Source organism: Eretmochelys imbricata, chromosome 8, assembly GCF_965152235.1.
Source record: "Eretmochelys imbricata isolate rEreImb1 chromosome 8, rEreImb1.hap1, whole genome shotgun sequence".
Classification (NCBI taxonomy): Eukaryota; Metazoa; Chordata; order Testudines; family Cheloniidae; genus Eretmochelys; species Eretmochelys imbricata.
In genome coordinates, this window is record NC_135579.1 from 1,407,524 (window position 1) to 1,475,215 (window position 67,692).

Sequence of the window (67,692 nt, forward strand, 5' to 3'; positions counted from 1 at the left end):
TTCCAGTCGGGCCCTGCTGGGGCCACAGGTAGAACGAATACATGACATTGTTTTTAATTGTTCACTTTATTAATATAACTTCATAAGCAAAGTTTTAAGAATGAAACAACATTCATTCATAAAACCGGTTGCCCCAAGAACTGGCTAATTGAGTTTCACTTTCAATCCAATTGCTGCTTAAACCACTGAAACTTGCACGGCCTCAACACTGTAACTTCTGCTCCCTGTTTGCCGTTCTTTACACCTGTCCATTTTAAAATGCTCACTCCATTTTGCTAAACCCGGCTGTAATCTGATGAGTGTAGTTTCGATGTGGGAATGAGGGATGGATGGATGATAGAATCAACCTCCAGCCCCAGCCTGTCCTGATGAAATAAAGTGTAAACACCCAAGGGCTGAAGATGCAGACAGCAGCCCTGACAAAGCAAGAGGAGCCCACCCTCAAAAGAAAAGGACAAAAGTACAATTGAAGAAACATCAGAGCCAGGTCCCAGGCGGAAAGTCACGTCTGCAGTTGAGGGAGGATCAGTCACACCAGACCGAGAGGCAGCCTGACACAGCAAGACCTGGAGACTCTGGATTCAAACTGAAGCCTACGAAAAGGATGGGGGAGATGGAAGATTTTGGAGAGTAACATTCTGCTGCCAACATGGAAGGGCCTCAGTGCGCGCCCCACAGAGCCCCAGCCCTCCCTTGTACCTGACTTTCCTGGCCAGTGAGCCGCCATGAGCTACGTTCAGGACTGGTAACTATACAGCAGCTTTCAGAGTAGCAGCCGTGTTAGTCTGTATTCGCAAAAAGAAAAGGAGTACTTGTGGCACCTTAGAGACTAACCAATTTATTTGAGCATAAGCTTTCGTGAGCTACAGCTCACTTCATCAGATACATACCGTGGAAACTGCAGCAGACTTTATATATACACAGAGACCATGAAACAATACCTCCTCCCACCCCACTGTCCTGCTGGTAATAGCTTATCTAAAGTAATCATCAGGTTAGGCCATTTCCAGCACAAATCCAGGTTTTCTCACCCTCTGCCCCCCCACACAAATTCACTCTCCTGCTGGTGATAGCCCATCCAAAGTGACAACTCTTTACACAATGTGCATGATAATGAAGTTAGGCCATTTCCTGCACAAATCCAGGTTCTCTCACTCCCTCACCCCCCTCCAAAAACCCACCCCCATACTCACACAGACTCACTCTCCTGCTGGTAATAGCTCGTCCAAACTGACCACTCTCCAAGTTTAAAACCAAGTTAAACCAGAACATCTGGGGGGGGGGGGGGGATAGGAAAAAACAAGAGGAAATAGGCTGCAGCTGCAGAACATTTGGGGGGGGGTGCGGGGGGGTGTACACACAGGTATTAGATATTAGTTATTGGTCATAAATCCAATTGTGGTATAATAAACGTGACGTCTTGTCTTGTCCCCTGAAACGATCCTGTGTGGTTTTGTCTGCATAACACACAGGGTCCGTTAACCAATCCCCCAGCTCCTGGCTCCCACACCCCCTTCACACCTACCCACAGATCTGTGGGGCACTGCCAGGGCTGGCACCAACCTTCCTCCAGCGGCTCTTGCCCAGCTCCCTTCCAGGAGGGCTGGCTGCTTCCCTGACTCTCCAGCCCACCATGCCCCAGAGCGGCTCCAGCTGCCCCACTCAGCTCTTTCCTGGCCACAGCTGGGCGGGATTTCTCCCCAGGCATGGCCCACCCACCAGAGTCCACAGCAGTTAGCTGATTCCCAGGCCTGAGTTAACCCCTCACACCTTGGGGAGCTGGGGGCAGGGCGGGGCAGGGGGGCTGGGTCCCAGAACTCAGGGTCCCACTTCCCAGCAATTCAGGGGCGCTGGTGCTGCTGGGCTTGTTTGCAGACCTGCCCGCACTGGGCAGAGGGAGTGGGACCAGATGACCCCCAAAGCCAGCCTCTCTCCTCAGGCCCTTGGAGCTCGCAGGCCGTGGGGCATGGCAGGGGGCGGAGGGACCTGCCAGGCAGATAGTCAGCGAGGAAAGGGGTGCCTCTACGAGCATGGGGCTGGTCTGGCAGCATCTCCTCGGCCTCTGGCACCCTGGGCTCTGCAGCAGCATGGGGGCGGGGATGCGGGTGGAGGCTTGGGGCAGGGTTGTGTGCATGGAGGTGAGGGTGGGGGCCAAGCTGTGCGTGAGAAGGGGGGGGTCTTTGCTTTAATTGGAAATGCAGAGAGCTCAGTAGGCCGGAGGTGTCTGTGCAGGGGGTCGGCTGTGAGGGGCAGTTTTGGGGGCACGGTGGGCCCGTGTGGTGAGCCGTTGGCATCTGAGGCAAGCCCAGTTAGAGCGTGGCTGGGGCAGGGGCCGGGTGCCATGCAGGGTGCCCTGGGCTAGTAGCCACGTGGCTAGTGAGCCGGGCTGGGAGCGGCTGGGCACAGGCAGCGGGGTGGGCACTGGGACTGATCTCAGCTCCGGTCTTTGGGAGGGGGGGATTCGAATCGGGGGGGGCGGGGCTTTCGGGAGCAGCCGGTTTATTTCGTCACCTGTTCACCAGGTGCCACAGCTGATACATTGATTGCTCTAGGCACAGCACCCAGCCATTTTCACTCCCAGCCCCGGGGAGGACCCCCCAACTCTTCCATTTCTAGGGCCCCAGGCCCATCCTGCCACCTGCTTTTTGCAGCCCTGCAGCCACCTCTGTGGGGGAGCAGAGCAGCCACATCCCAGCACAGCGGCCCTGCCCAAGCCCCAAGCCCCAGCTGAGCCCCCTGCAGGGCAGGTCCCCAGCCCGGGTGCCGAACTGAACGCCCGAGCCCTGCGGAACGGGCCGGAGTCCTGTCACCGAACACGTGGGCCCCTGGGTCTCTTCTCATCTCAAACACAGACCCCCAGCGGCACAACAGCCTGGCGCCTCCCCGGGGTCTGCGCTGCACCCTGCCCCAGCAGCCCCCGCCCACGCTGGTCCTGCGGGCGCAGTGCTGCCCGTCGCCCGGCCCAGCCGAGCGAGGCAGCGTCTGGCTGGTGGCGCGTGCCGAGCATGGCAGCGTGGGGGGACCTGTCCTTTATTCTAAGCCTCAGCCCATCAATCACAGCGGCAGAGGGAGAACAAACAGCATGTGACGGCTGCGGGGGGCTGGCAGCCAGCCAGCCAGCGCCGGGGGGGCAGCGGGGCTGGGGGAGGGGCTGGGGAGCTCTTGGCTGGGCTCCAGCCCTGCCAGCGTGGCGGCCAAGGTGACCCTGGCGGAGCGGACGGCTGCACAGTGGCGAGAGACAGATGGCAGTGCAGGCTGCAGCTGAGACAACGTGGCCAGGTGCCCCACGGGCAGGCGGGGGCCCCAGGGCCGGGCCTGGCGTTGCGGGCAGAGCTGGGATCAGGCCCTCACAGGGCTGGGCACATTCCCCAGAGCCAGCCCAGCATGGGCTGCTGCAGAGCCGGAGAGGGCAGCGCGACCTGCCAGCCAGCAGCGCCCGTCCCTTCCGGAGCCTTCACCCACCTTGTCATGCCCAGCCCCAGTCCAGCAGCCTCCCCCGGAGCCCAGCCCGCCCCATGGGCAGCCCGACTCCCGCTCGGAAAAGGGGGATGGGGCACTGGGCAGGAGGGACTCAGCAAGGGGTAAGACAGTGAGTCGGTGGCAGTCACTAGTAGAACCCAGGCCCCTGGCCTCTGCCCGCCCGCTCACCCCATGCCCATCCCTGCCCATGTGCCAGGAGACTGGCTCCCGTCATCCCCAGGGTGCTTGGTCCCCATTGCTGAGCGTGCGAGGATGCATGTGAGCGTGCGAGGTGCCAGCTCCCCAGAGCGCTTGCTGCCAGGTGCTCTGGACTCATTTGTGCCGTTGGCACTGGGCCGTGCCCGCCCTCCAGAGCCGGCAGCACGTGCTGTCTCGGCTCCCACTCCACACATGGTCCCGTCTGCTGCTCCCTCTTCAGCGTTCGTGCCGAGCTGCCGCCAGGGAAGGGCGCCAAGGCCAGGCTGGGGGCTGGGACATGGGGTTGCTGCCCACAACCAGAGGCGCCCAGGACTGACTGGGCCGTGTAGACAGGGCGAGGGTGGGCACGGTGCTCCACCCCACTGAGCTGCCAGCCCAGCCCAATATGCTCCCATTCAGAGGAGCTGGCAGCATCCCGGGGCGGCTAGTGCCTGGGTGGGACTGGCAGGGCCCGTCGGACACCCCAGGGCCGGCCAGGCCCCCACTGGGGTCCAGCTGCCCAGACTGTGCCGGGGTGGCCCAGAGCAGGTCTCCAGGGAAGCCGGGCGTGCGGGCAAGCCTGGGTCATTGCCCAGCGTCTCCTCTCCCGCCCAGCTGGTTACGGCGGGCAGGGGAAACGGTTGCTCCGGGCTCCTGGGGGTCACTGGAGGCCCTAAGCAGTAGGGGGAGTCCCCTGCTCAGCCCACTGGCTCCCCTCCCAGCGCCGGGTCAGCCCCTGGATCTCAGCCAGCAGCCACGTGGGCTGGAGCTGGCGGGTCCCACTGCACCTGGGGTGGGGGGGAAATCAAGCCCCCCATCTTCAGCCCAGCATTTTGGGACCCCCCTAGGCACTGGCCAGTCTCCAGGCCCTGGGGTGGGTCCTTGCCTGGGGGGTGCCGCAGGAGCCTGCTCTGCCTCCAGCTCCCTGCCCAGGGCTCCCTGCCCCCCCCTCTGGGGGCAGCTGCCGGGGCACCCGGGGGGGCCGCGGGAGACCCTGGAGCTGGGGCACGGCCCGGGGCGCACCAAGGCAGCCGGGCACGGACAAAAGCTGGTCAGGGGCGCCCTCGTGTGGTGAGAAGCCGTCACTGCAGCAGTGTGCATCGCCCCCCCCACCCCCCGCGCTGTCCCACAGGGTCAGAAGGGACCCTAGGGGTCAGCTGCCGACCCCTGCCACGCTGCAGGATTCGTACTTGACCCCGTCGCCCCTTGTCCTGCCCCCGGTGGCAAAAGGGAGCAACTTTCCCCATCTTTCCTACTGCAGCCTTTCCCGTGTCTGAAGCCTGCCATCCTATCCCCCCAGCTCCCCTTTTCCAAACTCAGGGACCCGGGCCCTGCCGCCTTTGCTCAGATGGCTGCATTCCAGCCCTTTGATCATCTCGGTCGCTCGCCTCGGGATCCTTTCTAGTTTCTCCACATCCTTTCTAGATAGTGGTGACCAAAACTGGACACAGGCCTCCGGCTGCGGCCTGACCAGCGCCAAGTAGAGCGCGGCTATCGCCTCCCGTGACTTGCATGGGGGCCTCTGTTAATGCAACCTACAACTGCATTTGACTTTTCCACAGGGCAGGATGCACCATCTGCTGGGAACCCTTCCCTTCCCCTGGCCCGGCTCGGCCCAGCCCTCCACCCAGCCCAGCCTGCCCTGCCCCCAGCCTGGCCCAGCCCAGCGAGCCCTAGTGAGGAAGAAGGCGACAGCCAGCGTGGGGTGGGGGGGCAGTTTATTGGGGCAGCAGCCGCCCTGGCTCAGGACATTCCTGACGGTCGCTCCGCAGTGTATTGCGAGAAGCCCGGTTAGCAGCAGAGCGCAGTGGGGATGGGCCCGGGCGACCCCGGGCAGCCAGTCACTGTCTTACAGCCCAGCCATGGGGGCTGGACAGAGGCCTGGGTGGCCCCATCGCCAGGCACACAGCCTGGCCCCTGGGGCCCAGCCCAGCCCGGGGCGGGGGGGGGCAGCACCCAGCAGGCTGCCTAGGCAAAGCAGAGACAATACCCAAGAAAAGAGCGACCCCCTAAGGCCCACCTGCACCCAGGGCCGTGTCCTGCCCCCAGCCATTCTCCTGCCAGCACTTGCCAGGCCCCAGGCTCTGCGTGGGTCACATGCCCCCACCCCACAGAGCAGCAGGCCCATGGCGGGGGCTGGAGGTCGGGGGGGGTGCTGTGGCCACAGAGACTCTGAGACCCCCCAGCCCAAGAGAAAGGGAGCCTGCCCTCCAAGTGAGGAAGGTTACTATGGTAACAGCTGTGGGGGAGCAGGGGGCACCCACTCTGCACGTCCCTTCGCCCCCCAAGCATGCCAAGCCCACGAGGCCCCGAACCAGCCCCATGGGGTAGGGGGAGGTGTTGCTCCTACTCAGCCCCATGGCACACTGCACTCTTGTCACACGGTGTGGTGCTGGCTAGCTTCTCCTGCCCCTCTGGCCAGGACCCCCAGACCCAGCCTGGGCAGCACCCAAGGGAGCCAGCTGCAGGGCTCGGGGCCTGCTGTGGACCTACCGTGATGCCTGGTGGCCGTGGCTGGAATCACAGCTGCCTCGGGGCCGAGCACCCACAGCCCTGCGCGGGGCATGGATGGGAGGGGGGTGGGGGGTGACGGTGCAGGCGGCATCACGGCCCTGACTGCCCCTTGGTGCCAGTGTCACCAAATTCACCTTCACGGCCTCGCCGGTGCTCGCCGGGCTCTGCGCCAGACAGACCCGAAGAGCTGAGGGGGAGCGCAGAAGAGAGGTGCAGCCCCCCACCGAGCCCAGCCCCAGGCCTCCCGCAGACCACACAGCTGGGCTGAACCCAGGTGTCCGGGAGCCCCACTGCCTCCACAAGGGGAGCTCAGACACCAGGGAGCTCAGGGGTCCCAGCCCTGCCGGGGGTCTCTGCACCCCAACGAGCCAGCTGGGGCAGAGCACGGGACCCGACATGGCCCCTCTCGGCCGGCGGGGGTGCCAGCTGGGCGCAGGGGCCTGGCACGGGGGGTCCCAGCCGGGTGCCAGCTGGGCGTGGGGGTGCCGACAGGCAGCACCTGGAGCAGTGCGGCGCCCACGAAGACCCCAGCCACCGCGATCAGATCGTCCCGCAGCCGCCCTCACACCGCCCTGCGCTGCCCCTGGTGTGGATGAAGCCTTGGTGCTCCGGCTCCTGTGCCATGGGGTGGGGGGGTCACGGCCGGGGCAGCCGCCTGGGCGAGTGAGGGGGGGCCAGAGGAAACAGCTTCCCCTGATACTGACCTGCCTCCCCAGCCCAGGGCCCCAGACACCCCTCCCCTCCAGATGCCCAAACCCCCAGGCCCCCCAGCCCAGCCCAGCCCTCCCCCCAGCACCTACTCCCTGACGCCCCCCAAGCACTGCTCAGCGCTCACCAGTTTCAGCTGGACGCCGTAGCCGCACTGTGTGGGGGGGACGTCCTCCTGTGGGGAGCAGCCATGTGACAGGGTCAGAGCTCCCAGACCTCGCCCAGCCGTCCCCACAGCAGGGAACCTTTGGGAGGTGCACATTGCCCCCCAGCTTAGCTGTGCCCCACCCTCAGCCCCTGCTCTCTGGGGGCTGCACACCTGGAGGTGACTGAGCCCCATGCATTGCAATGGCCACCCGGGGCAGGATGGTCATTCTGGTTTCTGGAGCCACCCCCTGAGGGGTCACAGCCCTCCCCACCCCTTACCGCAGGGTCCTGAAGGCAGCAGGAGAACGGCACCCCACAGTGCTCCCTGCTGGGGTTCGGGTCCATCCAGATGAAGTAGATATGGAGGTTCCAGTTGTTGGGTCCATGGGCCCCACAGCAAGACCACTAAGGAGGGGGAGGGGCCCCAGTTAAAGCAGGACAGGGAGCCCCACTGCCTGGCCCAGTGCCTGCCCCCGCCCCCACTGCCCCGTGCAGCATACACACAGCCTGGGTAGGAGAACCCGCCTGAGAAGGGCTGGGGAGGAGACCTGGGGGAGCTGCCCCCAACAGACCCTCTCCCCAGAGTCCCTCTGGCATGGGGCATGGGGCAATCCTGGAGCCATGTCTGGAAATGGCCCAGCAGGCTGCAGCCCATAGTCTCAGAGGACAGGCAGGGGCCTCATGAGGTCTCCAGTCCTGTCCCCTGCACTCCTGGCAGGACTAAGTATTATCTAGACCATCCCTGGCAGGCGTTTGTCCAACCTGCTCTTAAACATCCCCAGTGATGGAGATTCCACCACCTCCCTGGGCAATTTATTCCAGAACTTAACCACTGTGATGCAGCAGGGAGTGGGGCAGATTGACCTGGGGATGTTGCAGGGGAGTTTCATTGGGGAGGGGAGCCTTCCCTTGAGGGAAGATACCTGAGCCAGGAGGGGGGTTGGGGCCAGGTGACACCTGCCCAGGAAACTGGACAAAAGCGGGAGGAGGAGCTGGGGGGAGGCTGGGGGAGATGACTGGAGGGGTTTCCAGTTTTGGGGAGTTGGCTGGGGAAGAGGAGGGAGCCCCAAGGCTGGGGTCTAATCTCCCTGCCCCCCAGAAGGGCCTGACTAAGGGATCCTGTTTATGCCTGCAAGCTCTGGGTTGGATTGTGTTCCTGTCGTCTCTAATAAACCTTCTGTTCTACTGGCTGGCTGAGAGTCACAGTGAATCACAGGAAGTGGGGGTGCAGGGCCCTGACTCCCCCTCACACTGTGACAACCACCCTGATAGGAAGTTTTTCCTAATCTCCAACCTAAACCACCCTTGCTGCAATTGAAGCCCATTGCTTCTTGTCCTGTCCTCAGAGGTTAAGGAGAACAATTCTTCTCCCTCCTCCTTTTAACAAACTTTTATGTACTTGAAAACTGTTATCACACCCCCTCTCAGTCTTCTCTTCTCCAGACTAAACAAACCCAGTGTTTTCAATCTTCCCTCATAGGTCCTGTTTTCTAGATCTTTCATCATTTCTGTTGCTCTTCTCTGGACTTTCTCCAATTTGTCCGCATCTTTTCTGAAATGTGGCACCTGGAACTGGACACAATACTCCAGCTGAGGCCTAATCAGCACAGAGTAGAAGGGAAGAATTACTTCTCCTATCTCACTTACAACACTCCTGCTAACACATCCCAGAATAATGTTTGCATTTTTTGCAACCATGTTACACTGTTGACTCATATTTAGCTTGTGATCTACTATGACCCCCAGATCCCTGTCCACAGGACTCCTTCCTCGGCAGTCATTTCCCATTGTGTGTGTGCAACGGATTGTTCCTTCCTCAGTGGAGTACTTTGCATTTGTCCTTATTGAATTTACTATTTACTTCAGACCATTTCTCCAGTTTGTCCAGATGATTTTGAATTTTAATCCTGTCCTCCAAAGCACTTGCAACCCCTCCCAGCTTGGTATCATCCGCAAACTTTAGAAGTGTTCTGTCTCTGCCATTATCTAAATCGCTGATTGAACAGAACCAGACCCAGAACTGATCCCTGCGGGACCCCACTCGTTATGCCCTTCCAGCATGACTGTGAACCACGGATAACTACTCTCTGGGAATGGTTTTTCAACCACCTTATAGTAGCTCCATCTAGGTTGTATTTCCCTAGTTTGTTTATGAGAAGGTCATGCAAGACAGTATCAAAAGCCTTACTCAAGTCAAGATTGTCATGGAGTCCCCGGGCGATGCTCTGGGACTGCTCCCCATGAAGCCAGGCAGGACTCTGGGGAAGTCTCCTCTCTGGGGGCAGCCTGTCTTCAGGACACACAGCTCCCCCGGCTTCTACCTTCCTGGGTCTGGCCTCGGAGCATTCAGCCTCCTCTGCCCCTCCGTGCGCTTCACACAGCGAGTCTGCCCAGGTGGGGTCCTGGGGGGCGCCAGAGGGTCCTGCCCCCCAACTCCGCAGTCAGACGTGACTCTCAGCCAGCCAGTAAAACAGAAGGTTTATTAGATGACAGGAATATGGTCTAACACAGAGCTTGTAGGTGCAGAGAACAGGACCCCTCAGCTGGGTCCATTCTGGGGGGCCGTGAGCCAGACAACCATGTCTGCACTTCACTCCATGTCCCCAGCCAGACCTAAACTGAAACTCTCTACATCCCATCCCCCTCTGGGCTTTGTCCCTTTCCCGGGGCCAGGAGGTCACCGGATTCCTTTGTTCTCCAACCCTTTAGATCTCACCTTGCAGGGGGGAAGGGCCCAGGCCATCAGTAGCCAGGAAACAGGGTGTTGGCCATTGTCTGTGTCCAGACCCCTGCACACACCTGCCCTCTAGGGCTCTGCCATTATCATACACCCTTATCCCACCCCCTAGAGACTTAAGAACTGCATAGGGGAAACTGAGGCACCCCTACACTATTCAGAGGAAACATTAAGAACAGTCCCACTTCGTCACAAAGATCGACCACGTCTACCACTTCCCCCCATCCAAAAGACCTGTTACCCTGTCAAAGAAAGCTATCAGGTTGGTTTGACATGATTTGTTCTTGACAAATCCAAGCTTACTGTTACTTATCACCTTAGTATATTCTAGATTTTTGCAAACTGATTGCTTGATTATTTGCTCCATTATTTTTCTGGGCACGGAAGTTAAGCTGACTGGTCTGTAATTCCCCGGGTTGTCCTTATTTCCCTTTTTTCCCCGAGCATGTTTGCCCTCACCTCCTCTGAACACGGCACCCCAGCCCAAGGAATCGCAGCTGACTGCCAGCACCCAGGGAGGAGGGTGTCCTCCCTGTCACCCACTGTCACCCCTAGGTCCTTTTCTGCCGAACTGCTGCCGAGCCATTCGGTCCCTAGTCTGTAGCAGTACATGGGATTCTTCCAGCCTAAGTGCAGAACTCTGCACTTGTCCTTGTTGAACCTCATCAGATTTCTTTTGGCCCAATCCTCCAATTTGTCTAGCTCACTCTGGACCCTGTCCCTACCCTCCAGCATATCCACCTCTCCCCGCAGTTTAGTGTCGTCGTGAACTTGCTGAGGGTGCAATCCACGCTGTCCTCCAGCTCATTGATGCAGATGTTGAACAAACCCCTGATCCCCGTGAGAACGAGGCGGACCCGGAAAGTAGCGGCTCTTCCCTGCACGTGAGAAAGGAGCTGAGCCCCAGGGGCCCAGCAGGGAGAAGACGAGTTTCAGGGGGGTTAGCCCTGAGCCTAGACAGGCCCCGGGACGTGCTGGGACACCAGCCTAGGGAGCTGCACGGTCAGGTTTTGGGCATCGCACGAGCCCGTCAGCAGCATCTCGTGTGCAGGCGAAGCGGATTTCCTGGGCAACGCCCGGCACAGTAGCCCCTGTATCCCAGCCTGCCCCTGGCGGGCAGTGCATCCATGGGCATGGGGCGAACGGCTGGGCCGAGGGGTCTCTCCCAGGAAGTTACTGAAACGCCCGACCCGCAGTGTCCCTTCAGCAGCATTGGCATGAGCCCCAGGTCCAGGCTGTCCCAGCCCTCCCTTCAACCCAGAGAGGGGATTCCAGGCCAGGCCCTTTCCAGCTCCGCGCCCAGGGAAGGGGTTCTGCTCAGTCTGCAGCTGGCCAGGTGCCCCCACGGGAGCTCCCCAGGGCAGGGCACGTGTCTCACGTGGCACTAAGTGCGTCCCTAGTACGTCCCCAGGGACAATACAGAGCTGAGTGGGGCCCTCCAGGACCAAAGCCAAGCAAAGTGCTGCCAGGCGGGTGCATTTCCTGGGCTGATCGGCAGAGGGTCAATCTTAACCCTGCCCGCAACGCAGAGGAAATTCCCTTCCAAGCAGCAAACGGCCTGACCTCCGCTCTCTGTGGCCTGGGGCCCCCTGCCCAGCACCCAGCAAGAGGGGTCACATGGCCCAGGTAAGTGCAGAGACCCAGTCCCAGGGGAGCCCAGCCTGCTGCCCCTCTGGAGGGGAGGGGAGGGGAGGTAATGACTCGGAGATTAACCCCTGGTTGCAAAGTCCCAGGAACTCTGCCACCTTCCTCACTGGAGTTTGGCTGCCTGCTGCTTCCAGCCACGGGTTCCTGTCCCGCCATCCTCCACTCGCTCAGAGCCCCGAGGACCCGGCCGTGTCTCCCGGGGATGCTCCCTGCCAGCCTGCGCTCTGTCGCTCACTCATCCATGGGTATTTTCCAGCCCTAATATTTTGTGGCTCCTCTCTGCTCCCTCTCCCATCTTTCAACAGCCTTTTTAGACCGTGGCCAACAGAGCTGGAGGCAGGGCTGGCCTTACCACGAGGCAAACTGAGGCAGCCACCTGAGGTGCCTGGGGAGGGCACTAGGACCCAGAGTTTCAAAGTTTTGGCCCAAGCAAGGGGGCATCATTTGAGCTCCCCGCCTCAGGTGCCAAAATGAGGTGGGCTGGCCCTGGCTTGATGCAGTGTCCAGCATCCATCTCAGTCAGGCCACAGCCAGAGGGAGAATGGCTTCCCTACACTGTTACTCATCCAAGGATCACACAGGATCCCCCAGGACCACATCACAGGACACAGGCCAGTGCCCTGTTCTCACAGGCAGCTAAGTCAGACATCGGTTACATCTACACGGTTACCTGGTGTGGCAAAGTGGGAATTTTTTGTAATATGTTTATGAATCTGATATGTGCCTCAGTTTCCCCCACTACTGTGCATAGAATATCATAGCGTATCAGGGTTGGAAGAGACCCCAGGAGGTTCTAGTCCAACCCCCTGCTCAAAGCAGGACCAACCCCCAATTAAATCATCCCAGCCAGGGCTCTGTCAAGCCTGACCTTAAAAACCTCTAAGGAAGGAGATTCCACCACCTCCCTAGGTAACGCATTCCAATGTTTCACCACCCTCCTAGGGAAAAAGTTTTTCCTAATATCCAACCTAGACCTCTCCCACTGCAACTTGAGACCATTGCTCCTCGTTCTGTCATCTGCTACCACTGAGAACTGTCTAGAGCCATCCTCTTTGGAACCCCCTTTCAGATAGTTGAAAGCAGCTATCAAATCCCCCCTCATTCTTCTCTTCTGCAGACTAAACAAGCCCAGTTCCCTCAGCCTCTCCTCATAAGTCATGTGTTCCAGTCCCCTAATCATTTCCGTTGCCCTCTGCTGGACCTCTGCACGGCTGGGGGGGCAGGCGGGGGGGGGGGGGGGGGAAGAGGATTAAGGCTGCTCTCAGGGCAGCCTGAGAGAGACACAGTGTGTTTGTGTCACCCCCTCGTCTGGGTGGAATGAACGGTCATTAAGGAACTGGTTGAAATGGACCCAGGTCAACAAAGGGTCCGGAGAGACAATTAAATGGTGACCCCAGTTCGAGAACAAAGGGCTGGGAGGAGATGGGGGGCGGGGGGCAGCTCTGGAAGAAGCTTGGGGCTCTCAGCTGGGAACAGACGAGGGCAGGAAATCAGCAAGAGCCCAGAACTGGCTTGTTCCAGGTTGGATGGTGAATTGCAGCTTGACCAGCTGGGCCCTGCTTGGACCTTCCTGGCTCTGGGCTAATCTCAGAGCTGGTGCTGCGGCCAGCTGCCTGGTCAGCCCTCTTCTGTGACAGCGCTGGGTGAGGGTCGCTGCGAAGACGGGGCCAGGGCATTAACCCGCGGAGGGGACACGGCTGCACCAGGGTCTGTCTCAGCTAGACCCACTGGGCAGAGCTCACAGGCGAAGCAGGAGGGCTCAGTCAAGGAGGCTGTGGGGGCCTATCCCCAGGCAGGAGTGGGAGCCCAGGGGGTCTGGCTCACTGCAGGGGCTCGTCCAGGAGTATGTTCCCAAGTGGGGCCATTGCATCGCTCTGTGGATCCGTGACAACTCTACCAATCTCACTTTTCTGAGCGCATGAGAGACCAGTCAGCCCCACTGCCATACAGGGTTAGAATCATAGAATATCAGGGTTGGAAGGGACCTCAGGAGGTCATCTAGTCCAACCCCCTGCTCAAAGCAGGGCCAATCCCCAATTAAATCATCCCAGCCAGGGCTTTGTCACCTGCTCAGAGCCTCAGTTTCCCCAGCCGCCCCGGGACAGGGGCATGTGAGGGTTTGAGATGCAGGGGGCAGGGCAGGGCAGCACAGCAGGTGGGACAGAGGAATTGCCAGCCGGCTTCAGGCACCGCTAGCCCCATCTCCCAGTGCAGCAGATGCTGCAGGGGAAGGTGGATGAAGCCTGTGAGGGGCACAGGGGGATAATCTGCCCCCCCACAGGAGGTCTCCTACCCCAGAGCCCCCCTTTCTAGACCAGCCCCAGCTGCTCTTCTCCTCCTCCCAGCTCGCCTAGAGTCCCTCCAGCCGGACCCACAGCCCCTTTTATCCCAGGCTTAAGCTTCCCCCATCTTTGCGGCTGCTCCTCACTCCTGACCCGCAGTCCCTCGGCTATCTTCGCCGGAGACCTCTCCATCGGCTGAGCAGTGCAGGGACCCTGCCTCTGCTGCCCCGTGGAGACGGGGAGCTCGTGTTGCTCTGTAGGGAGCCGTCCCTCCCTGCAGCGGCTGCGAAGTGCTGAGGAAAATCCTCGGGGAAGGTCTTTGAAACACCGCTTACCGTGTTCTGCTGCCAGAGATGCCCAGGCCAGGCGGCACCAGCCAACCAGCTGCAGCCAAGGCCAGGAGCAAAGACCGAGCAGACGGGAGGCTAGGGCACTCGTTTTCAATGAAGCCAGAAGCCGTGGGGGGGCCAGAAGCCTCAAGGCAGGGCCAGCGCTGACCCTGCTGCTGAGCCTGGCCCTGGCAGGAACAGCAGCTCAGGCCAGGCCTCTCGGAGCCCCCCGACAGGGAAAGTGGAGACGGGACGGCTCCCCAGGCAGCTGGCTGGGCATTGACCCCCCCACGCCCTGTGCACTGGCCCATCAGCCGCAGGCTGGCTGGCTGAGCAGGGCCAGCACCACAGCCCCAAGAATCCGGAGCAGCATCTCACCTCCTCCGTCGGGACGCTGCTCCCCATGGGCCCACGCAGGGGGGCTGCGCTAGGCAGCCAGCGTGACGAAGTGGGACTGTTCTTAATGTTTCCTCTGAATAGTGAGGGGATGCCTCAGTTTCCCCTAGGCAGTTCTTAAGTATCTAGGGGGTGGGATAAGGGTGTGTGATCGTTGCAGAGCCCTAGAGGGCAGGTGGGTGCAGGGGTCTGGACACAGACAATGGCCGACACCCTGTTTCCTGGCCACTGATGGCCTGGGCCCTTCCCCCCTGCAAGGTGAGAGCTAAAGGAACAAAGGAATCCGGTGACCTCCTGGCCCCGGAAAGGGACGTGCGGGGGCGGGGGGGGAGTTTCAGTTTGGGGCTGGGTGGTGGAACGCAGGGAACCCCAGGGCTAGGGTCTAAGCTCCCTGCTCACCCAGAAGGACTTGACTGAGGGGTCCTGGGTGTACCCACAAGCTCTGTTTTGGACTGTGTTCCTGTTGTCCAATAAACCTTTGTTTTATCGGCTGGTGGAGAGTCACGTCTGACTGTGGAGTCAAGGGGCAGGACCCTCTGGCTTCCCCAGGACCCCGCCTGGGCGGACTCGCTGTGGAAAGCGCACGGAGGGGCAGAGGAGGCTGAATGCTCCGAGGTCAGACCCGGGAAGGTGGAAGCCGGGGGAGCTGTGTGTCCTGCAGACAGGCTGCTCCCAGGGAGGAGACTTCCCCAGAGTCCTGCCTGGCTTCCTGGGGAGCAGTTCCCGAGCATCGCGCAGGGACCTCCTGACAGCCAGTACTCCAGAGCCTGGGGCAGGGGTCCAAAGGGGGGCTCTCTCCTTTGCCTGCTGGGCCCCTCGAGTCACTGTACCCTCCACCCCACCGGTGCTCAGGCAGCCCCCATCTCAGCAGCCCAGCAGGACTCTGCTTTCCAGGAGGGCAGGACCAGGGGCCTGGAGGGATCCCCCCATGCTGGCCCCACCTCGGCCCTGCCCCAGCAGGCCAATGCCCACCCAACCCCTGCCAGGCATCAAGGCCTCTCTCCAGGGCATGGGGTGGGGGCAGCAGCTCTGCATCTGGGCTCCTCCCCAGCAGCCCACCCAGCTGCCGGGTCAGCACTGCCCAGAGGCAGCAGAGGACAGGCTGCCTGGGCTCAGCTGGGCCCGTCCAGAGCCAAGCCAGGTGCCCCCAAAGCAGAGCCTGGAGTGGAGCTGGGTGCTCTGCAACCCCCCGCCCCCCACCCAGCACCCAGGGAAGCCCAGCAGCAGGCACCCCACGGGAACCACCAGGGTGAGGCTGGGCACGGCATGGAGAAGGTGGCCCTGTTGCTATGTCCCCTCCCATGGCCTGAAGGAGCAGGAGCCTGGCGGGACTCCAGTCCCCGTCATGCAGCGTGGGGCCGCCCCCCCCCCCATTCCTGCTGCAGCAGGAGCTGAGAGAGAGAGGAGAGCCCTGTGGGGCAGCTCCCCCTGTGCCAGGCTGCTCAGCAGCAGGTCGTGGGCACTGCTCTCCCCAGGGCCAGCACTGGTGCCCAGCCCCCTGGGCAGGGGACAGAAGTGGGCAGGGCTGCAGCAGGGGGTACTGGCTGGTAGCAGCAAGGGGACTGGACCCTAGGCACCGCTGGGGGGCACATCCACTCTCCATGTCAGGTGGGCACAGCCTCCCCTCTGGGCACCTGCACCAGTGGGCACCTGCTCAGGTGTCTTCAGTGTTGGAGCTCACTTGCACCCTCCCCTCCATGCTCCCAAAGCCTCCTCTGCTGGAGCTGGCCCAGGCCTGCCCTGGCCTGCACGGCTGGGTGCTGGCGGGTGGGGTCGCGAGGCCCAGCAGTGAGCCCCCCGACCCCGCAGGCAGACACAGAGTCAGTGGTTGGATGCAGCACTTGCATTGTGGGAATTTACATCTCGCTTCCCACCGCAGGCAGAGCCCTCCCCCATCCCGTGCCAGCCCAGCCTGCCAGGGGAAGGCGCCCGCCTCAACCTCCCCCCGGGTGGGGTGCGGCCGGCAGTCCCAGGAGCCCAGCCTGGCACTCACACCACAAACTTGTTCTTGGTGAGGGAGCCGCTCTTGGTGGCCGTGTCCGCGTGGGCCTGGTACCCGATCACCACCTTGTGGGACAGCCCCAGGCGCTCCTTGTACACCCGCCTGGGGAGAGAGCACGCTCTTGGGTTCCGCCCTGCCCACCCCCACGCCCCCTGGGAATCCCGGCTGCAGGGCCCCCCCTCAGCCCCGGGAGCCACAGGGCCGGGTCCCAGCTTGGGGAGCCAGAGGTACGAACGCAGAACAGCACCCCCGCCCCACCTGCCCAGCGCCAGCAGGGAGCTCCCAGCGGCCTCCAGGCTGATCCCAGCTCGGCGCCAGGCCTGCAGAGTCCCATGCCCGGCCCGTGGTTCTGGGGGCCGTGGCCTGCCTAGCAAGGGGCATTTGGGGAGCACTGTGCCCAGCCCTCCCCTCCCCCCCGACAGAGCCATCGGAGCCACCTTACCCAATGTGGGTGACCCCGTCCCGGTTCTCTGCCTCTCGGGTCCAGATTGCGATCTTGTCCCCCTTGGCCCGGATGTTGATGACGGCCCCACAGATGTCCTCGCTGTAGGGGCCGAACGTCTCGCCGATCAGGCACAGCAGCTGTGCACGGGGGGAGTCCCCTGGGTCACCATGGGTCTGCGGCACCTGCTCCCCGGGGGGTGGGGGGGGGGGCAGGCCAGCACCCATCCCCCAGGCCGGGCAGCGCGACACCCTTGAGGAGCTGTTACTCTGCCCCATGGCAAGGAGGAAGCTGCTGGCTCAAACCGGCAGCCCCCTAGGCCCCCCATGGGAGAAGCCGGGTGCACTGGATCCGAGAGGCCCCTGAAGGGCTGAATGTGGGGAGCTGCCAAGGATTCCTGCCCCACCGGGGGAAGCTGTGGCTGGTATCCAACCCTCCACCCCCCGGTGCAGAGGGGTCCCCTCGCTGGGACTTGTCCGAGGGACAGCAGAGCCCTGGGGCCCAGCCCCAGGGTTAGGGCAGAGAGGGGGGCCTAGAACCCACCCAGCCCAGCTGCGGGACGGGGGCACAAGGGGTGCGAGGCTGCAGGGCTGCGACTCGCTCTCACCGTCTCCAGCCAGAAGCGGTCCAGCTCCGTGTGTCTCTGCTGCTTGGCCAGCGTGATGAGCCAGCGCCCACCCCGCTTGTTCCGGTTGTCTTCCCACATGGGCTCGATCCCATCCTGGGCCAGGGAGGTGCCGAGTCAAGGGGCGCAGGCAGCCGCCAGCCTTCCCCAAAATCACCCCCAGCCTTCCTGACAGCCTCTCCCACACCCTGAGCCCCTCCCCGCGGGGTCACGCTGCCCCGCCCCAGAGGGGACGAGACCAGCCCCTCAGCTTGCCTCACCCCCCGCGGGCAGCCGGGCGAGATCCCTCGGACTGGGCAGGGCCAAGCGCCCGCCGGAGCCCTGGCGCACAGACAGACCCAGCGAGCTCCCACCCCCGGGGGCCAGCTGGCTCTTTGGCACCCCTGGGTGCCCCTGGCCGCGAGGATGGGCACTGTGGGAGGGAAGGGGGGGGAGGGCAGAGGCCTACCTTGAAGAGGGAGTAGTCGCAGCCTGACGTGAGCTTGCTGGCCAGCTGGATGTGGCTGTACAGCCTGCGGAGACGAGCCGGTGCGGAGACGAGCGGGTTAGTGGCTGGACAGAAGAACCTGGTGCAGCAGCCCCGCAAAGCCCCTAGGACCCCCGCCCCGCACAACACCACCTGGGGCCCAGAGGGGTGAACACCCTCCCCCCGTGGGTCAGAGACACTGAACCCCAACCTCCTCTGCTGAGCCCCGGGCACAGACGGGAGCGAAGTTCCCACGAGGACACCAGGGGAGAGGCCAGGGCTGGGGGCATGAGCCCGTCAGTGCCAGCCCCGACCCCTGCGCCAGCTGCTTCATTCCCATGCCCGCAGTCTGACCCTCCTGCCCATGAGGGCCTCACACAGGGGGCGGTCGCCCCACTCAGACAGGGGAGCCCCCAAGATCCCTCTGCAGAAGTTGAAGCAACCCCGCCCCAGCAGCAGGGACCCGAGGGGGACTCACGCCCAGAAATCCTCCGCGGTGCTGAACTTGGTGACCAGACGCAGGTTCGCCTGCCACGTCTTGCTCTTGTCATTCTTGAAGAACCAGAGAGCCCACCTGGAGGGAGGGGCAGGGCCGGTTAGAGCCACACGCAGCAGAGAGCGGACATCGGTCGGACACCCCCGTGCCGGCCAGCCCGCCCCGCCACACACCCCTGTGCCCACCCGGCCCCCCACGCGGCCAGCCCGCCACGCACCCCTGTGCCCACCCGGCCCCCCGTGCTGGTCAGCCAGCCCCCGCCACACACCCCTGTGCCCACCCGGCCCCCCATGCTGGTCAGCCAGCCCCTGCCATGCACCCCTGTGCCCACCCAGCCCCCCATGCGGCCAGCCTGCCACGCACCCCTGTGCCCACCCAGACCCCCCCCACAGCCACCCCTGCCACACTAACTCTGGCCACCCAGCCAGGCAGCCCTCTGCCACCCCCCTCACTGTACCAGCCCCCCCCAAGCCAATATAACCAAACCCAAGTCGCCCCCCTTCACTGACAGGTCTGTCCCCGGCCCCACCCCCACCACAAGGGCCCAGCTTGGCTGGCTGCTCTGACTGATCACCAGGGGTGGGGTCGGGGAGGAATTTCCCCAGGTCAGACTGGCAGTGACACCCCCCCCCCCCCGGGCTCCTCCCTCTGCAGTACTGGGTGCGGGTCACTCACCAGGATTATCTGGGGGGGGGGGTCGTCTCCCACTTAACCCTCTCCCTGCCATTGCAGGGCTCAGTCCCTGGTGCCCTGCCCCTCGTCCGTCCCTGTCCCGCCTGCTGCGGTCTGGGAGATTGGTCTCCTGTCGGTTGTTGGGGGCAGGGGAGTGCTGGGGGCCAGTGACACAGGGGTCAGATGGGATGATCAGACTCCGTGACCCCTCTGAAGTCCAGAACCCCACATGGCCTTTCCTCTAAGCTGGGGGTGTCCGAGAGGGGCTTCCACCTGGCAATCAGAGCCACCTCTACCCCCCGCTCTGCGGCTACAGGCAAGCACCAGAGGCTCACAGCCCCTCCGTGGGGCAGGGCACCCCCGGGGCCCCTCACCAGCCTAGCCCCAGCATGGGCGTTTCACCGCAGCACCCAGGGGAGCAGCAGCACAGAGCAGCTGGAGGAGGGAGCCATGTGGGGTGGGGGACAGCAGGCAGGAATTCAGGGGAGTGCCAGGGACTAGGGGAGCCCCCCCCCCGCCCAGGCCGGGCGATACCTGTTCTGCAGGGGGTGCTTGTCCCAGATCTCAGCAGCGAGCGCCTCCCTCTGGGCCTTTCGCCGTCTCTGATCCTCTCGCCGGTGCAGCGCGCCCCCCTGCACAGACTGGCGTAAGGCTCAGGGCAGGGCACACGGGCATGGCAGACTCTGGAGGGCAGGGACGGCTTCGAGGGGACCCCAAAGGGTGGGCAAGTGGAGCCCCGTGAGTAACCAAGCCAGCCGCACCCCAGCTCCAGCCCCACAAGCGCTGGGTGCCCCATGCCCAGAGACTAACCACATGGTTGCCAGGGCCCCAGGTGCCCTGAGACAGGGACTCCCTGGCGTCCCCAGGGCAGGAGCCAGGCTCCAGGCCTTCAGCACCCAGAGCGGTTCTGCAGCCTCCCAGGGCACGGCAGCACCGCAGGGCAAAGGGCCTGGCACATGAGCAGAGGTCGCTGCTTGCTGTCCTCTCCACAGCCTCAGCCCCACAGCTAGCACAGCACCTCCCTCCACTGCACTGCCCCCCAGCTCTGCCGCTGCAGGGCTGGGACATGCCCCCAGGCAGAGCCTGCCCAGGGCTGGTGTGTCAAGCCAGTCCCCCCTCTCCTCCAGCCACACCGGTGCCATCACCCTGCCCGCAGCCATCTGAGGCGTGCACGTGCCAAGACCCTTTAACCCAGGGCCTGGCACAGCCCTGGGCAGAGCACATGGCAGGGAGCAGCCTGCCCAGGCCCCCAGGGAGTTGGCAGAGTCACGCCTCCCAGCACCAGGGCAGGAACGTGTGGGCTAGTGTCAGGGGAACACCAGCCCACCCCAGATCCAGGCCCCCTCCAGCCAGGCCTCTCCCTGCCACCCCCACAACAGGGCACATTAAACAGGCTGCTAGGGGTCTCCCTGGAACATTGCAGGGCCAGGGCTCTGGCTCCACACAAGTGCCATGGGGGGCTGGCACCTCAGGCTGGAGAGGGAGCTCCAGACGGGGCTCAGAGCAGCCAGGCAGCCATGGTGCAACTCACCATCTCAGCTGCAGCCATCTTCCCAGAGTAGGACCCACCCCCTGCAGAGCTCCTTTTATCTGGAACCCAGACTCTTAAAGGCCCAGCTGCCTGGGGGGCAGGGGCAGCCAGCCCTCCCCACGGTCTCACCCCTGCCCGGCCCGCTTTCTCAGCGGGCAGGGACTTTGTGCCCCCTGGGAGCGTCACAGGGAGATGAAGCAGAATCTGCTGGCAGAGGGGGGAAATCCCAAGGCCAGGGCCACAGGGCAGGAGGTGTCGTGAGGGCTGGGGCAGCCCAGATGCTGTGGCGATGGGTGCTCTGCCAATGGCAGAGAGAGAGAGACCTTGTCTTCCCCCGGCTGGGGGCTGCCAGTGCATCCTGTCCTGCAAGGGAGCCTTCCCCACCCTACGCCGGGCCAAGGAGACGGTCTCCAGGTTTGGCCCCCTGGGATTATTGTAATCACCTTGCAACGCTGACCTCTGACCACAGCCGTGGGAGGTCTGGGCTGTCAGAGGCTCCCAGGGCCCTGGCTGCAGTTCATGGCCACCCACCAGGAGGTAGCGGGGTCTCTCCTACCCCCAGGGCTGTGCAGTGTGGGACCCTGGTTCTGATTTCCCAAGCATCGCTCCAGCCCCAAGCAGAATGAACGTGGGGGGCAGGGATCCTGGCTGCTTTGGATCATTGGATAAAGGGCCTGGGTTGAGCAGAAGGACAGGCTGCCCCGGCCCAGGTGCCAACTGCATCTGGGGGTGCGGGCACCAGGGGCCACTTGCTCCCCCGAGCTGCCCTGTCTGAGTCACACCCGGGAACCGCGGGGAGCTGCACAAGGGCCAAGCCTGTGGGTTATCCCTGCCTCTCCTGCAGCCCCCTTTCCCTGCCTGGCCCAGCCCTGCCCCCCTGCGCTCCCTGCACCCCCCCCAGCCCTGCCCCCCTGCGCTCCCTGCACACCCCCAGCCCTGCCCCACTGCGCTCCCTGCACCCCCGCAGCGCAGCCGTTCCACCTCCCCCCAGCCACATGTTGTGTGTGGAGTGGGGGAGCCCCTCCCTCCGGCGCTGTGGGAGCCCCCGCCCCCGCAAGAGCCAGGCCGGGGACCGGCCTGCGGGTCCCCGCTCATCCGGGCAGCGAGGAGGGGCGGCGCGGCGCAGCGCAATATTCAGCAGGGCGAAGCGCTCCATGGCAGAGCCGCGCTGAGCCCAGCGCCATCGCCGATTGCAGGTGAGCCCGGCGGGCCGCTCATCGCGGGGGGCAGGGACCCCCCTGGCCCCGGCCGGCACCTGCCCCCGTCCCCCGGGAGCCGCCTGGCTTGTGCCCCTGCTGCGGAGCTGCCCCCCCGCCCCGCGGTTCTTTGCATCCTTCCTGCGTTTCAAGGACACGGAGCCGGGCGGGGGGCGGCGGGCCATGGAGCGGGGAGCCGAGATCTGGGGCGCTACGCTCGGAACCGGGCCGGGGGGGGTCGGTCCGGCCCCCCCCCGAGCGGCCCCAGGCGGGGTGCGCCCGGGAGGAGCCGCTCCCTGCGCCGCGGGGTGGGGGTACAGCTGTGCCCGGGTTGCCATGGCACGGGGGGGTTGTGGGCACCGCGGGCAGCGGTCCGGCTCCCGGAGCCATCTTGCGGGTCTCTCTCCGTGCAGAGCCGCCGCCATGGACGCGTTCATGAAGGGCTTGTCCAAGGCCAAGGAGGGGGTGGTGGCTGCGGCGGAGAAGACCAAGCAGGGGGTGGCGGAGGCTGCGGAGAAGACCAAGGAGGGGGTGCTGTACATGGGTAAGGCTGCGGGGGGCGCTGTGCGCGGGTAAGGGTGGGGGGGGCTGTGCGCGGGTAAGGCTGCGGGGGGTGCTGTACATGGGTAAGGCTGCGGGGGGCGCTGTGCGCGGGTAAGGGGGGGGCGCTGTGCGTGGGTAAGGGTGTGGGGGGGCTGTGCGCGGGTAAGGGTGTGGGGGGCTGTACATGGGTAAGGGTGGGGGGGGGCGCTGTGCGCGGGTAAGGGTGGGGGGGGTGCTGTACATGGGTAAGGGTGTGGGGGGGCTGTGTGCGGGTAAGGGTGTGGGGGGTGCTGTACATGGGTAAGGCTGCGGGGGGCGCTGTGCGCGGGTAAGGGTGGGGGGGGTGCTGTACATGGCTAAGGCTGCGGGGGGCGCTGTGTGCGGGTAAGGGTGGGGGGGCGCTGTGCGCAGGTAAGGCTGCAGGGGGCGCTGTACATGGCTAAGGCTGCGGGGGGCGCTGTGCGCGGGTGTGGGGGGTGCTGTACATGGGTAAGGCTGCGGGGGGCGCTGTACATGGGTAAGGCTGCGGGGGGCACTGTGTGCGGGTAAGGGTGGGGGGGCTGTGTGCGGGTAAGGCTGCGGGGGGCGCTGTGCGCAGGTAAGGGTGGGGGGGCTGTGTGCGGGTAAGGCTGCGGGGGGCGCTGTGCGCGGGTAAGGCTGCGGGGGGCGCTGTACATGGGTAAGGCTGCGGGGGGCGCTGTGCGCAGGTAAGGGTGTGGGGGGCTGTGTGCGGGTAAGGCTGCGGGGGGCGCTGTGCGCAGGTAAGGGTGGGGGGGCTGTGTGCGGGTAAGGCTGCGGGGGGCGCTGTGCGCGGGTAAGGGTGGGGGGGGTGCTGTACATGGGTAAGGCTGCGGGGGGCGCTGTGCGCAGGTAAGGGTGTGGGGGGCTGTGTGCGGGTAAGGCTGCGGGGGGCGCTGTGCGCAGGTAAGGGTGGGGGGGGTGCTGTACATGGGTAAGGCTGCAGGGGGCGCTGTACATGGGTAAGGGTGTGGGGGGCGCTGTGCGCGGGTAAGGCTGCGGGGGGCACTGTGCGCGGATAAGGGTGTGGGGGGGTGCTGTACATGGGTAAGGCTGCGGGGCGCTGTGCGCGGGTAAGGGTGGGGGGGCTGTGCGCGGGTAAGGCTGCGGGGGGCGCTGTGCGCAGGTAAGGGTGGGGGGGGTGCTGTACATGGGTAAGGCTGCGGGGGGCGCTGTACATGGGTAAGGGTGGGGGGGTGCTGTACATGGGTAAGGCTGCGGGGGGCGCTGTGTGCGGGTAAGGGTGGGGGGGCGCTGTGCGCGGGTAAGGCTGCGGGGGGCGCTGTGCGCGGGTAAGGGTGGGGGGGCTGTACATGGGTAAGGCTGCGGGGGGCACTGTGCGCGGGTAAGGGTGGGGGGCGCTGTGTGCGGGTAAGGGTGGGGGGGCTGTGCGCGGGTAAGGCTGCGGGGGGCGCTGTGCGCGGGTAAGGCTGCGGGGGGCACTGTGCGCGGGTAAGGGTGGGGGGCGCTGTGTGCGGGTAAGGGTGGGGGGGCTGTGCGCGGGTAAGGCTGCGGGGGGCGCTGTGCGCGGGTAAGGGTGGGGGGCGCTGTACATGGGTAAGGCTGCGGGGGGCGCTGTGCGCGGGTAAGGGTGTGGGGGGGTGCTGTACATGGGTAAGGCTGCGGGGGGCGCTGTGTGCGGGTAAGGGTGGGGGGGCTGTGTGCGGGTAAGGCTGCGGGGGGCGCTGTGCGCGGGTAAGGGTGGGGGGGCTGTACATGGGTAAGGCTGCGGGGGGCGCTGTACATGGGTAAGGCTGCGGGGGGCGCTGTGCGCGGGTAAGGGTGTGGGGGGGGCTGTGCGCGGGTAAGGCTGCGGGGGGCGCTGTACATGGGTAAGGCTGCGGGGGGCGCTGTACATGGGTAAGGGTGGGGGGGTGCTGTACATGGGTAAGGCTGCGGGGGGCGCTGTGTGCGGGTAAGGGTGGGGGGGCGCTGTGCGCGGGTAAGGCTGCGGGGGGCGCTGTGCGCGGGTAAGGGTGGGGGGGCTGTACATGGGTAAGGCTGCGGGGGGCACTGTGCGCGGGTAAGGGTGGGGGGCGCTGTGTGCGGGTAAGGGTGGGGGGGCTGTGCGCGGGTAAGGCTGCGGGGGGCGCTGTGCGCGGGTAAGGGTGGGGGGGCTGTGCGCGGGTAAGGCTGCGGGGGGCACTGTGCGCGGGTAAGGGTGGGGGGCGCTGTGTGCGGGTAAGGGTGGGGGGGCTGTGCGCGGGTAAGGCTGCGGGGGGCGCTGTGCGCGGGTAAGGGTGGGGGGCGCTGTACATGGGTAAGGCTGCGGGGGGCGCTGTGCGCGGGTAAGGGTGTGGGGGGGTGCTGTACATGGGTAAGGCTGCGGGGGGCGCTGTGTGCGGGTAAGGGTGGGGGGGCTGTGTGCGGGTAAGGCTGCGGGGGGCGCTGTGCGCGGGTAAGGGTGGGGGGGCTGTACATGGGTAAGGCTGCGGGGGGCGCTGTACATGGGTAAGGCTGCGGGGGGCGCTGTGCGCGGGTAAGGGTGTGGGGGGGGCTGTGCGCGGGTAAGGCTGCGGGGGGCGCTGTACATGGGTAAGGCTGCGGGGGGCGCTGTGCGTGGGTAAGGCTGCGGGGGGCGCTGTACATGGGTAAGGCTGCGGGGGGCGCTGTGCGCAGGTAAGGGTGGGGGGGGCTGTGTGCAGGTAAGGGTGGGGGGGCTGTGTGCGGGTAAGGCTGCGGGGGGCGCTGTGCGCGGGTAAGGGTGGGGGGGCTGTGCGCGGGTAAGGGTGGGGGGGGTGCTGTACATGGGTAAGGCTGCGGGGGGCGCTGTGCGCGGGTAAGGCTGCGGGGGGCGCTGTGCGCGGGTAAGGGTGGGGGGGCTGTACATGGGTAAGGCTGCGGGGGGCGCTGTGCGCGGGTAAGGCTGTGGGGGGCGCTGTGCGCGGGTAAGGGTGGGGGGGGCGCTGTACATGGGTAAGGCTGCGGGGGGCGCTGTGCGCGGGTAAGGGTGGGGGGGTGCTGTACATGGGTAAGGCTGCGGGGGGCGCTGTGCGCGGGTAAGGCTGCGGGGGGCGCTGTGCGCGGGTAAGGCTGCGGGGGGCGCTGTGCACGGGTAAGTGTGGGGGGGCTGTGCGCGGGTAAGGGTGGGGGGGCTGTACATGGGTAAGGCTGCGGGGGGCGCTGTACATGGGTAAGGCTGCGGGGGGCGCTGTGCGCAGGTAAGGGTGGGCGGGCTGTGTGCGGGTAAGGGTGTGGGGGGGTGCTGTACATGGGTAAGGCTGCGGGGGGCGCTGTGCGCAGGTAAGGGTGGGCGGGCTGTGCGCGGGTAAGGGTGTGGGGGCTTGGCAGAGCCAGGGCTGGGCACCACCCCAGCTGTGGGTGCGCAGAGCCCAGTGGAGGGGTGCAGGCTGGCAGCAGCCTGGGGCAATGGATGGGGCAGGTAGGTGAGGCTCTGCCCACAGCTCCGGGGCAGGGGCAGGCCCAGTGCCTGCATCCAGCCCTGGGGGTGCCGGGGGCTCCCCGCCCTGCCAGCCGCTGGGAGCAGCAGGCCAGGCGGAGCCCAGGCACTGGAGCTGGGCGGGGGAGGTTCAGCCCTTGGGCAAAGAACAGGATGCCAGAGCCGGGGGGCCCCAGGCCCAGGAACGTCACCCACCGCTGCCCCCATCTCCAAGGGCGGCCCATGGAGCCTGCCGGTCCCCCAGTGAAATGCCAGGCCCAGGTCTCGGCCACGTGTGTGCCTGGAGCTCCCCCCGCTGAGACAGGGGCAGCTGCCAGGTGCTCTGGGCAGCTCAGCGGTTGATGGGCCTGGGGCCCTGGGGGGCACTGGCAGGGGGGCTTGCTGGCGCCCAGGCCATAGGCAGGAGGTGCGCTCTGTCTTGGCTGGCTGGTGCCCGCATCCCCCCTGCAAAGCTCAGGCCGCTCAGACTGGCACAGAGCCAAGAGCCCCCTGTGCCCAGGGCCCCACAGAGCTCCTCAGTACCCGCATTCGCTGCCCTGGCCTGTCCCCGCCGGCCGGGAAGCAGCAGCTCCCCATGTGCTGAGGATCGGGCCGTGACGGGGTGCCTGGGGCCTGCTGCTCCTTGCCTGCCCCAGCTCCGGACCTGGCCCCGTTGCTGTGGATTGGCCGGCCCAGGCTGTACGGGGGAAGCTCTCCGTTAGGGCCCTGGGGCTCGTGGGGGATGAGGGCCAGGAAAGCTGCTTGGTGGACACGCGGACTGAACGGCCGAGGGGCAGGGGACTCCAACTCCCACGCCCTAGATCCTCCCGCGGTTAGTGAACGACCCTGCGGGGGGCGCTGGGGGGGTGCTCCCAGCTACTGCGGTCTGAGCCTCTCCCTGCAGGGGGCGCTGTGGGGAGCGGGGCAGCCGTGCTGGGTGCGGCTCCAGTCCTGGCCTGGCCCAGAGGGAGGCGCTGCTGTTAAGTGCTCGAGTCGGGGTGAGCCAGGCTGGGGGAATGAGGAGCTAAGGGCTCAGCCCCCCACGCTCTGTGCAGAGCGGGGCATTGCTCTGATGGGGAGCCGGCAGCCAAAGCCTCCTGGGCTGGGGAGCATGAAGTCCCTGGCAGGGCTGCTTTCCAGTCACTCCCAGACCAGCCCCCTCCCCGCCGCAGGGGTGTCCTGCTCTGGTACTGCTCCCCCCACCCCCCTGCCCCAGGGGTGGGCTCAGATCCTGGCAGCTCAGTCTAATTCCCAAGTCAGCCCCCTGCCCCGGCTCTGCTCATGGGGATTCATGCCCAGCAGGCCAAGGGGCTGTCAGGGGGGCTGGGGGCTGAGCGCGCACCCAGGGGGCTCAGCTTGTGAAAGCCTGCCCCACCACAGCTTGGCACCTCTTGCCCCTCAAGCTGGGCAGAGACCCTGCAGGCGCATGGCGCGGGGCCCAGAGGAGGTCACTTTGGGGAGGGACTTGATTTAGTCCTGACGAGCTGGAGGGGAGAGGAACAAACAGCTGCCCCACAGCCCACACCAGGGAGACCGAGATCCCTCTGCTCACATCTCCCAGCGAGAGTGCCCCTACGTGGGGTAGGAGAGCTGGCTGGATGAGGTGCTCCCGGCTGCTCCCAGCAGGGGGTGCTGTAGGGAGTGGGGAGGAGCGCTGGGTGAGGGAGGGGGCACAGGGCTGGTGTAGCAGGGGCTGCAGGTCGGGACTGAGGGGCACCGGCAGGGCTGGGGGAGCAGAAAGGAAGGGAGATGTTAACCTGTGGCCTCTCCCACCTCCACGGGTCCCAGCCACAGCTCTGGGGCAGGGCAGGAAATGGGGCACATGGGGCAGCCATCGGGGGCAATCCCTGCTTCCCGCGAATCCCTTATGCCCAACCAGGGGCTGCACCAGTCCCACGTGACCTGCGTGGCCAATCACGGCAGCTTGGGTCTCCTGTCCAGTGCACTCCTGGAGGATTCAGGAGTGGGGCGAGGAGCAGTTCCTCTGGGCTGGCCCCAGCAGGGGGCAGCCTGGAGCTCAGCCCCTCAGGGCACCCATGGGGCAAGCACTGGGAGCCCCAGACCCTCCATCCCTGCACCACGGCCCCATGCCACTCCCCTTGGCAACTGCAGGGGTCCATCTCTCTCCCCACCATAGGCACCCCAGCAGCTGAGGAGTATCTGCTTGGGCCCTTCTGTCCCCGTGGGGCAGGTTGGCAGGGTCCCCCAGAGCCATGGGCCTTGGAATTGCACTGCACAGGGCAGTTCCCCTTTCACAGCTATGGCCTTAGGCTCTTGGCAGCCTCAGGCATTCAGCTCTTCTGTCTCTTACCCCAGCATTTGTTGTCTCTGGCTCAAGGATCCTGCTGGACATTGGCACTGAGGTTCTGGTCTCTCAGTCCGTGGGTCTCTGCCCCGGAGATGCTAACGAGCTCTGGGGGTGCTAACGCTTTGCTCTTCACACTGATGTTTCTGCTACCCCGTGTGACCTGGCAAAGCCAGGGCTTGCCCCCATCTATCACAGACGTGCCCCGTGAATCCATTATTAACCCTGGCGGGCGAGCTGGGATTCCCAGCGGGTGAGGACGGGTGCCCCTCGATGCCCGTGGGATTGCTCCCAGTTCAGTCACGTCAGGACAGCCTGAGTCCGTGTGCAGGTGTCAGACGTTGTAAGTGACTCTCTGCTGTGTTAGAACTGCCCCCACCCAGCCTTGGACCCAGGGCAGCGGGGACCCTGCGTTCCCTCGCGTCCTCTTCCCACAGATGCCACGTTTGGCTGCCTCCCACTGCAGGGCAGCCTCTGCCAGGCCAGCACCACACCTCCTGGGTGCGGCGCTGGCCCCTCCTTGTGCTGTGGGACTGTCCTCGCGCTGGGCATGAGCAGAATCCCACTGCAGGCACCAGCAGGCATCCCGGAAGCGTCCAGCTGGGCAGAGTCTGGTCTCCTCAGGCTCGGGAGGGTGGCGCTGTCTGAGTCTTGTTCAAGCTCCTCCCCTTGCCCCAGGCTCCGAGGCAGTTTTACGGCAAACCTGCCCCTGCAGCTCCAGCTTCACCACGGCGGGCGCCTGGGAAGCCCGTCTGCTCCGTACGGGGCCTGTCTCACGCCGTGGCTGGATGCTCCCAGGGTCGTGCCCTGGAGCCCCGGCTGAGCATCACAGCCTGGTCCCTGGGCTCTGCCTTCCAGCACCTCGGGGGCCGGGCCTGCCTGGGCTGATCTCTGCTCAGAAACTGCCCCCAGCCCAGCCCAGGGGCCGCTGTCCTGCGGTGGTGCTTTGGGGTCCGCCAGCACTGGCTTTGCAATGCCCCCGCCCGCCCCCCGCCAATAGCAGCACCATGGCGCCCCCCTCCCACAGCTCCCCTTCCCCACGATGTCCCCTCTTCCCCACAGTGCCCCCTCCCATGGCGCCCCTTCCCCATGGCACCCCCTTCCCCACAGTACCCCCCTCCCACAGCTCCCCTTCCCCACAACGCCCCCTCCCAGCCACTCAGACTGCTGGCCAGTGCCCCAACCTGGGAGTTCCTAGGCTCCTGGGGTGTAGATGGATCTAGCACCCACCTGAGCTGCCCCCCAGGTCCTGGCTGCCTAGCTCCTAGCTCAGGGCTGGTGTCCCGGCGTCCCCGGGCGATGCTCTGGAACTGCTCCCCATGAAGCCAGGCAGGACTCTGGGGAAGTCTCCTCTCTGGGAGCAGCCTGTCTGCAGGACACACAGCTCACCCGGCTTCCACCTTCCTGGGTCTGACCCTGGAGCATTCAGCCTCCTCTGCCCCCCCCCCCCCCCCGTGTGCTTCCCACAGCGAGTCCGCTCAGGCGGGGTCCTGGGGAAGCCAGAGGGTCCTGCCCCCCAACTCCGCAGTCAGACGTGACTCTCAGCCAGCCAGTAAAACAGAAGGTTTATTAGATAACAGGGCCATGATCTAACACAGAGCTTGTAGGTACAGGAAACAGGACCCCTCAGTCAGGTCCATCTTGTGGAGCAGGAAGGCTAGAGCCCCATCTGGGCCTCCCTCCATTTCCCCAGCCAGCTCCAAACTGAAACTCTCCCACCCTTCCTCTGGCCTTTGTCTCTTTCCTGGGCCAGGAGGCCGCCTGATCTCTTTGTTCTCCAACCCCTTCAGTTGGCATCTTTGCAGAGGAGGGGCCCAGGCCATCAGTTGCCAGGAGACAGGGTGTTGACCATTCTCTGTGCCGACATCATCACACTGGCCCTCTAGGGCTCTGCAACGATCACACCCCCTGATCCCCCCACCTAGATACTTAAGAACTGCATAGGGGAAACTGAGGCACTCACAGTATCCAGAAAGAACATTAAGAGCATTCCTACTTTGTCACATCTCTCCCCCTTTCGAGACCAAACTGAACAGGGTCACTTTAGCCGGTGACCTGGGGAAGTTTGAAGCCACCAACGTTTCCATGGATGCCCCAGCATCTCTCCCATTCCTTGGTGGGAGTTACACCGTCCCTTAGGTCGGGTGTGCTCAATGGCACTCGCAGGCCGCATGTGGGAAGGTTTATGCTGCCAGTGCCCATTTGCCACCCCACAACCCCCAAACTGCGATCAGGTCTTCTCCCAGTGGTCCAGACTGGAGGACTGTGATTCGGGCTCTTTTGGTTAGGAGCCCCCATCTTGACCTTGGCCACCCTCTGGCCATGTGTCTCTGTCCCCCACCGCTCGGCATCAGCCCCTTTCATTGGATGCAGCCACGTCGGGGCAGAGGGGTCAGTAGACACCGCAAAACACCGCCCCATAGATCCGGCTGCAGCTTCTTAAGGGCCTGCCCCACAGGTGGGCATTTCTTCTCTATGGCCACGTAATTCCACTCCTGGCGCAGCAGCTTCTTGTTCAGGTACCCGATGGGGTGTCTCCCCTCCCTTAGCATCGACTTGCATCAGCACCGCACCCAGCCCTGCGTCTGAGGCGTCGGTGAACACTGAAAAGGGCTTGGCACTGTCCAGGTTTACCAGATTTACCGAGCCCTGGATTAGGGCCTCCTTCAGCGCACAGAGAGCCCCCTGGCACGGCTCAGTCCAGACCACCTTGTCTGGCTTCCCCTTCTTACATAGCTCAGTGATGGGGGTAGCTGGGGAGCTCAAGTGGGGTACAACCCTCTGGTCGTACCCCACCATCCCGGTAAAGGCCTGGCCCTGTTTCTTGATCTGGGGAACGGACCAATCTCTGATTGTCTCCACCTTACACTTTCCAGCTTTTACCATCAGTTCTGCCTCCTTGGGGCAGCCCAAGCACCCTCTTTACCTGGGACACGTGTTCCTCCCAGATCTGGCTAAAGACACAGATGTCATCAATGGACACCAGGGCCAGGTTCTCCCACCCTCTCAGTAACCGATCCACCCGGCGCTGGAGGGTGGCCGACGCCCCCTCGAGGTCAAAAGGCAGGACCAGGAACTTGCCAGTCACCTTTGGGGAGATCCATAGTAGGGAGGTAATGAGCCCCCCCCAGCTTGTCTAGAATCTCCCCAGGCCTAGGCCTGGGATAGGCATCGGACACGGTGATGGCATTAAGCTTCTGATAGTCCCCACAGAATCAGATCGACCCGTCTTTCTTGGGGACCAGCCCCATGACTGAGGCCCATGGGCTGCTGAACAGATGGATCACCCCTAAAGCCAGCATGTCCTTGACCTCTCTCTCCAGGCTCTGGGCTGTTTTCCCAGTGACTCTGAACGGGGGACACCTGATGGGAGAATTGGCCCCCACCTCAGGGAAGAGATCCACCAGGGGGTCTTCCCCGTTCTCCTTCCGACTGTCCCTTACCAGATCCAGGGTCCCCTCGCTCTCCTCCCACACAGCAGCTCAAAGGGAAGAACCCGGTGGATTCCTGGGGCACTTCCCCGTACTGCAGGTGGGGCAGGTCCTTGTCCCCGTCCTGCGGATGCTGATTCATAAAAGCCCTCAGCATCATCCCCAGGGCCCCATAGACTCTCTCCACCAGCCCGTGGGATGGAGGGTCACCTGCAGAGGCCCCGGTGGGCCAGACCCCCCATTTCTCCCACCAGCCCTGGAGCCGGGTGACAGGACATTGGACCCCTGGTCTGTAAGGACCCCGCTGGGGACCCCCCTCTGCTGAAGATGGTCAGCAGCGCGTCTGCCCTGGTGTCTGCCTCGGTGGAGGGCAGAGCCCCCGCCCCTGGGTAGCGGGTGGTGAAATCCATCACCACCAGGACGTATTTCTTCCCTGCCTGGGTTGCCTTGCTGAGGGGCCCCACTATGTCCATGGCCACCTTCTGGAAAGGTTCCCCTGTGATGGGCAGGGGTCTCAAGGGGACTTCACCCTTATCCCGGCCTTCCCACCACCCCGGCCAGGGTCGTAGGACCTGCCGTGCTGCCGGGCTGTGTCCCAGACTCCAGGCCAATCACGGCTTCCTGGGGCCTGGATCCCCTGGTGTCCCAAGAGAGGGACATCGTGGGCCAGGTACAAAAGCCTGCGGTGATACTTCTGGGGCACCCCCAGTGGCCTCCTGATCCCCCACGGTTCTACTTCCCCTGGGGGAGCCCCTTCCCAGTACAGGAACCCCTTCTCCCACGGCAATCTGTCCCTGCAGCCTTCCCCACGGGGGTTTGCAGCCTGTGGCCAGCAAGTCCCCTCAGCCCCTCCAAGGAGGGATCCTCCTGCAGCTCGGTCTGGAATTCAGCTGCTGGGGGAGGGAGTGGGACCTGCTCCCTCTCGCGGGCTGGGCCTGGGGTCACAGCCCCGCTGAGCCCTGTCCCTGGTCGCTCCCTCCCTGCCGTGGGATCACTTCCCAGCAGCGCCTCTGGACCAGGCAAACCTGGTTGGTAGCCGACCTGCCCTGCCTGTGGGTCCCCCCCCTCAGCTGGGGTCTTACCTCCCCCCTGGCTCAGCGCTGCCCTTGCTGTCCCAGTGGGGTAGGCAGCGAGCTCTCTGCTCTCCTTACAGCTTCAGAGCCAGTGGGAGCCCCCTCTCCGGTGTGCGAGGGGGCGGGGAGCATCTCTCTGTCCCACCCACCCACAGGGGTCTGGTTCCAGGCAGGCAGGTAGCCTGAGCCTAGCTGCTCCTCCCTGCTGCCAGCCAGGTCATCTGCATTTTCACTGACCATTTCCCTCTCCCCCAGTTGGTTCCCTGGATTCAAATTCAAACCCTTGGCAGTTACAGGAGCAGGGCCTGGATCCTGTCCCAAAAAGACACAGTTGCCCCACAACAGGGTCTCGCAGCTGGTGTCCTGGAGAACCCCAACGGCCAGCCAGCCCCACCCCTCCTGGGTCTGCACAGGGATTTGGGCCATAGGCAGGTCGAGGGGCTTCGTCCCTGGGACCCTCACCCAGCTCACCCAGCCCCTCAGCGTCTGAGGCTGCACCACCCAGGGCCTGACACCAGTTCTCTCTGTCCCAGGATCTCGCCACCCCAGGAATGTCTCCCCATTGACCATCACCTTCCGCTCCCACTGGAGGTCCGAGGGGCCTGAGCCCAGGAAACTCCACGCAGACATATAGGTTGGGGTCAGGAGTGGGAGCCTGTCCACCTCCCCACCCATCTGGCTGATGGAGTCTATGGCCTTGGGACCCAGCAAGGGAGCTAGACACCGGGGCTTTTCCGCAGGGTCCCCCTGGTTCAAATCTCCAGCCTGCTCAAAGGCAGTGAGGTGGCATCCACATCCCCCCCTCATTAACCAGGGGCAGCAATTTAGTCTCGAGGTTCCCTGCGGAACTGGCCCCCCGGGGTCTATCCCCACTCACCCCTGGGAGGTCCCCTAGGCCTCTCCGCTCCCCCACCGCCAGTTCATGCTGCCGCTGCTTCTGCAGCTCTTTCTCGGGCTCTCGCTGTCTCCCACAGTCCTCTGGCTCTCTCGCACTCAGCTGTTTCGCACGCTCCGTGCACAGGGCGCGCGGGGGAACACCTAGCCCGCACGGCGTCGCACACTCTGTGCACAGGGCGCACGGCTTCCCCGAAAACACGGGCACTAAAGGCCCCGTGGGGTCCCTGGGGGCCAGCGGGGCTCAGCCAGGGACCCTGCCCTGGCAGATGTCCACAGGCTGGGTAGCTTCTCCCTCATGGAGTCGCTCAGCCCTGGCTGCCTTCTGTGGCCTTGGCCGGCCGGTCAGTTCCTTTCCCCCACGCATCTGTCCTGCCCCCCTTCCCCCCAATATCCGTCCATTGCTCCAGAACCCCCCGGCCCTCAGCCCAGAGTGGGAAGGGCTCCCTGGATCCCCGCCCTCGGCACTCCCCTGCTAGCCGCTGGGGTCACCCCTACAGAGGGGCAGGCCTGATACGGCAATTCTCCTAGCGACAGACCCCCAAACCATCGTCCCCCCTGGGCTGGCCTGCGCAGGAAGCTGGGTGAGCAGTATCCAGAGGCCAGGGCACCCCCTGCACCCCCACGGCTCCCCCTTGCAGCAGCAGCCTCCACCCCAGAGCGGGGGGGTGAGTCCTGGCCAGACCCCAGCTGCCTCCCTGGCAATGTCAGCCCTTTTCAGCGCATGCCCCCTGCCGCAGGGTGCGGACACCATGTGTGCAGGGCACCCCTGGGACAGCCAGGAACCCCCCAACCTGCCCCCGCCCTGGCGCCTCCCCATGGGGTATCCCCAGGGAGATGCCAGCATCTCGGCGGAGAGACCAGGGCCTCTGGGGTGAGGGGTGGTGGGTGTGGTGGGGGGGCGGCAGTACAAGGGCTGGTTGCCCCAGCTGCAGCCAGCCCCCCCAGCCCACCACAGAGGGGTGCTGGCGTGAGCCAGCCTGGCGCGCCCAGCGTGGACCAGCGAGGGACTGGGCCAGGCGGCTGCGCCTTGTGCTCTCCCACTGTCCCAGGTGGTGCCAGGCTGCCGTGCCGTGGGGCTGAAGGAGCCGTGGGCTGGGGTCGCAGGGGGTGCGGGCTCGGGGCGAAGGGCATCAGCAGGGCTGTGCGGTGGACCCCTATGCTGTGCAGTTGCAGCCAGGGCTTTGCCCCACATGCCCGTACGGACACCACGGTCCCTCCGCGGGCAGCCCCAGACGGCCCCGCCTGGCACCGGCCCCTCTAACCCCCTCCTCTCTCTCGCTCTCTCTAGGAAGCAAAACCCAGGGCGTGGTGCAAGGCGTCACCTCAGGTACCAGCTGCTCTAGTCCCCCAGCCCAGTGCCACGCGTGGGCGGCTGCACTAACGAGCTCAGGCTTATCGGCGGCTGTGACGTCACCGGCCCAAAGCCCCTTATGTAACGGGGGCCAGAACACGGGCTTGGGAGCTGCTGGGCCAGGGCTTGAAACCCAGCTGGGAGGAACGGTCTCAGGCCGCCTCATGGCCCCAGCCTGGTGGGGGGCGGGATGAGTCTGCCCCCCAGGCACACACAGGGGTGGAGGGGAGGTGCCTGACCCCCTCAAGCTCGCTGGGGCTAGGAGTGCGAGCACAGGCCCGGGAGCCAGGCCCCCCAAGTACTAGCCCCAGCCGGGCCCTGCCTGGCAGCCGAGGGGCGCCACCCCCAGGCTGGGTGCTGTAACGCGGCTCCGCCTGCCTCTTCCAGTGGCTGAAAAGACCAAGGAGCAGGCATCCCAGCTGGGAGGAGCCGTCATCTCGGGGGCCGGGAACATCGCGGCTGCCACCGGCCTGGTCAAGAAGGAGGAGTTCCCCACTGACCTGAAGGTGAGTGTCCCCTGCAGCGAGCTGGGGGCTGCCGCCTCTGCAGGGGGACCAGTGGGGTTCTGCACCCACGTCCACAGGGTGGCTGTCAGGCCCTGCCCACTGCACCTGCCTCAGGCCTCAGTTTCCCCTGTCTTCTGCCCATGAAAACGAACATCATCTCAGGGGTGTTACACACACACACACCCCGGGCACCGCTGCAGTAATTGCCCCGAAGCCGGTTTCCCATTCCCCTCTGCCTCCCCACCCCTGCTCAGGGGATCCACCCTCTCACTCCAGCTCCCCGACCAAACAGGAGTCTCCCCTTCTCCAGGGAGCCCTGCCCCAGCCTCCCGCTTCTCAGGGGCTCCCAGCTCTGGCCAGTTCTCACCAGCTTCCCCCGAGCTCCTCGCTGCCTCCTTCCCGCTAGGCCCAGATGCCCTCTCTGGAGCCCAGTGGGGGGCAGCTGACCTGGCACAGGTCAAGGGCCAGCTTGCCCTGTGGCAGGGAGTTCCCCAGGTGCAGCAGGGCCCAGTCTGTGCCAGGGGGGCGAGCCTCTGGAAGGTGGAAAGTCCAACTGCCAATCGGGTTGAGCCCCCGTGAGCTCCAGCCAGGCTGCCCAGCTGCCTGCAGACAATGAGCCCCTCAGTGCAGCTGGTTTGGCTTCCCCTGCAGCTGAACCCAGCCGGGGCGGGGTGAGCGAGGCCTGGCCGGCTGGGGAGCAGCAAGAGAAGCAGGCGGCCCTTCGCTGAGTGGGTGACTCCCCCGTCGCGGCTGGGTGGGAGGCCAGGATGGCACCACCGCTGTCTGGCAGGGAATTGCTGAGTGGGTGCGTGGGTGGTGCCCAGCCGGTGGAGAAGGGATGCGCTGGGATGCGTGCACAGGCGGATGGAGACAGGGGGATGCATGGATGTATGTGGGCATGTGTGTACATGGACATGTGTGTTTGGAAGGGTGTGTACATGCAGGGACATGTATGGACGTGTGCGTGCATGTAAAGGCCGTGTGTGGGTGTGTGCACTGTCCCGGCGTCCCCGGGCGATGCTCTGGAACTGCTCCCCATGAAGCCAGGCAGGACTCTGGGGCAGTCGCCTTTCTGTGAGCAGCCTGTCTGCAGGACACACAGCTCACCCGGCTTCCACCTTCCTGGGTCTGACCTCGGAGCATTCAGCATCCTCTGCCCCTCCGTGCGCTTCCCAGAACGAGTCCGCCCAGGCGGGGTCCTGGGGGAGCCAGGGGATCCTGCCCCCCAACTCCACAGTCAGACGTGACTCTCAGCCAGCCAGTGAAACGGAAGGTTTATTAGACGACAGGAACATGGTCTAACACAGAGCTTGTAGGTGCAGAGAACAGGACCCCTCAGCCGGGTGCATTTTGGGGGACCGTGAGCCAGACAACCCCATCTGCCCTTCACTCCATGTCTCCAGCCAGCCCCAAACTGACTCTCCAACCCCTCCTCCTCTGGGCTTTGTCCCTTTCCTGGGCCAGGAGGTCACCGGATTCCTTTGTTCTCCAACCCTTTAGCTCTCACCTTGCAGGGGGAAGGGCCCAGGCCATCAGTTGCCAGGAAACAGGGTGTCGGCCATTGTCTGTGTCCAGACCCCTGCACACACCTGCCCTCTAGGGCTCTGCAACGATCATACACCCCCATCCCATCACCTAGATACTTAAGAACTGCCTAGGGGAAACTGAGGCACCCCCACACGATTCAGAGGAAACATTAAGAACAGTCCCACTTCGTCATATGCATGTGCAGGGACGTGCATGGACGTGTGCGTGTGAAGGCCGTGCGTGGGTGTGTGCTCGTGCAGGGACGGGCACTGCCATGGCTGCTCTTGCTGGAGCCGTGCGAGCCGTGAGGTGCCCGACAGCTGCAGCCTCCGCAAGCCGAGTTGCCACAATGAGCTGTTCGCTTCCAGCTTATCCGAAAATAGCAACAGCTGAAACAAGGAGGCCAGGGCAGCGGGCAGCTCCGCGGGGAGGGCAGGGGAGGACGTGGCTGAGCCGCTCCTGGGGGCAGGGCAGCGAGCCCCAGCACAGGGCCCATGGGGCCCGAGGGGGCAGGCAGGGGGCTCTGCACAGACCCAGCCACCGGGTGGAGCTGGACCCCTTGTGGGTCAGCAGGACCAGGCTGTGAGGGGTGCTGCCCCCTGGCCGAGGAGCCCAAACCCATCACACAGGCCAGCATGGGGCAGCCAGCCAGGGCTGGAGCCCAGGGGCCCAGAGGGCATGGCCCATCCTGGCTCCCCCCCCACAACCCATGTCAGCACCAGGAGCCTGGTGCCCAGCACTGCCCCCAGCCCCTCTGCCCCCCATTCCTTGCAGCACCGCAGGCAGGGCCCAGCCGCCCCCTCAACCAGCCAAGCTCCGGGCTGTGGGACCCGGAGACCAGTGGGGCCGGGCCGGTGCCTTCGCTCAGTTGCACGGGGCTGGGCATGGGGGGGCTGGCAGGGGCAGGGCTGGCCCATGGGCTCCCTGCTGGGCCAGTGGTGTGGCTTATTACCCACAATGCCCTGGGGCCCACATACAGCACAAAGGAGAGCAACAAATGGCCTAAACTGCACCCCCCATGGGTGTTCCTGCCCCCCACCACTGACCCCTGGCCCCAGATCCCTGGTGCCACCCCACCCCCACACCTCTGCCCCCCATCCCCCAGAGCCCTGGTGCCCCCAAGAGCCCTGCTTCCCCCCACCCCTATCCCCCAGAGCCCTGGGGCCCCCACCCCTGCCCCCAAGAGCCTTGCTGCTCCCCCACCCCTCTGCTTCCCAGAGCCCTAGTGCCCCCCCACCCCCCAGAGCCCTGGGGCCCCCACCCCTGCCCCAAGAGCCCTGCTTCCCCCACCCCTCTGCCTCCCAGAGCCCTAGTGCCCCCCCACCCCCACCCCTGCCCCCCAGAGCCCTGCTTCCCCCACCCCTGCCCCCAAGAGCCCTGCTGCTCCCCCACCCCTCTGCCTCCCAGAACCATAGTGCTGCCACCCCCCCACCTCTGCCCCCCCACCCCTGGCCCCCAGAGCCCTGCTGCCCCCCACCCCTCTGTCCTCTGGAGGAGGGGCAGGTCCCCACACTTGCTGGGGCTTTGGGGCCCATCCACCCTCTGGAATCGAACTGGAAGCCCAGGCCAGCAGAGGGGGTTGGGCACCTCCACAAAAGGGAGCGGCTGCGCCCTGGGAGGGGCAGCACGTACCTGGCACCGGGCGTCCCCAAGCCGGGAGCTCTAGGGAGGGAGCACACGGGCATGTGGCCTGCCGCCTGCAAGCTCCAGGGGGGGCCAAGCCTGCAGCCCCCCAGCCAGAAAGAGACTGAGCAGCACCAAGATGCACCTGCTGCCCCCGGAAATCCATTAGTAACCATGCGTCAGTCAGAGCCCAGTCAGGAGTGAGGGAGCCCTGGGGTGGGATAGCCGGGGCTGCGGGTCGGCAGTGAGGGGCACCGGCAGGGCTAGCAGGGGGCTGCAGGTCGGGAGTGAGGGGCGCTGGCAGGGGGCTGCGGGTCGGGAGTGAGGGGCACCGCAGGACTGGCAGGGGGCTGCGGGTCGGGAGTGAGGGGCACCAGCAGGGCTGGCAGTGGGCTGCGGGTCAGGAGTGAGGGGTGCTGGCAGGGGGCTGCGGGTCGGCAGTGAGGGGCACCGGCACGGCTAGCAGGGGGCTGCAGGTCGGGAGTGAGGGGTGCTGGCAGGGGGCTGCGGGTCAGGAGTGAGGGGCACTGGCAGGGCTGACAGGGGGCTGCGGGTCGGGAGAGAGGGGCACTGGTAGGGCTGGCAGGGGGCTGCAGGTTGGGAGGGGCACCACAGGGCTGGCAGGTCGGGAGTGAGGGGCACTGGCAGGGCTGACAGGGGGCTGCGGGTCTGGAGTGAGGGGCACCACAGGGCTGGCAGGGGGCTGCGGGTCAGGAGTGAGGGGCACTGGCAGGGCTGACAGGGGCTGCGGGTCGGCAGTGAGGGGCACCGCAGGGCTGGCAGGGGGCTGCGGGTCGGGAGTGAGGGGCACCGCAGGGCTGGCAGGGGGCTGTGGGTCGGGAGTGAGGGGCACTGGCAGGGCTGACAGGGGCTGCGGGTCGGCAGCGAGGGGCACCGGCAGGGCTAGCAGGGGGCTGCAGGTCGGGAGTGAGGGGCGCTGGCAGGGGGCTGCGGGTCTGGAGTGAGGGGCACCGCAGGGCTGGCAGGGGGCTGCGGGTCTGGAGTGAGGGGCACCGCAGGGCTGGCAGGGGGCTGTGGGTCGGGAGTGAGGGGCACTGGCAGGGCTGACAGGGGCTGCGGGTCGGCAGCGAGGGGCACCGGCAGGGCTAGCAGGGGGCTGCAGGTCGGGAGTGAGGGGCGCTGGCAGGGGGCTGCGGGTCTGGAGTGAGGGGCACCGCAGGGCTGGCAGGGGGCTGCGGGTCTGGAGTGAGGGGCACCGCAGGGCTGGCAGGGGGCTGCAGGTCGGGAGTGAGGGGCACCGCAGGGCTGGCAGGGGGCTGTGGGTCGGGAGTGAGGGGCACTGGCCAAAGCCCAGTAACACACGTCTCTGGGCCCAGCGGTGGGGCACCCCAGGAGCTGCCCCTGACACCCCCCTCTCCCCTGCAGCCTGAGGAGGTCGGGCAGGAGGCCGTGGAGGAGCCGCTGATAGAGCCCGAGGGTGAGAACTACGAGGAGCCGCCCCAGGTACGTGGGCAGGGGCACGGGGGAGAGACACTGCAGAGCAGGAGCCCAGATGCCCAGGGGATGGGCTCGCCTGGCCCATGGCACCAGCCACAAAGCGCTGACCCGCTCCCTCCCACATTGGTGCCCGCACCCTGGACTCCACAGCAGCTTCAGCCCTTCGGCCTGGGCGGCGTGTGGCCCTGGGTACACAGACCCCTCCCCTGACACGTTTTGGTGGGTCTCCCCTCTGCAGGCCCAGCCCTGACCCAGGGGCCAGGCCAGGGGGTCAGAACCTTGGGGCACTGGGCACAGCCACGGGCCTGCCCTGGACTCTCTCCCACGCGGCCCATCGGAGCAGGGACGGGAGCCCAGCCCCAAGCCCCTCGCCCCTCGCAGCGTTGGGAGCTCCTGGGCAGGGCAGGCTGTGGGGGCCAGGGCCCAGTGGGGCTGCAGTTCTTTGTGGCTGGGAGCTAGTATAGATAGGCCCCGTTCCGCAGCCCCTCTGCACCGTGGGACTGTCCCACCCAGTGAGCTGGGTAACACCCCGGCTGAGCGTAGTGGGACCCCCCCAGCCCCAGCGACACCAGCTCACACCACACCCTGCCCTGTTGGAGGGGGAAGGCGCCAGCCTGGTCACAGCCCCAGGTCGGAGCAGGCTGCGCTGGGACAGATGTCACCCGCGTGCCCTCAGGCCGCTCGAGGGGGCAGGCCCAGTCCCTTGCCCCGCTGGCCTGAGGAAAAGCCCCGTGGCAGGCACTGCCCAGCCTGGCCGGTGCTGGTCTCATGTCTTCACAGCAGGGCCCACTCCGGGGCCAGGGCGTGGTCAGAGCACGCGGCGCCCGGCGGGTCTCGGCTCCGGGGGCCGACAGGGCACCAGTCGGGGCCCGCCCAGGGTCTCTGCTGACCTGCTCAGTGGTGGCTGCTGAGGTGCCAGGGCAGCTGGTCCCCCGCCTGCGCTGGGGGCAAGGGCCCTGGGGCAGCCCCTGGCCAGGCCCAAGCTTGCAGAGCTGCTGCCCGCGTGAGGCCGAGCTGGGTGCCCCGGCACGGCCCAGTCACCGGCTCACGCCAGGCACGGTCTCTTCTCTGCAGGACTATCAGGAGTACGAGCCGGAGGCGTAATGGCCGCGCCCACCCTGCCACCTCCACCAGCAGCACAATAATGACAGTACCCCCTCGTGCCCCCCCCGGCAGGTGCCGGCACAGGGGGCGATGGCGAGGACCCTCCACCCCGTTAAGTCACAAGTTCTTCCTGCAGCCCCGCTCCCAGGGGCCTCGCCGGAGGCCGTGTTGCTGTATCGTGTCCTGCAGTGCTCAGAGGACTCGTCGGCCAACCGCCCGGAGCCGTCTGGGTGGCCGAGGCCCGGCTTGTCGCCCTGCGTCCCTCCCAGTGCCATAAGCCCGGCCGGCCCCGTGTCCGTCCCCCGCATGCTTAGTGCAGCCGAGCGGCCTGGCCGCCGGGACCCTGGTGCGGCGCGCGCCCCCAGGGCTGCCCTACAGTCGTTTGCACGCGCCTCACGCCGAGTCTGTTCCTGTCTTCGTGGAACTTTTTTTGATATTCGGCTGGATCGTTTATGCCCTTGTGACCCCCCTGCCCCCGCTGTCGTGTCGGTGTTCACCAAACAACGTCCCAAGGGCCCCCCCCCGCTGTCGTGTCGGTGTTCACCAAGCAACGTCCCAAGGGCCCCCCCCGATGCTGTGTTGTGATGTGGCATGGATCCCCCCCCCCATCCTGCTAGTGCGATTCGGGGCAGCTGCCAGTGACACAGCTGCCCCGTCCGTGAATAAAGCCAGCTCTCGTCTGTAGCTGCTGGTGCGGGTCTGTTGTTCCTGGGGCAGGGTCATGGTGTGTAACCCACAGGGCTGGGCATGGGGTCACACCCCACAAGGGGGTGCCAGGCACTTGCCTCCAGCCAGGGGCTTCTGGGCTAAGCCCCTGCCCCAGGCCAGTGGGCAAATCACCATGCTGAGCCCAGCTCCTAGGGGACACGCTCACCTGGGCCTCTTCCCTGAGGGGCAGGGGGAGCGTGGCTCAGAGGCCCCAGAGCCAGTCCCAGCCTCTACCTCATGCTGCAGGGTGTCTTTGTCCCCCAGCAGCCCCCAGGGGCATGCAGTCAGCACCCTACAGGGTCCCCTCAGCTCACCCACAGGGATCTCCCCTCCCAGGCACCTTGCTCCAGCTCTCAGAAGAGCTCATGGCTGGTGCATGGGGACGGGCTGGACCTGGCTCAACATGACGCCCCATGGGCAGCTGCTGTATGGGGAAGGGCCTGGCCAGGTGCACACTGTGGGGGGCTGGCTCTGGGCCCCTCACCACGTGGCCCAGCTCTCACAGGTCAGGGGACAGGCTGCCTGGGACCCCAGCCCCAAGGGCTGTAAGTGCATGGAGCCCCACAGTGCATAGCCCCAGGAAGCAGGTGGCCTGACTCGCCTACATAATGTGGGGGGAGAAGCAGGCATGAGGCTATGCAGTGACATGCTGAGCATCCGGCAGCAACCCAGGCCAAGAACCCAGGAGTCCTGGTGCCCCTAGGCCCTGCCGCTGCCCCGTGGCTGAGTTACATGCTCCTGAAGGGCTCAGAGAGAGGGGGCCGTGGATAGACACAAGGGCGATGGGGTCTGGCCAGAAGAATGCTGCGAGGCCGTCAGGGGGTTTTCAGGGCTGGTGCCGGGCTGCCCAGGACCCCACCTGCCAGGCCATGATGCAGGCACCGGAGGGGGGTGGGGGGGACATGCTGATGCAGGAGGGGGGGGTTCAGCAAGCTGCAGAGGTCGGCACCCCACTGCCATCTGGGCAGGTGCCCAGACAAGGGGGCCAGGTGCCAAGAGTACGTCTCCACAGGCTGCGTGTGAGGGGAGACCCCCCTTAACCCTGCGTGGTCTGGGCCCCAAGGAACACGCCGTAACACACCAGGCACAAGGAGCAGAGGTGGGGCCCTTCTCTCACTCCTGGGCAGCCTTTATGGTCCCACACCTAGGAACAGGATAGTGCCTTCACGCCCACAATCCAAGCTGGGGCCTTCGCAAGAGGCACACGTGGCCCTCGCACGGCTCAGAGCTCCTGCCTGTGGGGGTCGCTGCTCTGGGCCCTCGTCATCCCCAACTCAGCAAACGCCAGCCAGCCCCGAGGGCAGGCCGCAGCCCCGAGAAAGGGTGAGGCTGTGAAAACGGGGAACCCAGGGCAACCCGCCTAGGTGGGGACAATGAGCCCGCACTCACACTTCAATGGAGGCCACCGCTCTTGGGTCCCCCACCCAAGTTACATCCCCCAAGCCAGGCCTGCTGGTCACCTTCCCAAGCACAGAAGGGAAGGGGCACCAGCCCACAGCCCCACCTCACAACTGGTTTGCTGCTGCCTTGCAATCCCCTCTGCAGCATTTCTGCCAGCCTGCAGAGCTCCCCGCAGTGCCCTGGGCCCCAGCTCCCGCCACAGAGCAAGAACGGGCTCCCTCTGCCCTGGAACGCAGACAGGGCCCCGGGGGAAAGCCCTGCCAGCAGCCAAGGGTGGACACAGGCAGCTGCCAGACTCTGCACGTTGGTTCCATGTGCAGGAGCCACCCGGAGCCCTTACCAGATCCCTGCAGCCCCCCAGCCAACACACCCACTCAGCAGTCATGGGGCCAGGCAGTTCTGGCACCCAGGGGTTACCAAAATCAGATGGACCCTTTTCCCACCCAAGGGGCACCTGCTCTCAGGGGGACAAGACTAGAGAAGGCGCGGTCCAGGGGAAAAGATGGAAATGTCCCAGAAAAACACAGGGGTTTTTCTAAGGCCCAGTCTGGAAAAATTGGAAATTTGGGGAAAAAGTGAAAAGAAACTTGTGTGAAAAGTTCTCTCTCCAGAAGAGCAGTGAAAGAGGGAGGAAAGACAGCAAACCCTGAGCTATGCCAGCACTTCCAAGAGTACTTTAACTGCTGAAGTTACACTGGGCCATTCGGTGGCTAGGTCTGTCTAGAATCACAACACTCAGGGCACATACGGCGGACAACGCACTGTTACGGAGTCCAGGGTTGGCACTATAAAGCGTGGCTCTAAACTCAGAGTTACTGCTGGTCCTTAACCTTGTGCTCTGGTAGCTCTGCATGTTAGGGGGATACTCATTCTCTAGAGCCAGGACCTCCTCCTATGGCTGCAGGATGACAGCGGGTCCGGTCTATCTACATACTGGTGCTGAGCCCACGGGCTGGAACCTTCCTCTTTGTTTACACCAGTATTGAGGTTTTCTATTTTCAACATCTGGTTTTTTTCATATTTGCCATCGGGCAAAACAAACCCGCCTAAGTGCTCCCAGTAAATGGTTTATGGAGAGACAATGCACGGTGGCACTCGCAGAACTAGGTGACCCCAACGCAGCCTCGGCAGCGGCTCCCTCTGCAACGCAGGAGGGCTGAGGTTGGAGCCAAAGGGACAAACATGCCCTGACCCCCACCACCAGCACTTCTCCTTCTCTCCCCCCGCCCCCCCGAGAGTCTCTTTCTGGGAGCTTTTCGGCAGCTGTGCCCTTAGCCTGGGGAGGCAGAGCCGAGGCCAGGGGACAGCTCACGTCAGTATGCGAACCCAGCTTCATTGTACACCCTGAACACCTTCTCGATGGCGCACAGGTAGGCAGCGGTTCTCTGGTCCAAGCCCAGGTTGTACCTCGTGGCCATGTTCATGATTTGCTAGAAAACAAACAATACGCAGAGGCACAAGGGCTGAGCTGGACACCAGGTGGCTGAGAACCGGGAGGGCGGGGGGGCGGTGAAATCCAGCAGCTGCCAGCAAGCCTGGGCCCAGGACCATCCCTTCTGCAGCTCCAGCAGTGAGCCGGGGCAGGTCAGACCCAGGGTTTCAGTGGCAGTGGAGAGGCCGTGCCTGGGAAAATGGGGTTTTCCGGGCTGGCCAAGCAGGGCTCTCCCAGTCGCAGGAGAAGCCTGCACTCAGCAGTTCGGACGGAACGATCCTAGCGCTGCTAATGCACCTGGTAACTGGGACCCAGGGCCTGTGTATGGGCCACGTCCTTGGCAGGTTATACAAGGCACCCCCCACGGCAGCGCATTGCCAGCGGGAACCTCCCCTCGGCCTTCAGTCTGGGCAGCACCCAGCTCTACCCACAGACGTTCTGTCGGTTTCCAGCCCTCGACAACGGCAGTGGCAGGCCGTCAGGCACTTCAGGGTGAGGCTGCATCTTGCTCAGCCAGCTGCTCCCCATCCAGGCACAGCAGCGAGAACACGCGTGGGTGAGGCCTGGGAGGGGCTGGACACCAGCAGGGCCTCACTCAGCACCCAGGGGCTTGCCGGAGCCCCAGGCCGCTCCCAGGCCCCAGGGCTGTGGTTAGAGCAGCCCTGAGATCGCAACTGGTCAGAGGCACTTGCGCTGCCAGCTGGGAGCTCCCAGGCCTCACACCCTGCACCGATAACAGTGCAGAGGCATGGCCAAGGGAAGCTCTTTACTCGGCTACAACCCGGGGGGCCCCACAAGAAAGGGAACGGAATAAACTGCTGCCCTGGCACTGATCCCCGGGGCCCCGGCTCGGAGCAGCTCCTGGGAGCGCCGAGGTGTGCAGGCCCCGTATGAATACTAGACGGAACCCGCACAACAAGAGGGCTAGGACTCAGACCCCAGGGCAGTCAGGAAGAGGGACCCGTTCCCCCCAGGTGTCACCACAGCTGATGCTCAGAGGCACATACCTGGGCCGAGCGGTCCATAGTGTAGGCCAGACCCGAGTGCACGATATCCTTCTCGGAGGCCCCCTGCAAGGGGAAAACAAATGAATCCCCGGACAGGGATGAGCTGAGCATCACCCCCCTTGCATAGCCGGACACAGCCTTCTCAGCTCTCCTCCTCGGGGCGAGAGGCAGCCCGCTCCACGGAAGGGCTACCAGCGCAGGCTGGGTGGCCATGAGGTGAACCCTGTGGGCCGGGTCGTCCCGGGCAGGCTGCTGCGGCGCTTCTCCGGGGACACTCCCTGGCTCAGTGGGTTGCGCCCAATTTACACCAGCATGAACCTGGTTGGCCCAGGTCTCAGATCACTGTAACTTGTGCTCCGTCCCTCGCTAACCCCAGCCTGAACCTGAACCAAGCCCAGACCCTGGGAGTTCTGCAGGGCTCTCGTTGCTCTAACACCAACTCGTCCCCATCCACTTGAGCACCAGCCCCCCCCTTTCCAAGGACTGGTCCCTACAGCCTCGGCGTCAGCCTCGTACTAGTACAGAGCCCAGCTCCAAGCCCGCACCACTGGGTTTCCAACACACCCCTGGCTACAGGAGTTCCAGGTAGCCAAAGCGGGGGCTGCCTACAGCCCAGGGGGCCAGCATCTCCCTTGCGACAGCCCCATCTTTGCCATGAAGCTCAGCCGGCTCGGGCCTGCAGGCTGCACTTCCCGGCCTGAGCCCCGCCTTTTATCCCTCACCCTTCTGGCCATTTGTCCTTAAAGGGTTCAGGGAGTCAGGACAGTCTAGTCCCAGGGCCGATTCATCCTTTCCTTGGGGCCCTTCCACACCAGTGACACTGGGGCAAAGGGGCTGCAGAGCTGGCATAAGGTCCTCCCGGGAACCCCAAGCCTGCTCTGTGCCTCCCGCACAGCAGCCCCGGGCGCTGCAGTGTTCTGTGGGGAGTTGGGGTCAGGGCTGCAGCCAGGGAATTCTGCACCCTTGCGAAGACCCACAGGCCCTTGCAGCAGGGGCACCCTCAGAGCTGTCCTGGCCTGTCCCATGTCAGCGCCCACTGCACCCCAATAAGGGAGGTCTCTGTCCCTGCACCAGCCTGGATCTGGCCCACAGCTCTGGAGTGAGGCTGCCCTTTTGCCAGCACCAGAGCAGCATGCAGAGCAGGCAAAGCCTGGACTTACTGCCACCCTGGCCTGGAACTCCGGGGAGGGGACGATGGGGATCTCGCCGCTGCCCTTCCCAAGCGTCCGCTCCAGGCTCTGCTGGACAGACATCAGCAGGTGGTAGTTGGAGTCCCGCTCGTACTTGAAGGTCAGGCGGCCATAGCTCACGTGGTTCAGGTTCTTCAGCCACTCGAAGAAGGAAACCGTCACGCCGCCCGCATTCACATACAGGTCCTGCGAGGGGAGAGGCCGTGATGGAATAGACCCTCCTGTGGCTGCGGGGAGGCCCCTCAACACACAGAGCAGAGTCCCGATACATCCGCTCCAGAGCCATCCTAGGGCAGCGGCTGCAGGCAGGTCCCTCCCTCCTCCTGCCACCCGTCTCATGGGAGAGGAACTGGAGTCGCATGGGGAACCGCGTGCGGGCAGCACCTCGCTTTAGGTCCCCTTCCGACTGCTGACCCGGCTCCTGCCAGAATCGCTGCACCTGCACCAGGGGCTGCTTCCAGCAGCAGGTAGGAGGGGGCGGTGATGCTGCAAGGCAGGCCCAGGGAGGAGGAGAGATCCAGAGCATCTGGTTTGTTCACACGGAGCTGGGCAGAGCCGTGCAGCCTGGGCACATTCCTGGCCCGCTTTTGTTCTGCTCCCTACGCGCCCCCACACGGACTCAGCCCCTGGGGACTCCCAGACCACTGCCACCGAAGGGTCGCCACCACGCTGGCTGCACGGGTGTTCTGAAGCTGATGAAGTGCAGACTCCTGTCAGCTTGTCCCCAGGCAGCCAGCCCCCAGAGCAGAAAGAAGCCCTGGACGAGGGCCCCCCTGTTCTCATAGAGCCACAACCATGGGAGAGACCCTGCAGTCCCCCCATGTGTGCCGAGTGCAGGGAACAAAGCTGGATTTCATGGCCCAAACTTGAGGGAGCAGGTCACACTGCCCTGGGCAAACCTGGGGCAAACTCAGTGAGCCCTGAAATGGACTTGAGATCAGGCTGGGAAACAGGGCACAAGGCAAAGCAGAAAACCTGGCCCCTCCCTGGCATGCAGCTGGGTACAAGGGAGAGCTACTGCCACTCGCAACCAGGTGCTCGTGTGGGCAGCACCATCATCGATACTGAGGAACCTCGCAGCAACCAGCGGAGCTGCTGCGGATTTACACCAGTGGAAGTCAGAACCAAGTTTGACCCTGTGGGCTCAGCCCTGCCTCCATTACCGGGCAGTTCCCCTGGCCCCCGTGGCACAGAGAGCGGAGCTGGGCGCTGCGAGGGAATCCGGGGAGTAGCACGACGGGGCGGCGTAACTGAGCAAGGCTCTCGCTCCTAGGCCAGAGCGAGCCCTGACAGAAGCCCGAAACAACGTCACGGCACAGGCCACTCTTCCGCATGTGCAGCGCCTGCCGAATCAGCATATGCTGCCCACCCTCCCGCCAAGTCCCGCTTGTGCGCCATGGCTGGATTTGGCCCTACAGCATCATGTCCATCTGACAGCTCTCAGCAACTGCCCTGGCCCTGGCCAAGCCAAACTGGGAAAGAACCTTCACGGGAGGGGAAGTCTGCTCAACCATGCCTTGCTAGAGCATCAGGGCTGAGCAGGAACCACCATGGGGCCAGGGAGAGCAAAGGAAAGTTCTCCCGCCTGTTTACCCCGCGCCCTGGGCTGACTCGCAGGACCACAGTCCCCGGCCGTACCGGGATGACGAGGATATTTCTCTGCAAGAAGATCTCATGGGCCGCTGGTGTCGTGGGGCCGTTGGCAGCTTCGGCAATAATCTGTGAAGCACAAACGAAGGCACGAGGCAGCCAGTGCCCAGAGGAGGTGGACACAGGGCTGCGGTCACGATGGGAGACTCGCCGCAGCCTTGTTCCCTACTCTCAACAAGGGTTATTTCCAGCAGCCCTTTCCCAGGGTGCTGAGTACCAGTGGGCAGCTGCTCAGCCTGCGCCAGCTGAAGGCCAGATTGGTAACTCACCAGAACCCAGGGCTGCCCAGAGTTTGTGTAAAGTACAGACGACGGCAGAGTTCGGGCCTGGAGCGACTGCAAGTTCCAGCATGTCCTGCTCCACCGTGAGCCATGTGGCGGAGATCATGCCTGCTGGGACCTGTCGTCTCCATGGGCTGCACCTGGCCAGCAGGCCCATGCTCTGGCTACCCCGAGGTACTGCATTTGTTTGTTGCCTAGTGGAGAGTGACAAGATCCCCATGTGCAGGGGATACCGATCTCCTTCCTCCTCTGAAATGTCTCTCCCCACCGGTGGTTTCCTGACCCTTTTCTTGCCCTCTGGCATGGCCCAAATGGCTGCACTGGGGCTGAGGGTTAGCTTGCTGAGAGGCGCACAAGAGGCTGCTGTAGCAATTCCCCGCTCCCTCCCCGCACAGTGAGACGTGAGGTGTTGACTCACCCACCACACACGCTTGATACCACTCAGGTTTCCATAAGGAACGTTGACCGTGGCAACTGGTGCCCGGACACCGTAAGAGCGACTCATCACCTCTGCCTCATGCTCCAGCACCATGGGGATGCTTAACTGTCTTCAAATGAACCCGTCTATCTATATTCCCTCTGAACAATTGCAGAGAGGAAGGGCCGGCTCAGAGCACAAGGTGCTGCACGCTGTATGTTGACAGTCAGTCTACACTGGGTCATTTATATACAGAGAGCCAAATTCTGCTCCCCGGTACCTGGGACAGCTCCCGTTGCTTCAGGCGCTCTTGGATGGGGAAGGGGAGCATTCTTTGTACTGCGTACCTTGGCTTGGACCCGATGCGCGTTATCTTTCGTGAGCTGCTTCTCGATAGCAGCTGGGATGAGGATGTCACAAGGTACTTCGAGGACGCTGCCATCATAAGGCTCTGCTTTGGGAAAGCCAACTATGGTGCCATGTTCCTGGAATGACAAGGCCAATTCAGCAGTGCCCAGCCAGCTGCTTTGCAGAGCCCCTTCTGTAAGTGGCCCACAGCTGCACCACAGCACCCGTCCATGGCTGGCTTCTGCTGGCGTTTGTAGACACCTGAGCCATAATCTACAGGAGAAGAGAAGAGAGGAGCTGTCCACTCCCCACATTTCTTCTGCATCTGGAGCTGGGCTGGACACTCACACACCACCCCCCATTAAGACCACATTTTTGTGGGTCTGGATTGAACCTACCTTCTTATAGTCTTCTAGTTCCTTGGGATGGATCCCACTGGAATTGTAAATAGCGCCATCCACCTCCCCGACACACACACAGCATGCTCCGTAGCGGTGCAGGTACCTCATGGTGTGCAGGCCCGTGTTGCCAAAGCCCTACAAGAAGAGAGGTCAGAGAGCCGCTAAGTGGGGGAATCCAAACACACATGAAAAAACGAACCAGGAGTTCCACACTGGGGCCCTTTAAGGTGTTTGGGGCTGGGCACTACTGGCTTTGAAAATGCCTAACAGCCATCTCATAGTATCCAGGGGCAAGGCACTCAGGAACGTGTGGGCTAAGAGCCAGTAATGAGATTCAGTCTTTGGAGGGCTGCTGGCTACTCAGCAAGTTCTGGCACTGTAAGTGGCCCGCTGTGGACGAAAGGACCGGTCACGCAGCAGCCTCGACATTCACAATCACTTCCACAGTGTGCAGTCATGACAGGTTAACTGCTTCTGAGCAGGAAGCTATAGTGTTCTGTTTTACGAGAAAATGGACCCAGAAAAAAAACCAAGACCAGTTCCTGCAATGGGCTTTCCCCCTGGATGGTCAAGGCAGGCTAGACATTAGCTGAATGTTAGACAGACCTTTTATCCTCCTATGCTGGTTCAATTAACTTCCAAGAAACCAGAAGGAGGAAGAATTATTGCAGGTAAGGGAGAACTCATAATAGTGGGGCTCTTGGCTATTAGCAAGGATGCACAAAGATGCTGTCTCCAGCTCTGTTTGCCAGAAGCTGGGAATGGGCGACAGGAGATGGATCACTTGATGATTCCCTGTTCTGTTCATTCCCTCTAGGGCACCTGAAATAGTCACTGACAGCAGACAGGATACTGGGCTAGATGGACCTTTGGTCTGACCCAGTGTGGCTGTTCTTATGTTCTTCCCCTTAAGGCAGGTGTCTTTGCCCCACCTGGATCCTAGCTCAGCTGCTGGCCAGGGTCAGGTTCTTAAAGCAAAGCTGAAAACCAATTTCTTATTTAGCAAAAACAACTTCCACAGAAAAACTATAAAGATGAAGCAGCCAAGGGCCTCTCCTCTCTGCTTCATTAGCCCAGTAAGTTAATTAGAAAGTGTTCACAATCCCTTTGGAGATTGCTCAGAATAGTTAATTCAATAGAGGTGACTCCTGGAGCCATCACTTCCTTGTACCATCTCAGCTTGGCTGGCAGAGTTCTGTGGCCTGAGGCACGGACTCTCACAGGTCACGGCATATTTCTCTTGGAATGAAGAAGCAGCTGGGAGGCAACGAGCTTCACGTCCCACAGAAAGGGAGCTCCATTCGTAATGGGTAATCAGAAAAGAAAAACCAATGCCCAGCAGCAGCCCTTTCCCAGTCAAGCATCACTCCCATACAGGTGGTCACCCTGCACGAAGCCCTTCATTTCAGATGCTGAAGAAACAGGTGTGTGCTTGTCACACAGCTAGACAGACCCGAGCCCTGAATTAAACGGACACAGTGCACCTCTCACAATGGTCAGCTGAATGTGAAAGAGACCAGGCTTAGAACGCCTGGACAACATGTGCCGACCAGGCTAATGATCAACCATGTCTTTTCAGATTCATCACCCACCAGATTCATCAGATTCATCACCCACCCATCTCAGCCCAGAAACAGCAGGGCGCTAAGTACAATGCAGGTGAGCCACACCTTCCTCAGTTGTTGATTAAAACATGACAAATGTATTCCAACCAGTCTTCAGCAGCTCCACCAGAACAATCCCTGCTAGGCAGTGTAGATGCTAGATCTGGCAGGACATACCATGCCAGTTTCACTGCTGCACACAGGCTACAGTGCGTTTGCATTTGTGGGTATTAGTACAATAGCAACTTGCCTAAAATGGACCATGTAAAGCAGGGGGAGTGCCGGTAAGTGAAGGGACTGTTTTACAAACACGCAGAAGACCTCTCCAATTCAATATTGGATATGGGAACAGGAGTTTTAGCACGTTATGTTTTCAGGACCCCAGCCTTCCTGCACAGTCTGAGAGCAATGGGCATCAGTGACCGGAGGGTCAATCCCCAGCGTTGCTACGCAGCTTGTGTGGGATATTGCTGGCAGGCTCTCCTAGGTACCACAATGTGGGGAGCAGAGAAAGGCCGGGAAGTCTGATAACATTGTTTCCACTGGTCCATACATTTGGGTGTACAGAGCACGGCAGGCTCCGACAGACATACGGACTATGCTCACCCTAGAAACGCTCCAGGGGCACCTGCATTCTCAAAGGAAACCTGCACAACGCTTTCCAAAGACGAGCCTCGGAACTTCAGTTCGTAGCTCTGCTAGACACAAACTCATGGACCGAACACACATAGGATTTATGGCTTATTACAACCATCTGTAACCCACTCACCCCCCACCCCTTCTTTCTCCGCTATGCCTGGAGAGATGTTAACTGGCCACTTCAACTTAAACGGTCCCTTGAAATGTGTGTTACCTACCTATGCAAAGCAAATTTGTTCCACCTTGTCTTTAGCTGTGATGCTCAGAGCACCTTTCCCAGACCCGCAGAAGGGCTCTGTGTAGCTTGAAAGCTTGTCTCTTTCCCCAACAGAACTTGGTCCAATAAAAGACATCACCTTCCCCACCTTGTCTCTTATACCTGAATATGGCCAGACACAAGGAGAGCCTTTTAACAACTTGGTGCCTGTGTAAATAGGTTCAGAAGGAACACAACCATGGGACACAAATATCACAGGACCAGAGTGAACTTCCTACACCAGAGTCCAGAGATGCTATTTTCCTGAGCTTTGGCTAGGGAGACTCGGCTCCCAGGCCACAGGCTTCTTCATCATCCTGGAAAGGTTTTTGTCAGAGAACTGGGTGAGGAGGGACTGTGAGCGTGAGTAATGCTGCCAGAGGCAGTCAGCACATTAGCACTAGACGCTCCAGGCCACTTTGATGAACCCAAAGCTCAGGAGCTGTAAGTGCTCCATTGCCATCTGGCAGGATAAATGCTATGACATCCAGCAAGACAGAAAGCCGGGCTGATTCTGCAGGCAACGTTTGGAAAAAATGAACCACCGAGCTGGATCAGCAGAGTCGGAGTGTAGCAGCATTTGCCAAAGAGTGAGTCGGCAGCACCATGAGAAGAGGGCAGAGTTATCTGAGACACACAAGAGGGAAGCATTTCACCATGGTTACGAGGCAGGCCCTCCACTGGGATCTGCGGGGCAGAGACAGGAGGGAAGGTGGAGACAGATGCAGAGCAGCCAGAGAAGGCAAGCTTCCAGGTTGACTGCACACAGACACATCTGGCTAAATCAGGCTTCCCTCACTTCTCACCCAGCACAAAGACACTTAAGGACACCAGTCCTACAGCGGCCCATGTTAGGCAGTGGGGCTTTGGAGACAGACCCACCAGGGTGGAGGCACAGAGTTACATAACATGTTTGTGCATAACACCTTTGATTTTCCAAGGTGCTCAGCACCCAAAGTGCCCACTGACTTCAACTGCACTTGTGGGTACTTTCCCCTCTGAGAAGCAGACCCTGGCTTACATGCAAAGCCCTGTGAACTCCTGGGTTCCATGGAATTCTCCCCAGGCCACAGAATCATGCTCCAGAATCTCAGCTTCTTTAAAAAAAAAGAAAAGATGTTTCTAGCTCTTGTGGTTGCAGAGATAGCCTTGAAAACATGAGCCGAGTGCAAACCATGCAGTCCGAGTTCCTACAGTCTGCAACCACTGCCTGCCTGAGTCTGCAGAGAGCCTGAAACAACAGCTCTAAGAAGTGCTAACCACCCCATTAATTTGGAACTGGGACCTGTGGACTCCATAGTTCCATAATATGGAAGATTCCCAAGATGCAAAATTCACCATTTTGCTCTGGCTGGGCACCTGGTATTTTGTTCACCATCTCCCTGCCCTGCTGGGACCTGCTGTAGCTGTATCTTTCACTGCAGATTTCCTCAAGAGGGGACGCAGGATTACATCATGTGCTCTCTGCACTATTCCACAAATCCAAGCACGGGGGTCAGGAGGCTAGAGCTAGCATCCAGCCTGCTGCCAGGGAGCTGACCCGCTGAAGCTAGCTACAAGTCCCACTGCTTCCCTAGTTCCTACAGGCAGAAGGAGATTCTCTGCTGCATTTTACATCCATGAGCCATCACTGCATGTTTAAGAGAGCTGGGGCCCGTGGGCATGAGAGGTGCTGCATGGCGGTAGAACATATTAAAATAAAAGAGAAAGCCATTTGAGATTTACTGAAGAGCATTACAGAAAATGCCAGGGATTAATTATGTATTAATTATTACTAATAAGTTAACACTGGTGTACTGGTTTTCACAAAATGCAGGGGTTCCTGCAGCAGACTCGGGTTCCGAACATGGGGTCTTGCTTATTTCTGCATGTACCTGAGGTGTGACCCTGGGAGCGGCAGAGCTGCAAGCGCCAAACTCTGAACATCTGGCCTTCGCGTGTAATCAACACGCAACCAGCTACTGCGACACATTTTGTTTCCAAGGTATTAGATGCGTAGCAAGCTGCACTGGGATGTTCCACGGCACGGGTGGAGGGAGAGGCTAACACAGGACGCTGCACCAACCCACAGCACAATTCACAGAGCCGCAGGGTGTCAGCTGTTGAGGCCAACTGTCTTCCCATCTGGAGACGGTTTGTGTTCTCAACGGCAGACAAGAGGGTTGGGAGATAAATGTCAGGCAGCACTGCTGTAGCTGAGCCTGAAAGCCAAAGGCTCATTCATCGACATCCATCTGTCTGCGTGGAAGGAGGATGCACAGCAGCTGATTTCCACTGGGAATGGAGTGATGGCGACGATGAAGACCACAAGAAAACAAGCCTCGTTTACAATGTTATGGCTCTGCCCAGTGCTTACCTGCAACACAAAGGTCTTGCCAGGGAAACCGGGGCTTAGGCCAATGAGGTTCATATAGAGAGTGCTGTTGATGTAGTTCTCAACCCCACGCAACAGACCACGGCCTGTGGCAGGGACTCTCCCATGGATTCCTCCCTGACTAATAGGCTTCCCTGTCACACAGGCATGGGCATTGATATCCTACAATTCCAAACAGAAGAACAAAGGTCAAGACCTCGTCTCACTCGACTGGTCCAGAGAAAACAAGGCCCATTAGAGTTCAGACTTTCCTTGACCCACGGGTGCCCAGCCCAGTCAAAGATAAAGCAACTTTACTGTCAACCCTATTTTAGCACTAAACCCAGCTAGTCTGCACCATCCCAATACACCGAGCCCAACCTCAGCGGGAGGTCGCCCGACAAGCCATGGGAATGTAACACCTCCCTGACAGCAGCTGTATCTCAGCTGGCTATATGACAAGCCAACATTACCTTGTACCCGAGAGTGTGGGAGTAGGTGTCAGCAATCCAGGACATCTCCCTTTCCCCTGTATTTATGTCAGGAGCAGCAACATCAGTTCCAGGCCCTGCCAGGAATAACAGATCTGTCAATTCTGGATCCTTCTCAGTTCAGTCTCTTGGTTCAAACAAATCACAGTACCTGCACTTCTGAAGGGCCCTGGGATTATAAGGCCAGCCCAGCACAACCCACTGTTGCCTTTAGATACAGCTAATGATCTTCCGTCTGCAACGTGGCATTTCCTATCCTCTCCGATCACAGCCTTACACAGCTTCACTGCCCCTGGGCTTTGCCATGACTCTTCCCAACCCTCATATACCCATGGTGACTCCAAGAGTCTTTGCTGTGTGACGACTCTCCCTTGATCCATGTCACATGCTGAGGGAGAAGGAACTACAAAGCTTCAGATTCCATATACACACCCCTGGCTGTCTAGGCCAGGGGAATCTCGATGGAATGCAAAGGTCACAATCAGCGGTCTGGTATCGTGTTATTTGTATTACCATAGTGCCTAGGAGCCCAGCCAGGGACCAGGACCCCCAGTGAGAGGTGCTTTACAAACACAGAACAAAAAGACGGGCCTTATCCCAGACGTTTTGCAGTCTAAGTGTAAGCCAGGTGAAAACAAGTGGATCCAGACAGACAAGGGAACAATAAGACAATATCGGTCAACGTGACAAGCAGTGGCCCCAGCACACCTGTTGCCTAGCCACTTGGTTCTCTGCTGGTTCCTTTGCCTACCTGCAAAGCAGTCATTTTTCATACAGCCCTGGAGGAAAATGTGGGAAGGAGCCACCCTCACCTATAAATCCCTTCTTGGCCATTTCAATCGTAAACTGCCTTGTTATTTTCTCCAGCTCACCTTCCTGTGCAAGAACATCAAAATTCAGCCATTACTGAGGGCCCCAAAAGCAAAGCAAACACCTGAGGTATGGCACCCAGCAGGTGCCATATGCCTTGACAGAGGCAATGTGTTCTGATGTCCACAAAGTGTCAAGCATGGCTGAGGCGCTGCAGGAGTTCATGCAACTGGCACCGTACAGAACTGGGGCGCCGTTAAACTGAAGTGAGCAATTACTGCATGCTTGGTCCCCTCTGCTCACAGCTCAAGGAATGCCCAGCCCTCCAGCCCAACTCAAACTCACACAACTTGCCCCAACACACCTGCTGGTACAGCCCCAGCCGCGTGTCTCCTGTCACCTGCCTGGCTGAATATACTGAATCATAAATCAAAGCTCATCAGCTCTTTCTCCCCAAGAGCTGCTTTTCACAGCCACTGGAGAGAGCTGCTCACCACCAGTACCTCTTCCTTGCTTGTCAGAGTGCATCACTAGGACATGGACACTGAGGAATGGCTGCAGGAATCCTGTGCAAATGGAGCATGAACAATAAAAAGGAAACAAGGCCAACTTACTGAATACTTCTTTGGATCAATCTTCACGCCAGCCATGGCACCACCAAAGGGAACATCTGAAAGACATCAGGCAGCCAGATCAGTGACAGGCATACAGATGTCCTGCCCTAACTCACTGTTTTGTTATGAAGAGGGGCTGTGCGAGTGACTACACCAATTCTTAAAGTCTGCTGGGGCATCGATCCAGAAGGGGAGCTAACACAACGCAAAGGAAGTACGGTTGGTAACTAGAGTACAGGACCAGACCCCCCTGCCACACTAACCTGTCACTGCCTCCATAACATCTGTAAGGCCCAGGTCCTAAACAAAGAATGGCTAGTGAACCTGTACCTGTCACAAACATCACCAGCAAGAACTGAATCCATGACAACCAGGAGATACAAGATGTATTTCATGAGTGAAACCGCTGTGACAGGACCTCCAGGATACAACCTGGAACTGTGGAACTGCTGTGCCCCCCCTTCACTCTCCAGCCTGGGCTGTCTCTCACAATGCTATGCCAGTGGCAAGTAGCCAATCCCTCCAGGCACTGTGATCACTCAGCCATCAGCATGTGGAGCCCCACACCCAGGTAAATTGCATGAAGGCTCTCTTAAGCCACTCATGAATTATGCAGAGAGAAGCATGAGCCAATCACACCCGCTCCCAGCCTTGCACCCCAGAATATACCGTCTCACACTGCTCAAGACTCCCTTGGACAGTGCAAGCTCATTCATTAGTTCTCCAGTCCAACAAAGGGTGGTGGACGTGCAACAGCCCCTGATAACCTACCGAGCGTCACAACCCCCTCTCCAGCACTCACAATTTTTCAAGATAGAACAGAACTCCTTGATCCCACCACTCAAGAGCATTGGGAGCATCTCAAATTCAGAGCAATGGGCCTTTAAGGCACTTCAGAGCCCCCACCACCACACAGTTTACATAGCACAATACATCTTGGCTAACACACACCTGTCACAGTTACACGCAGCACTTTGAGAGCATGGCATTCTGAGCACCACCACGCCATTGACAGAGCCCACCGGGCGCCTTCCCAACTCTCATTGACTTACCCACCACAGCACATTTGTAGGTCATTAAGGCTGCCAGGGCTTTTACATCATCAATGCTAATTGACTCACAAAACCGAACCCCTGGGGAAAAGGAGAGAGACAACAAATGAAGGAGACCTGCATATCCAGCAAGCCAGTGGCACAGAGGAGAGTCAAAAAGGGCCCACCGCCATGGCCAGCCTCTCTACAATGGCAGCACCTAGTCACAAGGTCAAATCGCCCATCACTCAGCTCTACCTGTTTCTCTCAGCTGCTCTGAGAAAGGAAGGTTATTTCACAGGCACCAGGCACCATCCCGATACAGCTGCTCAGGTTTCATTTAGCAACCTGGAGGTGGCGGAGCATTTCCCGCCAACACTCTTCTCGTCTGAATGGCTCATGGAGAAGTCATGTGGGCAACCGGCACCCTGCCCTGGCAGTGTTAACGATCAGCGACGCTGCAGCACCTTTAGCATCAATCCCACGGGAGTGTTAATGGAGAGAGAGGTTGGGTAGGGGAGGAAGTGCTGGGCTCAGGCCCGGCCCCCTTTGCCGGGCGGGGAGGTGCCGGCTGGGCTGGGCTCAGGCCCGGCCCCCTTTGCCGGGCGGGGAGGTGCCGGCTGGGCTGGGCTGGGCTCAGGCCCGGCCCCCTTTGCCGGGCGGGGAGGTGCCGGCTGAGCCCGGCCCCCTTTGCCGGGCGGGGAGGTGCCGGCTGGGCTGGGCTCAGGCCCGGCCCCCTTACCCCCTTTGCAGGGCAGGAGGTGCTGGCTGTGCTGGGCCCGCCAGCCCTCGACCACCTCCCAGTGGCCGGTGTCCCGCTTCACAGGGATGGAGACCTCCAGGACGTGGCTGCAGCGCTGGATGGTTTCCAGGATGCCCTGCACCCACTGCCGCTTCTCGGTCTCGGGCCGCGAGCTGCGGAGCTGCCGCACCAGGTCATCCTCGGCCACGCGCATGGCCCGCGTGCAGAACGTCTCCACCATGGGCAGGAGCCCGGGCGCGTCGAGGCCGGCCTGGGCCGCGGCCGCCACGTGCTTCCCCCTGCGCCGCCCGAGAGCGCAGCCGCCTTCCCCGCCACTTCCGCCTTCCGGGGCGTCACTTCCGGTTGGCGGAGCCCCGCCGCCGCTTACTGGCTGCCATAGTAACGCGGCCTTACGGCGGCCCGCCTCCGCTAGGAGCCTGAGGCCGGCCCGCCCGCTCCGCCCAGCCCTCGTCAGCGCCTCCCTGTGCAGCGGCCCGGCCCCCAGCACCCTCTGCATGGCCGCGGCTCGGGCTGGCTGGGGAGCCCGCTCCTGAGACAGGCGCAGGCGGGCGAGACGCGGACACCCTGATTGGCTGAGAGCGGGCCGGGGCAGCCGCGCAGAGGAGACTCTTCTGATTGGCTGACGGGGCTGGGGGGCTGGACGTAAGAAGATGGATGCTCCTGAATGGCTGAGAAGGAAGTGGGCGGGCGTCATTCCACTCTTCGCATTGGCTGAGAGTCCGGCCAATGGGTGACAAGGCGGGAAGAGCAGCTGTGACCCAAGCACGTTGCGCCCGATGGGGCAGAGGGGCGGGGCATGGTGTGAAGGGGAGGGGCCATTAGGGGGCTGTTCCCGCTCCGCCCCCCCCGGGCTGTTGCTCCCAGCAGCCTTTGCTCTGTGCTGCACCAGCCGGGTGGGCTCTGCCCTCCCCCCCGGGGCTCTCCCCAGGGAGGGGCCATGCCCCCGGCTTAGGCAGCTGGGCGGCCGTGGCCCTTGGGGCCCCGTGCGAGGCCCCTTATTTGTGCCCACTGGCCCCTAGGGCAGTTCCTGGGATGAGCTCCAAACCGGCCCCAGGGTTTGCCCCCCGGGAGGTACCGTCGCCATAGGCCATAGGCTCCCCTGTCCCGCTCGGCCGCCCGGTCCGGGCCGCCCGGTCCCTCTGCAGCCCAGCGACCAGGGTGTGGAGGGGAAAGTCACTCGCTGTTTCCCCGCGGCAGAATGCTCCAGCTGCCTGGGAGCTGGGGTCAGGACTTGGGATCACGGGAGGAGTTTGGCCATCCCTTGTTTTCCCTCTGCTGGCCTGTGGAGACTGAACTCACCTCAACCTGGTGATCAGTCATAGGGACAGGGCTTCCCAGAGTCGGCTGTTTCACCGTGCCAGGGGCCTGGGCGGGGGAATGCCAGATCGTGTGCACACGGAGAAGCAAACATGGTAGTCTCCAGCGTGGTCACCCTAGCACCTTTCTCCGAGTTCACGGGCACCAACTAAGTTAATTTAAAAACATTTTTAATTCCCTAGACCTGCATCATTTTATATTTAATATTTGCCTCTGGGAATTAGCTCTTAAGTAAATAACATGTTTTACAAAACAAGCTTAATGAGGCATTTACCTGATAGATCTCAAACCCCCTAAGGTAAAGAATGCATATTTATAACAGAGGACCAAGACATGTTGGAATTTTTATTCTTAAATACCAAAGTCATTAAAAGGACATAATCAAGTTGTTTTTAAAATAATGTTTAAATATTTATTTCTTACCTTCAGACTCTTTGAAGACTGAAAAATAAATACTTCCTTACCCTAACTTGGCTTTCCTCAGTCATGTGCATACTCGTTTGTTTTTGTAGGGTTCTTCATGATAAGCATGGAGTTGCTCTAGTTGCTTTTTAGAAAATATTGGTTTGAGGAGAATTACATGCATCTTGTAAACAAATATAAGAACAAAAAACTCCAGGGTGCCCTTTATATAATACAAATATGTATTAAATCTGGTTAGGTTTGTAACACAAGCTGGCAAAAGCTCTTTCCACTCTTAGCTCATGGTGCCTTTTCTATTTCACATTCCATACTGAAGAAATAAGTGCTGTATTTCTGGGGAGGACACACTGTATTCCTTTCAGAGTGGTAGCTGTGTTAGTCTGTATCAGTAGAAAGAACGAGGAGGACTTGTGGCACGTTAGAGACTAACAAATTTATTTGAGCTTAAGTTTTCATGGGCTAAAGCCCACTTCATAAGATGCATAATGAAGTGATTGGATCTCTGCTGTAAGTGCAAAACTCATCACAAGCTTAACTTTGGAACTGTGATGGTGCTTCCATAGTAATTGTCAGTATTATTTTCCCTCCCCTTCCTTAGGCATTCTACCATCTTGTGTGATTTGTGTTACTCCTGATGTGCTCTGAGCAGAGGTGTCATTGAACTGTCCCCTGTGGCACCCTAGGATTGCCAACTTTCTAGTTGCACAAAACCGAACACCCTAGCCCTGCCTCTTCCCCCAAGCCCCCGCCTCTTCCCCCAAGGCCCCATCCACACTACATTCCCCCTCCCTTGGTGGCTCGCTTTCCCCCACCCTCACTCACTTTCATGGGGCTGGGGCAGTGTAACGATGCTGCCCTTGATGGGACACAACTGAGAGTATCAATTCAGGACAAATTGCTAAGAGGAGGGCAGTTACAGCCCCAGGCTGGTGGTTCTCCACTTCTAAGGCACACCAGACCAGCCAAACAGGGAGGACTTCAGTCTCACCCACTGGCTAACCACAAGTCACACAAGCAATTCCCTTAGACACTCCAATTTCCCAGTATCACCACCAGTGCCACTCATTATGGGGACAAATGGTTATGAAAAGCAATACCCCAGTGAAAGAAAAAAGGTTCTCTCGATCCCAAAGGACCAAGCCCCAGACCCAGGTCAATATACAAGTCAGACCTTATCCACAAATCACGCTGTTGCCAATCCTTTAGAATCTAAAATCAAAAGGTTTATTCATAAAAGAAAGAAATATAGATGAGAGCTAGAATTGGTTAAGTGGAATCAATGACGTACAGTGATGGCAAAGTTCTTGGTTCAGGCTTGTAGCAGTGATGGAATAAACTGCAGGTTCAAATCAAGTCTCTGGAGAACATCCACAGCTGGGATGGGTCCTTCAGTCCTTTGTTCAGAGCTTCAGTTTGTAGCAAAGTTCTTCCAGAGGTAAGAAGCAGGATTGGAAACAAAATGGAGGGGTTTCCAGGGCCTTTTATATTCTCTGCCCTGTGGAAGGACACCCCTTTGTTCTTACTGTGGAATATCACAGTAGCAAGATGGTGTTTGGAGTCACATGGGCAAGTCACATGTCCATGCCTGACTCAGTGCTTTACAGGCTGGCGCCATTGTTTACATGTTAGTTTGAAGGTTCCCAGGAAAGCTCAGATGTGGGTTGGCATCTCCCAAAGTCCCAACTGTGGCCATGACAGTGCGCTGCCAGCTGTCAGTGTGGACAGACGGCAGCGCTTTCCCTACGGAGCTCTCCGATGGTGGGTTTAACTCCCAGCGCTCTATATCTGCAAGTGTAGCCAGGCCCTGGGTGTTTCTTGATTGGGCTCTTACTGAGAATTGTCCTTTCTCAAGAAGCTGACCAAATGCTTCATTGAGGCTGCTTAGAATCAAACACATTGAGATACAAGTACACAGCCAATATTCATAACTTCAACTACAAAATGATACACACACAGACAGCATCATCACAACCAGCAAATCATAACCTTTCCATAGACACCTTACTGGACCTCCTTTTTACAAGATTTGGTGCAGCTATAGGACCTTGGTTGCAACAATGATCTATACGGTCACAGTTCATGTCAATAACATCACACCCCCAACACAAAACTGATGCAGGAAGGGATGACACAAACATCACTGATTTATCAAAGTCATCTTCAATAACATGATTGAATCGCTTTACAAACTCCAGGTAAAACTTGGTTAGAACAATATTGGATTGGATCTGCTCTTGCAGCATGGTTCCTGTATGCCTCATGTGATGTCAAGAGCTCAAGAAAATAGCTACTTTAGCTATACAAATGCTGGCAAATGTTTAGAACCCAATTAACATCAAGTCACTGTAGATATTAATGTTGTCCATAGTACAGGAATCTTGGCATTTAGCGGTGAAAGCGATATGGTAGTGTGCCTCAGTTTCCCTTTTCATACAGCACATTAGGTTTGGAATGTCTTTTCCCTGTGAAAAGTTCCAATACTGTTGATTGGAATACTGATAATGGCCTAACTTCATTATCATGCACATTGTGTAAAGAGTTGTCACTTTGGATGGGCTATCACCAGCAGGAGAGTGAATTTGTGTGGGGGGGTGGAGGGTGAGAAAACCTGGATTTGTGCTGGAAATGGCCTAACCTGAAGATTACTTTACATAAGCTATTACCAGCAGGACAGTGGGGTGGGAGGAGGTATTGTTTCATATTCTCTGTGTATATATAAAGTCTGCTGCAGTTTCCACGGTATGCATCTGATGAAGTGAGCTGTAGCTCACGAAAGCTCATGCTCAAATAAATTGGTTAGTCTCTAAGGTGCCACAAGTACTCCTTTTCTTTTTACTCTGAAACCTGTTTACAGGCATTAACTGTGAAACATCAATATAACCAGGCCTTTTAACATACAGTGTGTTCTCAGGTTTCAGAGTAGCAGCCGTGTTAGTCTGTATCCACAAAAAGAAAAGGAGGACTTGTGGCCCCTCTGCCATGTACATTGGCCAAACCGGACAGTCTCTACGTAAAAGAATGAATGGACACAAATCAGATGTCAAGAATTATAACATTCAAAAACCAGTTGGAGAACACTTCAATCTCTTTGGTCACTCGATTACAGACCTAAAAGTGGCAATTCTTCAACAAAAAAACTTCAAACACAGACTCCAAGGAGAGACTGCTGAATTGGAATTAATTTGCAAACTGGATACAATTAACTTAGGCTTGAATAGAGACTGGGAGTGGATGGATCATTACACAAAGTAAAACTATTTCCACCTGTTTATTCCCTCCTTCCCCCCCCCCCAACTGTTCCTCACACATTCTTGTGAACTGCTGGAAATGGCCCACCTTGATTATCACTACAAAAGGTTCCCACTCCCCCCCACCCCTACTCTCCTGCTGGTAATAGCTCACCTTACCTGATTACTCTCCTTAAGTGTGTATGGTAACACCCATCGTTTCATGTTCTCTGTGTATATAAAATCTCCCCACTGTATTTTCCACTGCATGCGTCCGATGAAGTGAGCTGTAGCTCACGAAAGCTCATGCTCAAATAAATTGGTTAGTCTCTAAGGTGCCACAAGTCCTCCTTTTCTGTTTAGTGTGTTCTCATGTGATCCTTTTAACATGTTCAAGGGTTTTTTTCCAAAGATTTAGGCACATTGGACATTTCTACAGTTCTTGGTAATAGCAACACATTAGTTACCAAAATTACCATGAACAATAACATCAAATCCATTGCAAGTGTCCATCTACAATCATTTTTGTCATGCCACACCTTTGGCTCTATACCACTGGGGTTTGGGCCTTTTAGGGTTACCCTGTGGCTTCCCTTTGCAAAATTAAGTTCTCTTTTTCCTCCTTGTTCTGTAGGATCAAACCCTGATTTCTTTTGTTTAACAGAATTCACTGGCTGAGGGGATGTGCTCTCTATGCTAACAGCCATTAGCAAGTCTTTCTTCTCCCTGTCAGTCAGGTAATTTGCATCAATACAGACAGGAGCCAGTTCACCAGTTTTCAGATCCTTAAGTGCTAGGGTTCCAAGGCTATTCCAGTACCCTGTGGCACCCTGAGCTTTCCCCTGAGTGCTTACAGTTCATTCTGAACCCAGGCCACCCCACAGTTAACATTTGCCATCTTAAAAGTCGACTATTGATTCCTGGTTTTTGTGTTCTTTCTCTTACCCACGTTCTCATCCATGACAGAATTTTACCTCTCACCTCTTACTACACAGATTCCTTAATAGCCTCTTGTGAGAAATGTTGCCACAGGAAAGGTCAAACCACTGATGGCGTCTTGCTCCCCGAGAGCCTGGGGCGGGGGGAGACCTGAGCGTGTTCTGGCTCTGTCAGGCCTTTCTTATGCACAAGATGAGGCAAAAGGAGTGTCTGAACCCAGAGTGGCCCCATCGCGCACCCCCCAGGGGCTGGAGGAGAGCTGTCCCCTCATGTTTTCACTGATCTGTTCCTGCCCCCTGTCACAGACTCCCAGGTCGTGCCCAGTCTTGGCCCGTGCAGTCCCTGGGGGAACCGCCTTCAGTGTGACAGCCCTTCTCGGGGGCCACTCTCTCTCGGAGGTCCAGCCCCTCCACCTCCTGGAGCCGCACCTCTCTAAGCCTTAGCCTGCCTGCCTCTGCCAAGGGCCCCCTCAGGGAGTCCACTCGCTCTGGACCCCCAGCACTTCCACTCCCAGAGGGAATAATGCAACCCTGATCTCTAGACTGGAGCGACTCTCAGCCAGCGTAAAACAGGAGGGTTTATCGAGCATCTGAACCCAGCACAGGAAACTCCCAGGGCTCAGGCCTGGCCTCCCTTAGCATAGCACATCCCAGTCTCCCCTGCACCCAGGGGCGCTCTGCCTGCTCCCTCTCTCCAGCCCCGAGCCCCCCTGCTTCCCAGCTAGGCCTCTGAGATCACCGGCCCCAAGCCCCCCCCCTGCCCATTGTCTTCTCTCCAGGTAAACAGGGTCGCCTGGGCCTCCTCTCCTCTCAGACTCTCCTCCCTCTGGCTGGTCAGGTCACCGGGGTCCTCTCTCCGCAGCCCATTGTCCTGCCACTGGCCAGACCCGTCTGGGCCTCCCAGTCACCAGTCGCTGGGGTCTCCATTCTCCAGGCCATTGGCTGGGGTCCCAAGTTCCATTTCAGGTCCTCTGTACCAACAAACTCCTTCTCCCATCACCTCGTTAAACCAGCAACACCCAGGGAAACTGAGTCCCACCCCCTCTGCATGCAAACCATGGGAAAAAACCAAGAAAAAACAAGAGAACCCCCCCACTTTGTCACACACCCCTCACTCAGGCATGTACACGGCCTGGTCCTGCTCAGCCTTTATGTGAGGTTCCCCCATGCCTGGGAACAGGGACAGAGACCCAAGAAAACACAGGGAGACCTGCATCTCAGGGGGCTGAGGATCCCAGCTAGGCTCTGGCGGCTGCCTGGATGTTATCTATCCCTGTCGGCTGCGGCGGGGGGCAGGGGGGGAGATCTGGGGAAGGCTCCCCGGCTGTGCCCTCACTCTGTGCGGTGACTGGCGCAGGAAGAACAGCACCATGGCAGACTCATGCCATTCAAAGCAGAGTGGGGGAAACGTGTTCTTGGCGAGTTGCTGCTCAGAAGGGCGATTCCTGGCTGGACAGAGCAGAGGGCTGCCGCACTAAGGGCTGCCAGGGTGCTGAGTGTGAGGCACTGCGGGGGCAGGCCTGAACTGTACCTGCACCCCGTCCTTGGAGCATTTCCTCTCTCTTCTCTCTGCCTTGGCCCTTACCCGGTGCGATCTGTGGCTGGATGCCTTGTGCAGAGGTACCAGCCCCTGCGAATGCAGGAGGACACGCTCCTGACCTCATTAGCGAAGCACAGCGTGCAGACCTGGGACGGCATCTACAGTGTCACCGCAGGGCAAAGAGGCTCTGGGACACTGGCACACCAGGTGCCGTCTCGTGCCACGGTCCCCAGGTCTCAGCTGAACACAGACAAACACACAGCTGCAATCAGGCTGGCTAGCTGACCTGCGCACTAGTGCTGTTAAAAGAGGTATTCAAAGGAGAAGAATGTGTTTGGCCTTTAGACTTTATTGGATGCTTGTGAGTTGCTGCCGCCATTAATCTCAGCTGTGTCCCATATTGTAACATTTGGGCTGCCGTGTTGTGAGCCTCTGTGATTGCGTAAATCACCAGACAGGAGAGAGACATTAGCTAGTGTGATGGGCTGGTCTCCAGCAGACGGGGTCATGTCCGGCCCAACAGCAAAGGCTCCTCAACACCAGACGGACCATCGTGGGACTTTGCAGATGGAAGTTCCCTACATACCCTTGACAAGAGGACAAACGATTTTTGTTGTTCCTCTGCCTCCTCCCCGTAAAGAGGAGCCAGGCAGCGGCCTCCTCCCACCAGCTGAGCTGTGCAGCCAAAAGCATGTGGGAAGGAGAGAATAAAACTGCTAACAAGGAGGAGCCAGTTATCTCTGTGCTGCTTGGTCTCTTGGGGGCAGGGTATTTCTAGGCATATGCAAGAGATCCCCGGCTGCTTAGCCTGAGTAAGCCATATAGGTCAAATAGAGCCCCTATTACCTCTAGAAACCTAAGACTAACTCACTTGAGTGTCTGTGTTTCCCTGCTTTAACCCTGTAAATATCTCTCTAAATTCCTTCTCCTATTTACTAAATCGTCATGCAGTTACTGTAGGATTGACTACATCCTTGTCTTTGGTGTGAGACCTAAAGCACATTTGAGCTGGGGTCAGTGACTGGTACTTGGGGACTGGGCGTAACCCAAATATTGCTGTGATTCATGGTGCCAGAGCCCATCTGTCACCTCTGCCACTCACCTGGGGGCATACCCCAGGGGACTGTCTGGGACTCAGTCTTAAGGCTGATCTGGTGTCTGAGGAGTTCGCACTGGGTGCAGTTGGCTGGTAAAATTGAAGTTCAGAGCTCAGGGGCCACGTGGGGTTTGTGCCCTGGTTTGTAACAGTCACCCTGAGGCTGCCCATTGGGAGTGCTACAGGCTCGTGGCCCCAGCTCTGCAGGGAGCAAATTGCCAAGCTCAGTGCAGGGACTGGGGGTCAGGATACCTGGGCTCTTCTCCTGGCTCTGACCCCATCTCCTCTGAGTCTGTTCCCCATTAATCCTGACCTGGCCTGCAGGTGCACTGAGCTCCTCAGATGCTGAAGGACAAAGGATGGTTTATTCTCTGAGGAGGCTGATTGTGGATGGGTGGGTGGGTGTCTGGCACGTGGCCGGGGTGCATGGGTAGGGTGGATTGCGGGACTGCCTGTGTGCAGCGTGGGGGTGGAGAGAGGTACTCTGTGTGCCTGGCTGGGGGGTGTGAGCCAGATTTATACAGGTGATTCTTTTCCATCACTCCAGCCTCCCCGTTCTTCCTGAGGTGAAGATTTTGCTTTCCATCTGCTGGACCAATTTCCTGGTGCAAGTGCTAGAGGAGCCAACTAGGGGGGGAGCTTTTCTTGACCTGCTGCTCACAAACCAGGAAGAATTAGTGGGGGAAGCATAA

General features: G+C 61.1%; 3 protein-coding genes across 8 annotated transcripts; 1 reads left to right on the plus strand and 2 right to left on the minus strand.

The window, feature by feature from the left end:
• Positions 1-16,406: 16,406 nt before the first annotated feature.
• Positions 16,407-20,669, minus strand: EIF4E1B (eukaryotic translation initiation factor 4E family member 1B). The gene is made up of 7 exons (XM_077824371.1): positions 20,652-20,669; positions 19,655-19,752; positions 18,431-18,526; positions 17,935-17,998; positions 17,469-17,582; positions 16,862-17,001; positions 16,407-16,521 (listed from the first exon to the last, which is right to left on the minus strand). Exons 1-7 carry the CDS (start codon positions 20,667-20,669, stop codon positions 16,407-16,409), a joined length of 645 nt encoding a protein of 214 aa, XP_077680497.1.
• Positions 20,670-22,270: 1,601 nt separating this feature from the next.
• SNCB (synuclein beta) lies at positions 22,271-41,062 on the plus strand. Of its 3 annotated transcripts, none has more exons than XM_077824445.1 (5): positions 22,271-22,391; positions 34,782-34,820; positions 35,232-35,350; positions 36,815-36,817; positions 41,033-41,062. In XM_077824445.1, the coding sequence occupies exons 1-5, from the start codon at positions 22,271-22,273 to the stop codon at positions 41,060-41,062; spliced, it is 312 nt and encodes a 103-aa protein (XP_077680571.1). The 3 variants fall into 3 exon arrangements, with proteins under 3 accessions (XP_077680571.1, XP_077680569.1, XP_077680570.1); XM_077824443.1 differs by lacking the exon at positions 36,815-36,817 and adding an exon at positions 39,887-39,964; XM_077824444.1 differs by lacking the exons at positions 34,782-34,820; positions 36,815-36,817 and adding an exon at positions 39,887-39,964.
• Positions 41,063-43,715: 2,653 nt separating this feature from the next.
• On the minus strand, positions 43,716-58,955 carry LOC144269105 (glutamate dehydrogenase 1, mitochondrial-like). Of its 4 annotated transcripts, none has more exons than XM_077824610.1 (12): positions 58,439-58,955; positions 57,718-57,798; positions 56,666-56,721; positions 56,054-56,117; positions 55,224-55,318; positions 54,754-54,933; positions 49,896-50,033; positions 49,497-49,634; positions 48,439-48,519; positions 46,771-46,986; positions 45,611-45,673; positions 43,716-44,601 (listed from the first exon to the last, which is right to left on the minus strand). In XM_077824610.1, the coding sequence occupies exons 1-12, from the start codon at positions 58,953-58,955 to the stop codon at positions 44,485-44,487; spliced, it is 1,746 nt and encodes a 581-aa protein (XP_077680736.1). In that variant the 3' UTR covers positions 43,716-44,484. The 4 variants fall into 4 exon arrangements, with proteins under 4 accessions (XP_077680736.1, XP_077680739.1, XP_077680737.1 ...); XM_077824613.1 differs by having other exon boundaries at positions 43,721-44,601; positions 58,629-58,679; XM_077824611.1 differs by having other exon boundaries at positions 43,721-44,601; positions 57,955-58,580.
• Positions 58,956-67,692: the final 8,737 nt, after the last annotated feature.

What these genes read in the sequence shown, in the direction of transcription:
- EIF4E1B (XM_077824371.1), bottom strand. An exon ending in AAGCACCCCCTGCAGAACAG is followed by an intron (nt 18,527 to 19,654) that starts GTATCGCCCGGC and finishes CCCTCCCTCCAG; the next exon opens with GTGGGCTCTCTGGTTCTTCA. An exon ending in GACGGGGTCACCCACATTGG is followed by an intron (nt 16,522 to 16,861) that starts GTAAGGTGGCTC and finishes CTCTCTCCCCAG; the next exon opens with GCGGGTGTACAAGGAGCGCC.
- SNCB (XM_077824443.1), top strand. Translation starts at nt 22,271, where the DNA reads ATGGACGCGTTCATGAAGGGCTTGTCCAAGGCCAAGGAGGGGGTGGTG. An exon ending in GGAGGGGGTGCTGTACATGG is followed by an intron (nt 22,392 to 34,781) that starts GTAAGGCTGCGG and finishes CGCTCTCTCTAG; the next exon opens with GAAGCAAAACCCAGGGCGTG. An exon ending in AGTTCCCCACTGACCTGAAG is followed by an intron (nt 35,351 to 39,886) that starts GTGAGTGTCCCC and finishes TCTCCCCTGCAG; the next exon opens with CCTGAGGAGGTCGGGCAGGA.
- LOC144269105 (XM_077824610.1), bottom strand. Translation starts at nt 58,955, where the DNA reads ATGCAGAGGGTGCTGGGGGCCGGGCCGCTGCACAGGGAGGCGCTGACG. An exon ending in CCTCCTGCCCTGCAAAGGGG is followed by an intron (nt 57,799 to 58,438) that starts GTAAGGGGGCCG and finishes CCTTTTCCCCAG; the next exon opens with GGGTTCGGTTTTGTGAGTCA. An exon ending in GGCCAAGAAGGGATTTATAG is followed by an intron (nt 55,319 to 56,053) that starts GTGAGGGTGGCT and finishes TATTCCTGGCAG; the next exon opens with GGCCTGGAACTGATGTTGCT.